The sequence below is a fragment of the Cnephaeus nilssonii genome (assembly GCF_951640355.1).
Source record: "Cnephaeus nilssonii genome assembly, chromosome: 6".
Taxonomy (NCBI): Eukaryota; Metazoa; Chordata; class Mammalia; order Chiroptera; family Vespertilionidae; genus Cnephaeus; species Cnephaeus nilssonii.
Window position 1 is genome coordinate 13526659 of NC_137077.1, and position 72089 is coordinate 13598747.

The 72089-nt window shown below is 41.7% G+C and overlaps 1 protein-coding gene across 1 annotated transcript; it reads left to right on the forward strand.

The window, feature by feature from the left end:
- Positions 1-8446: 8446 nt before the first annotated feature.
- Positions 8447-59540, forward strand: PAH (phenylalanine hydroxylase; the record flags this gene model as incomplete). Its single annotated transcript, XM_079773766.1, has 13 exons — positions 8447-8509; positions 14869-14976; positions 24691-24874; positions 37496-37584; positions 45839-45906; positions 48717-48913; positions 50555-50690; positions 51740-51809; positions 55176-55232; positions 56018-56113; positions 56655-56788; positions 58416-58531; positions 59389-59540. The coding sequence occupies 13 exons, from the start codon at positions 8447-8449 to the stop codon at positions 59430-59432; spliced, it is 1362 nt and encodes a 453-aa protein (XP_079629892.1). The 3' UTR covers positions 59433-59540.
- Between the last annotated feature and the right edge of the window lie 12549 nt (positions 59541-72089).

Sequence of the window (72089 nt, forward strand, 5' to 3'; positions counted from 1 at the left end):
CCCTGAACAGTTTTGTGCATATTTTTCTACATATGTGATTAAGGTAATATGAATTGAGTACTTATTATATATCAGACACAAGGCTTAGTCCTGGAATTTAGAAACACTAAGATTTAATCTCTGGTTTGAGGCAGGAAGAACTGTCTGAAACAACTACTCTGCTTTTATTTTACCAGTATTAGTATTGGCATTGACTTCTTAGAGGCTTAAATTTGCAAAGCACCCTAACTTTTACTGGTATATATATTTTTGACTGGTTTTAGTGTGCTATAAGGCATTCAAGTCCTTTAGGATATGAAATATAATATGAATGAATGAGTGAATGAAAAAATAAATAAAAGCTAAAGAAAAAAATTAGGACAGGATATTTGACATAAGGGCTGCCCTCAACAAATATTTGTTGAATGAATTGAGTATGTGAATGACAATGTTCAGTGACCTCACTCTGATATTGTCAAGAAGAGATGATAATGTAATAGCCTCAGAGTCTTGAGATTTTACATATGTATATATTTCATTTAATAAACCTGTGATCAAGTGTACTTCATTTACCAACTGATTTTATTATGACCCAAAGATAGGTCTAAGTTCTGCTAAGCATTCCTGGAATAGCCTGCTATAAATCTTATTTTGATACAAACCATGACTTCGTAGATTAATTGCATTTAGTTTGTGTGGGCATTGGTTGGTAGTGATCTTCAGATTTCTGGATTGTCTGCGTGGGGAAAGTTAGACTAAAAAGAAATACAACAGAAATGAGGCTTTGAAGAAGCTCAGAGCCAGCTGACTTTGCAGGTGGGAATTTCCCAAGTTTTAGCAATGAGATGTGCATTGTTCTCTAAATTCTGATGAGAAAAGTGCAGTTCTTGGACACGTAATCCCATCTGAAGCACCATTACCATGTTTTTTTCTTATATTGTTAGAACTATATTTGGCTATGAGTGACAGAAATTTCAAAATCGCAGGGATTTAAGCAAAATTTTCTCATAAATCTAAGTCTAAGTAGCCCAAGGCTGCTGGAGTGATGTTCCATGGTGTCAAGAGCCAGGCTCCTTCTCTCTTGATTGTTTTTGTTCTGTAAAGCATGGCTCCTATTCCTAAATTTACCTCATAATCCAACAAGGCTGCTCCAGCTCCTGTCAGCATTTCTGTATTCTGTCCTGTAAGAAAGGAGAAAGTAGAAGGACAAGGGCGTGCTTCCTTTAAAGACGCTTCTTCGATGTTGCACAGGCTACTTCTCCTTGCATTTCTTTGGTCAAATAGTAGACCTGTAGCTATACCTAGCTGCAAGGAAGGCTGGGAAATGTAGTTTTATTCTGGGAAGTCTTGGGGCTGGGTAGCTAACATCCAGAACTTTTATTTCCATGAGAGAGAAGGAAAGAAAACAGGGTGATGAGCCATATATGCCGCACCTATTTCTTCTTTATCAAGTGGATTAAGCAGTTCCTAACATCAATGTAACAATTAGGCTGACGTGCCACACTTCCATGAAATCGTCCAGTAAGGAAAAATCAAGCTGAAATGGATTTAGATGGTTTATTGCTAAGAGCACAACAGGCAAAGTGAGTTTCATGTTTACACTGGGTCCCCTTGACCACCAAGTCCCATTGGTGTCAATGCCAGCTCGCTTTGCAAGGTGGGAAAGCGTGAATCCGGGTAGGTGCTGATGCATTGGATCTGTGTCCCAGCTGAGGAACACTGGGCTTAGGAAACATGGATCTTATATAGGGGCTCATCACAACTTCCCCTTCATCCTCTCCAAAAGAGAGACAGTATCTTTACACTGGAATGCAAACCAATTTTGTCTGGGGAGAGAAGGAGTATCATGGAGTATTTTCAGGGATGGAGAAGTTCTCTATCATATTGGTCAGGAAACAAATCTGATCTTTGACCAAGGTGGTTTACTGTTCAGTCCCCCACCCCCCAATCCTTGAAAAGGTTATCCAAGAAATTCGGGCACACCAAGGGGATTACCTCCCAGTATTTCCCATTTCTAAAGTCTGCATAAATGCATGAATCTACTTAAATATTTAAGGGAATATCTCAAATTTTTTGAAACCCATAGGTTTAATTACTACTCTAATAGTATGTTAAATTCTAACACAGGTTTATAAGGGGACAAGGTAAGGATGTTTATCTCAGCACCGTTTGGAGGTGCTAAAAAGTTAGACAGCCTAGGTGTCTATCACTGGAGAATTGAGATGTCAAATGTGATGGATACACACTATGGAAAACTCCATACTAGTAAAAAAAAAAAAAAGTAGATGTAGCCCTGACTGGTTTGGCTCAAAGGATAGAGCGTTGGCCTGTGGACTCAAGGGTCCCAGGTTCGATTCTGGTCAAGGGCATGTACCTTGGTTGCGGGCACATACCCAGTGGGGAGTGTTCAGGAGGCAACTGATCGATGTTTCTGGCTCTCTGTCCCTCTCCCTTTCTCTCTGTAAAAATTAATAAAATATATATTTTTTAAAAAGTAGATGTACAGTTAGCAGCTTGGCAAGATCCTAAGAACACGATTGAAAGAAAAAAGAAACTATGAAATCTGTAGTACCTCTATATAGTATAATAAACCTATACTACAAAATCACTCATATCTATGAAAAATACATGCATGCACCAAAATATCCTTGCATTTTAAAAACCCAAGACTAAATTGTAAACATATTAGAGATGTTGCCTCTAGAAGAAGGGAATGAAAGTGAAAAGTGAAGATAAAAAGAGAACAAATAAATAAAACAAGAGAGGGGCCTTGGAGATTTTATGTGCCATGAACTCATAGGTTATGATTAACTAAACCCTCTACATAAGAGGTTAAATGAAAAGGTAATCAGCAGTGGTTGGGAAATCTTCAACGTCCAAATCAGTGAAGGTCGGCTTCAAGTTTATCAGGTTCACAACTGTAATTCTTGCAACATCTTCATGGCCTTTGACACTCTCAGTGGATTATGTGCTGAATTCTTGGATGCTCCTTCTAGTTTTACACTGTTAGCACAATTTTCTTAGGATCCAGCACCTCCCTTGTCAGTAATAGCAACACACGGTATTCCATTCAAATTAAATAAAAAGAGAGTTTAAAAATTATCTACAAAATGTATGTCACAAATAATCTCATCTTAAGTGAGGTTTTTCTTAATATATGGATACATTTCACCTTTTCTTTTGCCAGAATAAACATTTTTTAAAGAAGCTGTTAGTGTTTTTCTCTGAGGTAGTATACAATTAAGCAAGCTCTCATTCCAACCCAGATCTGGGGCATTTGTGTGTGTGTGTGTGAGGAGGGACTAAAAATTTCATTTTTAGCTGGTGTGAGGATAAAAGAGACATGCTATTATTTTTTTCCTAATAAAATCACTATTTCAAAAAGGAAAGAAAGAGTATTTAAGAGCCAACACCTTGCAATCAGGTGAAATGTAGTGTGACTTTGGACTACTTATTTAAACTTTCTGGGCCTCAGTTTCCTTATCTATAAAGTGGAGATGCATTGTTCATAAGGTTGTTGAGTGAAAAAATGAAATCACGCTTATGGAGAACTTGGCACAGTGTCTAACACACAGTGCACATGAAAATAAGTAGCTGTTTTTGTTTGCATGCTTACTATATGCCTTTTATATTGCTGGTGGTCACATTCATTTCTTCCCTTAGTATACCAGCAGCATCAAGGGAAGAAATGATGTTTGTAAGGCAATGCTGTGGTAGAGGAAAACTCCTAAATGGATGTCTACCACACCTGAAGAATACTGGAGTCTGGTAAAGGGTACAGATTCTCCTGGGGGTGGAAGTCAAGGTATTGCCCTTTATGTTCAACCACACTGAGCATTCCATTTACTAGAAGAAACATTAATCAGACATGCAGAGACTCTTGGACAGAAATTATACTTAATTATGTCTGTATTCTTAGCAGGCAGTAAAAAACCTGGCACATTAAAGAGGCTCAAGAAATCCTAAACAACAACGCTTAAAACCCCCATTTTATTTTATTTATTTTTAAGTCTTGGTTGTTGAGAGTATTACAAATGTCTCCCCTTTCCCCCCCCCCCTTCATTGCCTCCCACTACCTGATCCCTGCCCCACCCCAGGCCTTCACTACCCTATTGTCTCTGTCCATAGGTAATGCATGTATGCATATAAGATCTTTAGTTGATCTCTTTCTGCCCACCTCCCCTCTTCCCTCTGAGATTCATCAATGTGTTTCATGTTTCCATGACTCTGATTCTATTTTATTCATCAGTTTCTTTTGTTCATTAGATTTCCTGTTCATTTATTTTGATTTTTAGATTCACTTGTTTATAGATATATATTTATTACCATTTTATTGTTCATATTTTTAATCTTTATTTTTTTTTTCTTCTTCCTCTTAAAGAATACCCTTCAACATTTCATGTAATACTGGTTTGGTGGTGATGAACTCCTTTAGCTTTTTCTTGTCTGTGAAGCTGTTTATCTGACCTTCAATTCTAAATGATAGCTTTGCTGGGTAGAGTAATCTTGGTTGTAGGTCCTTGCTTTCATAATTTTGAATGTTTCTTGCCATTCCCTTCTGGCCTGCAAAGTTTCTGTTGAGAAATCAGCTGACATTAATATGGGTGCTCCCTTGTAGGTAACTAACTGCTTTTCTCTTGCTGCTTTTAAGATTCTCTCTTTGTCTTTAGCCCTTGGCATTTTAATTATGATGTGTATTGGTATGGGCCTCTTTGGGTTCTTCTTGTTTGGGTTCTTCTGTGCTTCCTAAACTTTTAAGTCTATTTCTTTTACCAGGTAGGAAAAGTTTTCTGTCATTATTTCTTCAATAGGTTTTCAATATCTTGCTCGCTCTCTTCTCCTTCTGGCACCCCCATTATGCAAATGTTGGTATGCTTGAAGTTGTCCCAGAGGCTCCTTAGACTATCTTCATATTTTTGGATTCCTTCTTCTTTTTGCTCTTCTGATTGGGTGTTTTTTTCTTCCTCATATTCCAAATCATTGATTTGATTCTTGGCATCCTCTACTCTACTGTTGAATTCCTGTAAATTATTCTTTATTTCAGTTGGTGTATATTTAACTTCTGACTGGTCCTTTTCATGTCTTTGGTGTTCTCACTAAGGTTTTTGAAATTCTCACTAAGATCCTTGAAAGTCTCACCAAGTCCCTTGAAGCTCTCATTAAGATCCTTGAGCAAACTTATAACCATTGTTTTGAACTCTGTATCTAATAGTTTTCTTGCTTCCATTTCATTTAGTTCTTTTTCTGCAGATATATTCTGTTCTTTTATTTGTGACATGTTTCTTTGTCTCCACATTTTGGCTGCTTTCTTGTGTTTGTTTCTATGTATTAAGTAGAGCTGTTCTGTCTCCTGGAATTGGTAGAGTGGCCTTGTGTGGTAGGTGTCCTGTAGGATCCAGTGGATTAGCCTCCCCAATCACCTGAGCTGGGAACTCTAGGTACATCCCTGTGTGGGCTGTGTGCACATTCTTGTTGTAGTTGAGCTTTGATTACTGTTGGTGTCACTGGAGGAATTAACCTCCAGGCCAACTGGTCGTAAGGACTAGCTGTGACTACAGTGGAAGAACTGTTATGCAGAAGACACCCCTATTTAATAGGACTTGTTTCAGTGGGGCTTTGGTGCTCACTGGGTCTGCCCCTTGAGTGTGTGCGTTGTAATTTGGTATGGTCTAAAGCTGTCCACCAGGTGCACTGGCTCTGGGGCCTCCTGGGAGTTGCAAAATCAGCCTGGGACCTGAGCTATAGAGAGGTCTGCAGATGGCTGCTATTTGTATCAAGCTTGGAAGTGCCCAGGTGAGGCCCAGCTGTGAAGCCAGGCAGGCTGGTGATAGTGCTGAGTCTTAGGCCTTTTACTAATAGGTTTGGGGCCTGCTGATGCCAGCTGCTGCTTGCTTGAGAGATTTTAGCAAAGTCTGAAGCCTGAGTAAAACCCTCTTTAAAGGCAAAGAAGCTGAAGCGTGGACTTGACCAAAGGTACACAGCTAATCAGTGGTGGAATCTATTTGTTTTGAATCTCAAATCTGGGACTTTTTTTTGGCAGATGCTTGATCATTCTATCAAATAATTGTGGGAGGAAAGAGGGTGGATTTTTAGCAAACTCTAGTATTGGCTTGTTTTCTCTCAGTCCATTACCCCCTCCTGGGTAAATATTAGGCAGCCACTCAAGGCCTTGATGCCACTGATTTTTTATATCCTTCCTGAACCTCTGAGTTTGCACTGTTCTTTTATATATTGTTTTGCTCCTATTGGCAACAAATGCCTCATCTCAGTTTCCTGATTTGAAAAAAATGGGTGAATGACATCTTCCTGCCCAATGAGAGAGTCCACTCTCCAACAGCCACCAACTTACTCCTAACCCATCCTTTTATTTTCTTAGGAGACTTAGCTCTGCCTACCCTTATTTATTTATTTTCTGTCTTCTCCACCCTCTCTAGAATGGCAGCATGGTGGGGAGGCAGGTCCTTTGTTCACTGTATCATTCACTGCTGTATCCCCAATACCTACTGGAGTACAGTACAGGTCCTTAATAGTTATTTGTGGTCACATACTTTTTATTTATTTATTATTATTATTTTAAATATATTTTTATTGATTTCAGAGGAAGATGAGAGAGAAACATCAATGATGAGAGAGAATCATTGATTAGCTGCCTCCTGCATGCCCCTTACTGGGGATTGAATCTGCAACCTGAGCATGTGCCCTGGATCAGAATTGAACGTGGAACCCTTCAGTCCAAAGGCAGACACTCTATCCACTGAGCCAAACCAGCTAGGGCTCTTATTATTTATTTTAATTGAATTTATTGGAGTAACATTGGTTAATTAAATTATATAGATTTCTAGTGTACAATTCTATAGTACATCATCTTTATACTGCATTGTGTGCTCACAACCCCAAGTCAAGTCTCCTTCCATTACCATTTATGCCCCCTTTATTATCTTCTACCTCCTCTCACCCCCCTTTTCCTCTGGTAATCATCATACTGTTATCTATATCTATTAGTTTTTTACTTAATCCCTTGACCTTTTCCACCCAGCTCTGTAATTTCCCTCTCCTCTTACAGGTGGCAGTCTGTTCTCTGAGTCTGTTTTTAGTTTGTTAGTTTATTTTGTTCATTAGATTTCACATAGGAGTGAAATCATATGGTATTTGTCTTTCTCTGACTGGCGTATTTCACTTGGCAGCATGAAGAAAGTGGAACTGTCTTATGACCCAGCAATTCCACTTCTGGGAATATATCCAAAGAAACCTGAAATACTAATTCAAAAGAACATATGCTCCCCTATGCTCATTGCACCATTATTTACAATAGCCAAGATTTGGAAGCAGCCCAAGTGCCCATCAGTAGATGAGTGGATAAAAAAGCTGTGGTACATTTACACAATGGAATACTACTTGGCTGTAAAAATGAGGGAAGTCTTGCCCTAGCAGGTTGGGCTCAGTATATAGAGCGCCGGCCTGTGGACTGAAGGGTCTTGGGTTCAATTCCAGTCAAGGGCACATGCCAGTAGTGGGGAGTGGAATAGGCAGCCAATCAATGATTCTCTCTCATCATTGATGTTTCTATCTCTCTCTCCCTCTCCCTTCCTCTCTGAAATCAGTAAAAGTATATTTAAAAAAAAATAAAATGAAGGAAGTCTTACCCTTTACAATAATAGTATGGATGGACCTGGAGAGTATTATGCTGAGTGACACACTTTGAAATGATACTTTCCATTTACTAAGTGTTTAACTATATGGCAAGAACTGTACTAAATGTTTAATGCATTACCTCATTACTCTTATTATTCGTATTCTTGAAACACCCTGGCAAGGGGACTCTGCCATCCTTTTGGGGCGAAGCTAGGTAAATGCCTTCAGGACACGTGGCTGGATTTCAATCCAGTTCTCTCTCTCTCTCTCACCTTTGCTCTTTAGCAACTGGGCTCAGCGTTCCCAGTGAAATCTTGTATGTAGTTTTCTGAAGTCAAAGCCCAGAAAGTCAGTTTGTTTAGTGGTTAATAGAAAAGACCCCTCCCCCCCCCCCAAAAAAAAAATCTCAATTAGGGATCCTGACTGCCTCTGTGAGCGGAGGGCGGGACAAAGGATTATTTCTTATAATTGTATCATTAGAATCATCAGCGGTCACGGGCTTACTCCAATGCAGAGAACCTGCTTCCCTTGCTTCTGAGAGTCCTGGAAAAGCCAAATCTGACCAATCACCAGCTCACAGGTGGCCCTGCGCTCCTCCCAGGCAGCTTCCTCCATCCAGGGCGGGCAGCCAAGTCTGGCCTCCTCACACCCTCCAGCCCTGCGTCAGAACACACCCCCTGGGGGCGGTACTGTGGCGGGAGCGCTGCAGGAGACACCTTTGCAAACTGCCCTCTTCTCCCTGATGTCAGGTTAAAAACCTCAGCACCACGTGCTGCTGACAAACCTGCCTGTGACTGACTGCCTAGAGCCAGAGACCTCACTTGCAGGAGCCAGCATGTCAGCTGTGGTCCTGGAGAGCCGAAGAGGCCTGACCAGGAAACTCTCTGACTTTGGCCAGGTGAGCCTCAGCCGCGCAGAGAGGGGGATGCTGATGTTTCCTACTTCCATAAGCTCACCGCGATGTCTGTTTCCATTAGAAGATAATGACAGTGTCCAGGAAGTCATCAGATAACATAGGTCCTCAACAATTGTTTCCCAGGCAGGACATCAGCCCTGCGTGGCTTTCAGGGGGAAAGAGCACTACTTAGGAGTTAGGGATCTGGCTTTTAGTAGCCACCAACCAGCTGTGTGTCTTTAGACAGGCCACTCTCCCTTCCTGCTGCCTGCTTTTTTTCTTCTGTATATTGAAGGGGCTGGTCCTTAATGGTCTGGAATGGGAGATGGGATCCTTCTCCATCTGCCCTTCTGTGATGTTTATGAAATGCCTGCAGCCATCTATTGAAGTGGCAAAATTGTGAGAAATTGCATCCTTTTTTTTTTTTTTTTAATCTTTGGGAGAAAATGGGGCATGAAGGAAGTCTCAGACTTACTCAGACCTAGGGAAAGAGAACATTAAACCGAGAGGAAAATGAACAAGTTAGCCTTGGACTTGGAATGTGGGAAAGCCCTAAATGTGACTTGGGGATAAGGCCCAGGTGTTGTCTGATTCTCTGGGATTTGCTGCATTTCTCTTGAGGTGAACAATTGCATTCTTTTATTGACATATCACGCTCCTGGACTCTCTGGTTCCGAATGAAAGCCCAGCTCAGGGACTCTGCAGACACATTTCATCAATAGGGTTAGTGAGAACCATCTAGAGAACAGGAAGGTGGAGGGGAGGGGATGAGTGGTTGATGTTTTAGGATAACCAGAGAATTTGCAGAACTTTTCACACTGACTTTTGTTTTGAGTTCTGAGAGGAAGACTTCCTTTGAAAATGTATGTGGTGATGCTTGGAAGACGGGAGAGTTTGGGATTGAAGAGGGATGGTGTGGGAGTCAGACAGGTCCCAGAATAGATCCTGACTTGTCATCCTTGTGTTTCTGGCCATAGACCTCCACAATCATGAGAAGAAGTTAGGGACAGTAAAGATTTGTTTATAAGGCACTGAGAATAAGATTGAGACCCACAAATTGTCACTCTTAATGACTAGAAGTAAAGAGCAGGGTTTATAAAGAACATGCCCTGATACCCCCTGCACATTGAAAGCAGGGTATTTAACTTTGCAGAGCCTGACCTTTTATTCATTTGAAAAATTTGAATAAAAGTGTCCATATCCTAGGGTTGGTGTGAGGATGAAATGAAATAATATCTGTAAAGCTCTTAGCACAGTTCCTGAAACATAGGAAGGTGCCAGTGGTGTATAGCTGGAATGGGCTTAATTGTTCAACAAAATGTGTCTGGAACATTGGCAGGAGGGACCAGCACTGAGTCAGGTATAGTGACTGGTATAGCTTTGTCAGGGAGCAATGCGATCTCACCTTTGGGTTAATGAAGCTATGTATTGGGAAAGCAATGTAATTGGGGTGGGGAGAGGCCCAGTTCTGTGACTGTAAAATTGGGGAGGAGGAGTGTTTGAACTGGAATAGACTTAAGGATTCCATCCAAGTCTGACAGTGTGTGAAAAAGATACGGTTTATGCCTTCATGAAGCTATCAGCTCAGATAAAGGCCATACACTGGACGTAATTCTGACACAAGGTTGGAAGGCATATGGTATGGCAAGCACTCTATACGTGCAACAAGCAGAACAATTCTGCAAGAGACGTTGACTCATTCGTTCACCCAACAAAGACTTACTGAGCATCTACCATGTGTCAGGCACAGCAGAGTTTCTACCCTGGAGAAACTTACATTGTATTGTAGGAGACAGACAATAAAAAAGTTAACCAAATGAACATACAATTTCATGCAGCGATAAGTGCTGTGAAGAAAAATAGTGCAGGGAATGGAATAGAAGATGAAGGGAACTCAGAAATCACAACTAAGAATGATGAAGCTAGTGTTCAAAACCAGATTTGACTCAGCCCTCCCTCTCCCCTGCACGCTCCTCTACCTCAGTGCTTTCTCATATAGACAAATGCTGGAATATAGAGGTATGGTGTGTCCATGGCAGGATGCTTGCATCTTTCTTTCAGTTGTCTTACACTGTAGATACATGTGTGTTTAACCACTCAGGCAAATATGCACATCTTACTATGGCCCCTCCAAAGCACTAAGAATGAAAAGCAATGCCCCTGGAATATCCTTGCCAAAGAGTATTATTGCTTATAATTTGGAAAAATGTTCTTTTTCCATACACAATGAATATATTTGTTAGACACAAGCCAACACAATATATTTCTATTGGTAAATGTATTGCTCAATGATCAAAATACATTTCTTTTTGGTTCTTAGTAAAGTTCTTTCTCCCAGCCCTATTTCTTCCTACTTAGTTTCTGAGCTTCTCTTGTCTGCCTTTACCCATCCTGGAGGTACCTGTGTTTCTAAGTCAACTCACGTGTCTATTGGAAACAAATAAGGTTTGGATTGTGAGCCAATAAAAACATATTCTGGAAGAGATTTGGCCAAGGTCCCATGCTGGGTCAATATAGCAATGTTGAAATTACTATCTACCCAAGACCACATCATTTCACAAACTTTCTTGAGCTTCCTTTTATTTAAAGTCTCTCAGGCTTTGAAAAGAGGAGCTGTAGTCCCAGTTGAATCTGACATTAGGAGGCAGAATAAGGACTTTGGAGTTGTTGGCCCCGAGTTCAAGTCCAGACTTTGCTACTTATGAGCTGGGTGTCTTGGACAGGCCACTTAACCTTGCTGAGTGTATTTCCTCATTTGCAAAACTACTTCATGGGGCTACTGTGGAAACATGTAAACTCGTAGATAGTGCTAGTTTGCTGCCAAAGATGAAGCTTATTAACTGTGAAAAGTACCAAGTATGGCTCCTGGCACACAGTGGAAACTCGGTCAATATTAATTTTACTAACACGAAAGAGTAGTGACTTATCATATGGCTAATTTAAATTTGCAGGCACAATTGAGAAAAGTCATAATTTGATGAAAATGTGCTGTATATTTTTATCAGTGATTTTAAAATATTTCATGGTTAAGTGTCACCTGGGATGCTTTAGAAAATGCAGATTCTAAGATCCTACCCAAGATATTCTGATTTGATTGGTTTGGGAGGGACCCAGGAATCCGCATTTGAATAAGGAATCACCAGGTAATTTTGGAGTGGAGATCCAAGGAACACTCACCGAGAAACCCTGATTTAGAAATTGTGTGGGGAGAATGGAGAAAGTAAAAGAGGCACACAGGAACAGGTAAGGAGTGGTATTGAGTAACTGGTGATTAGATCAGAGAAGAGCTCTTACTTTGCAAGAAACCTAGGTCTTCATACGGACCTTATGTTCATAGCAGAGGGAATTGTATAGAATGACTGATAATTAGGAGCCTGAGTTCTCGACCTGGGACCACTACCTGTGTGACCTCAGCTGAGTCACTTTCTTTGGCCCGTAGTTTCTCTATCTGAAAAATGAGGGTTTGAACTAAATGAACTCTAAAGCCAAGTCTAGCTCTGTGAGTCAAAGTTCAAGTCCCACATGGGTATCAGAAGCCAAAGCAATGCACAGAACGGAGAGGGATTGTTTCTAAGAGAAGTGAGACCCAAGAGGGCTTTTGAGGAAGGGTGAGCTATTTGAAAGAGGGAGAGAGAGGAGTGCAGTGGATTTACCCTAATGAGGAGTTGAAAAGGCAAGGAGGAAACCAGTGTATGGTGGGGAGGTTCTTGTGGGTGAGCCTCAAGAGGCTCTTGACTATCAGAAGGAAGTATTTTATCCCACTGGCCATGAGGGGCCTCTAAAGAACTTAGTAGGAAAAGGACATGAGCAAAATTATTTGGGTTGGATTAATGAGGATAACTAAGAGCTAAATTAGTGTGCTGGCAGTAGGAACAAAAGAAGGACCTGACCCTGAGAGCTATGTCTGTAGAAGGTCAGATTGGTCTTGGTGGTTGGATGAACATGCACAGGAGTGGAAAGGGGGTGGTGATGGAATTTTGAGCATGGTACATACATGTCTGAATTAAGAGGTGACATCTGTGGAGATGTATCAGTAATATGTTCCTTTTCTTGGAGGCCAACAGGATAAGGGAATGTTGCCAAGGGAACTAGAAACAGAGAAATCCTTTGTCATTTCAAGGAAATCAGAAAGGACTAATGGCTCAGTGTTCTCTGGTGGGAAGAAGACTGCTGTCAGAAACTCATCTGCATATCTTTGGCAGGGCTTAGAGGAGGGAGAAGGTGGGATAGAGTCTGCTGTAAATCCCGATTCATAGATAGTATTCTGGGTTACATAACAATGGGTAAATTACTTAATTTCTCTAAGCCTTAATTTTGTCATCAGTAAAAGGAGGCACTTGGAAGTTAATAAAACCTACCTTCTAGATCAAGCATGTCAAACTCAAAGGCTAACACAGGCCAAATAAACAAGGTTTAAGTTTGTGTGGGCCGCAAAAAAAACAAAAGATTCAATTTTCATAGAAATGTAGGTTTATTTTGATAGAGACATACTGAATACAAAGGGCTGAAATAAATGAGTAATCATTAACATAAAATAATAGAACACTTTAATAAAAATTAATATTTTTTTCTGGAACATTAATTTATGAGAAACTGAATAACTCCACAAATTAATAAGCGTAATGCAATGAAACTATTTTTCTTGTTCTCCAAAAGTGAAATATTTCCTGTTGTGCACACCAAACAAGTCAGCCCAAGACTAATGACGTGGTAATCAGCTGCTAGTATATTCGCTGCTAGTATTAGTAAAAAGAAATGGTGCGCCTGTGCGTAAGGCGAGTAATGGAAATGAATGCAACACGATTATAGTAATCAGTCATTAGGAAACGTTGTAGTTCATTATTAATAATTATGTATAACAAAATATTGTAAAAATTAAGTTACGAAATTTTTATTAAAATGTTTCTTACATACCGTTATATTGGCTGGGCCACAAAAATATTCGTTGTGGGCCACATGCGGCCCGCGGGCTGTGAGTTTGACATGCTTGTTCTAGATTGTTACAAGAATTAAATGAGATCATCCAAATGCCTGTGACATTATAGGATCTTAATAAATGAAGGCTTAAAATTTTTTAAGAAAGACTACATTATGCTCCATATAAAGATATATAACAGTTCAGTCTTCTAATTCATTTGAAACTCCTTCTAATCACACTTGCTCTGTTTCAGATAAGGTTCTGGGGAAATCTATTTTCTAAATTAAAAGAAGTTTGTCCTAAGATCATTGGTGTTTATGCAGGGCTTATTACACCAAGTCATTGATAGACCCTATCCAACACAGCCTTCCCATTGAGATAATATAACATCCATTCCACTAATTTCTTTAATCTGCTTATAAGAGAGTAATTTTCTGTACATTTTTTTCTTCCTAGTTTTAGGTACATGCTGTTTGTTTTTGGACACACATGGAACTTTACATATTATTATAAAACTAAAGTAACAAATTTCAGCACTTTCTGGACTGCCAATCCTAATCCCACCCTAATTTGCTGTCACATGCATGTAGAAATTGCTAGATCCTTGACATGCTTTGCTGTTTTGTTTAAGACATCTGCCTTCCAGTGGGTTATTTGTGTACTTTTATGTATCCTGTAACTTTTTCTGCAGTTGTAGATAGAAGATCCCAGTATACAAGGACAAGTTAATGCTTCCCTGAGAGCTTTGCCAAAGGCCAAGAAGTCATTCTCATGTACTTAAAATATTATCATCATTTTTATAGACTCCTCTTAATATTCTATTTAAACTACTTTATCTTTTCTTTTTTCATCATCTGAACACTGTTTAGACAGGGCTTGTTATTAGCATAATTTTACAGATGAGGAAACTATGAAGGCTAAATGATTTGCCCAAAGTAGTTCAGCTCAGAGGATCCTAACCCACATCTTCAGACTCAAAAGTCTGTGTGTCCTGTTTTTAGGACTTTCCACCCTGTATTTTTCAATGTTTTCCTGGAACACTTTTTAAACCACCTCTAAGGATCTCTTTATTTTTATATTTTAGTTATTTGGTTTGTTGTGTGTCTATTCAACCAAATTTTGAGCTTCTTCATCTTTGAATCTCTGAGCCCTATTACCTGGCACTTGGTGGGTGCTCATTAGAAGGTACTGGACCTACAGGGTGACTGGTGACACCAGTGAATAACTGAAGCTTCTAAAGTTGAGATCTGACCTAGGAGTATTATTGAAAATATCACTGCCCTTGACTTATTTCCCACCACATTATATACTTTTCTATAGAATCTATGTAGTCCAAGGTTTAACTAGATAAAAGAGTTCCTGATGGTCTCCTCCCTGGAGGTTTCACAGAAATGAGTTGCTAAGCCATGGAAAACATTTTAACTAAGTATGTTTAATTCTATAGGAAACAAGCTATATTGAAAACAACTCCAATGAAAATGATGCCGTATCACTGATTTTCTCACTCAAAGAAGAAGTTGGCGCACTGGCCAAAGTCTTGCGCTTATTTGAGGTAAGAGCATTATTCATTTCTGCCTGGGATAGTGGCGTAGCTGACTTCTGTGTCATTTTCTAGTTGGATGCAGTGAACATAGGATCTGGAACTGGCAGACTTTCTTTTCAGCTTAGGCTTTTGCATTAACCAACTGTGTGACTTTAATTAAGTCGTTCTTCTCTCTGAGCCTCAGTTTCTGTATTCGTAGTCAGAATCATTCAGAATCTTGGTTGCACACCCAGGAAACCAGCCCTGGCCTTAGACTTCTTTTATCAAACTTTTCTTGAATTAATTACCATCTTCTCAATGTTTTTACTTTTACCAGTAGCGCTTGTTTGCCTTCAGGGTATACATTTCTCTCTGGCCCCGAGGATGGTTTCTTCAGGCAGGGAACCTTGGCTTAGTCATCTTCTATCCTCTACACACCCAAATTTTAGTATATTAAATGATCAATTAAGAATAAAATTAAATTTAAATATAAGCAAAGGAAATCAGACTTTTCTTTTACTCTTTGCTCTGGATTTTAAGAAGGAATATTTTTGAACCAATTAAGTTTTACCCTGAGTTCTTTAATAAAATGAAATCTGGTGATTGAATAAGAAAATAAATGGAGAAGAGACAAAACTCCCGTGGAGAAGAATTCCAAATAATTTAAGTAGATATTCTACTCAGAGACGAGAACCTAACACCCCTCTTCTTCAGTGTGGGTGGCGCAGAGTGACTTTCTTCCACAGAAAACAATATGAGAAGAGGGAAGAGTAACTTTTCTGTGGAGAACCCAACAAGGAATGGCTCAGCCAGGTGATCAAGGTCAAAATCAATGGTGACAAGTCATATTGATAATGATGAGAATGGTACTTTACCTCTGCAGTCTTCCTCCCCCGAACCCATAACCACAGTCTAACCATGAGGAAAACATCTCCCAAATTTTAGTTAAGGGACAATATATAAAATACCTGACCCATAACTCCTTAAAACTCAAGATCATAAAAAACTAGAAATATCTGAGAAATTGTTATAGCCAGGAGGAGCCTTAAGGGACATAATGACTAAATGTAATATAGTGATTTGAATGGGATCCTAGAACAGAAAAAAGACATTAGATATAAACTAAGCAAATTCAAATGCAGTAATATCTTTAGTTTGTGATAATGCACTAATATTGGTTTATTAATGTTTCACCACCAATATAAGATGTTAATAATAGGGAAACTGGGTGCAGAGTACATTGGGATTTTCAGTAGTATCCTCTCAGTTTTTCTGTCAATCTAAAATTGATCTAAAAATAGTTTATTAAAAAATTAAACTTGGCTATGCAAAAAGAGAGGTGGGAAATGTCGGTTCTCAAGCAATGGTTGGAGAAGAGAGGCAGGGTACTTTCTGAATGACAGTTTATAAAAATAATATATCTGTAAAATGCTCCTTTGTAACAATTTAGCCTTTGTATTATTCAGTCAATCAAATCAGCATTTTCCCCTTGAGAGGTCAGGCATTAGAGTTAATAAATTAAATAATAGTAAATTAATAGGATGTTTTCAACTTAATAAATAAACCACAAGTAACTAAATTACCCAGACTGGATGAAATGTACCCAAGGAGTGTGTGTGTGTGTGTGTGTGTGTGTGTGTGTGTGTGTGTGTGTACACTCTGGGTAAACTTTTTAAAATTAAATTCATTGGGTGACATCGGTTACTAACATTTCATAAGTCTCAAGGATGCAATTCTACAATACATCGTCTGTGCATTGCATTGTGTGCTCACCATTTGGGTGAACTTTTTAAAGCATTATCCAAAAAGCTGAATTGCCCTTGTCAAGATGTGATGTTATTATACCCATTTATAGAGGAGGACACAGAAGTGACTTTCCTGGGTGATTGGTAAAAGGCCTGGTGTTGGTATGTATTGATTTTTTCCCAGATGTATTTCAGAAGCTGCCCTAAACATTGTATAAGCCAGCATGCCTTCTGCTCCTCCTTACCAGCCTGGCAAAATGCAGAGTTAAGTTGTAATTATTCAGAGTGCCAAGGCAAGGAGGAAAATCTCATTCTAGCGTGTGTGCAACCACATTAGGTGATAAGCCGGGCTTGGTTTGGTCCTCATTCAATGTGGTGAAGAAGTATTACTCCATTTTATGAATGAGGAAACTGACATTCTGTGAGGTGACCACACAGCTAAGGTGTTATGGAGATGGGGCTGAGCTCTGCATCTCAGGTTCCAAGGCCCACAAGCTCTCTCTGAACTGCCAAATATAGCTCTCCCTGTACCCCTGAAACATCTATGGAGTTTTTCCAATGTGCAAATATTCTGGCTCCATCCTCCCATTCTCTGGGGGCAGGAGGATCTGTTACGGGTATTCTTTCTTTCTTTTTTTCCAAATTGAAAAATGTGTCAAAATCCAAGAAAAATAATTGTCCATAATTCCACTATCCACAATAAACCACTGTCAGCATGTGGACATATTCACTTTCATTTTTTTGCATGTATAATTATGGTTTCCAAAATTACAAATTGACATATTGTTCTTTAAAAATATAGAACATTCACGATATAGCTATAGTTCTTTCTATAGTCCCTCAATCCTGTCATCCTGCAAACATTCTGGGCACAGCATTATTATTATATTTTTAAAATATGTTTTTATTGATTTTTAGAGCGAGAGGAAGGGGAAGGGAAAGAGAGATAGAAACATTGATGAGAGAAGAACATCATTGATTGGCTGCCTCCTGCACTCCCCGCACTGGGGATTGAGCCCACAACCCGGGCATGTGCCCTGACCAAGAATCGAATTGGTGACCTCTTGATTCCTGGGTTGACACTCAATCACTGAGCCACAATGGCTGGGCTAGGCAACATTCTTATCAGTTTAGTACATTTTCTTCCAGGCCTTTAAAAAGCTTTATTAATATTGACAGGTACCATGCTTTGCACATTGCTCTGAAACCTCTTTGTGTCAGTTCAGTAGAGTGGTCAAGAGCGTGGACTCTGGGAGATGGTGCTGTGGCTTTGGGACAGCTGTTTGATTTTCCTGTGCTTTAGTTCCTTATCTGTAAAATGGGAATAGGATAGTGTCTGCTTTAAAGGGTAGTTGTGAGGATTAAATCCTTAATGCCTATAAAACCCTCAGAGCAGTTACATATTAATAAGTGTTCAGTAAGAATTTCTATATAGTTTTTTTTTCCGAATGAAATGTTTTTGAGATATAACCTTTAAGCTCTTAATATGTACTCCATCCGGTGGAAGCTTTCTTAGCCCCTATTCACCAGGAGCACATACAAGGCATCCTGGCTCCTTCAACAAAAAGCGAGGTCTGCAGGGGAGGGCAGACTTCTCCCAGCGTGGCGAGGTTTCATTCCCTTCCTGAGAGCCCATCTTTTCCTTAGATGATTAGCACCAAAGCCACCATCCCATGAAGAGATGATGTTGCCTGCCAATGGGCCCATGGCTTTGTAGACCTCAGCTAGTAACATCAGAATGCAACACGTGTTTAATGTTTATAACAGAGACACACGAGTACTGTGTTTGCATGTGCTGGGCGGGTGGCGGGAGCAAAGAAGCAAATGTTTTAGTGAATTGGGGCCACAAGACTAGGAATATACCAAAACCTGTACCTGCTAACCTACCAATGCCCCATTGTCCTCAGTGACTTGTTCTGCCAATTCTTTATGCATTTATTTAAACATTTTCCATAGCTCTCTATTTTTTAGCCTCTACTACTTCATGTCCCATACCTTCTTAACAAAAAAAGTCTCCTGTGAGACTTTACTGCAAGTGGTTAATGGGCTATAAAATTAGAAGCAGGCTCCTTGGGGAAACTGCACAGAAGTGGTCTCTCTCCCCTAACTAGCCCTCTGCTAATCACCGCACTGTGTATTCTCTAGGGAAGGGAACAAGCAAATCAGCAGATATGCAGAGCTCTTAAGTGACGGGTATGCCCCATTAGCATCATGTAATTGATGGAGACACAGAGGCTCAGATGAAAAAAGCTGCCCAGTGCTAGATACTGGGGGCTAAACATTGCTTCAGACTTCCCCCTCCTTTTTCACAGTAGACTGGTCTTTTGGAAACAAATGGGAAAGACACAATCTGTGTTTGTCACATTCACTTCCTACACTCTATCTACCTCTGCCCAGAAGACCCACGATTTCCCCTCATCAGATATTCAGTGGGCTCATACTCTCTCCTGTATGCATTCAGCTTATATATATGCATGTACTGTTTTCAGACCCTATATAGGTGCTGTGGAGACTGGGATGAGCCAGACAGACATTCCCTGTCGCTATAGACCTTGGAAGAGGTCGGGGTTCTATAAGCTTCCTTAACCCAGACTTGAGATAGAGTTGGTCAGGAAAGGTTTAAGCTGAAACATGAAGGGGTGGGCCAGGGGAGAGGCAGAGGGAAGTATATTCCAAAACAAAGAAACAAATGACTTGAAGTTAGAGAATAAACAGGGGATCTGGTTATGAAATCCTCAAATCCTTGGCCCTTTGCTCACCTCATGTTTCTGGGGACAGAGGCCGGGTGGCAGGAGGCATCCAGACAGGCAATGTTTATTACTCTAAAGTTTGGACTTTGAGGTCTGCCCGTGACCCCTGGGCCTGGTGAGCAGGACAGGATTGAGAGTAAATCACGAGGGTTGCTTTTACCCGACCCTGGCCTTAGATCCAGGGCAGTCATGAGCAGGAAAATGCTTACGGGAAGCATTTCTTCTTTAATAAAAATAAGAAGAGCTTTGAGTCCCACTGGAGGAGAAAAGTTTTTAGAATCCAGATGACGTTTTCATTTTATTTAAATCCCCAAATATAGGCAATGATATAAAGAACACCCATGTAACTCACTACCTGCCTAAGAAATAAAACATTGTATGAATGACTAATGTCCTTGGGTACCCTTCCCTCCTGAGAGGTAGCTGTGAATCTGAATTTTATGCATGTGATTCCCATACATGTTTTATACTTTGTTCTATATAAATAAGCATTAGTGATGCATGACATCATTTGGCAAGCTTTAATCTTCATAACATTGTAACTCTCCCACAGCTCTCTTTTGTGAGGAGAGGGTAGTGAGCATTGTTTTGGAGATTTGCTCACACAGTTCTTGCTCATTCCTTTCCCCTCTATATATTCTTTTGTGTGGCTGTATTTATCCACTTCCTGTTGGTGGATACCTAGGTGGCTTCCATGGTTTGTCCACACAAATGGTGCTGCACTAAACATTTCGTGCAGGCCTGATGTCCTGTTTATTGAAAGGAAGAACTTCAAGTGGAAAAAAAGCATTGTTTTTAGCTGCTGAACAGTTCAGAGCTGGACACACTTGAGAAATAGCAACAGAGAGCTTACTTTCCCCCTTTCGTTAGGAAGTTTGTTTAGACAGCGCTGTGGCCCATTGACAGCACACACATGATTGCTTTTCGGTGGCCTGGACTGGAACAGACCACAGTGCCTTTTTGATCATATCACTCTGGTGTCAAGAAAAGGTGTAGAAAGAGGAATGTAAGAAAAAGAAAGGCATTTTCTCTAAAGCCTTGAAAAGATCCTGGATGAAGCTGCTACCCCAGCTCTCCCCAGGAAGAGGTCTCCTCCAAGTTGCACACAAGCCCAATTACGTGGAGGGGAGGGTGGGGAAGAAATAATCTAACAAAAAGGGGGAAGACTCAGGGAAGAAAAGGCCAAAAGATTTCAAGAGACACTTCCAAATGAAGCAAGAGTAGAATCCCAAAAGATAGTCTCTGGGGTGCGAATCCTACTGAAAGTCCAGCATGAATCTGCTCAAGAGCGCTCCTCCAAGGTAGAGTGTGTGTGAGGTGGGGAGTGGGAGGAGTAATCTTGAGCTCCCTCTAGAAATGAATTGTGTTTATACTTTTCTGAATGTTTTCGGTTTCCTGTTAATCCCAGTGGGTTTAATTTCCAGACTCTTGATCAATCGAAGCTGTTGCGGGCCCTCTCACAGGAGGAGACCAGTGAAATATAAGTGAAGCCCTGCCTGCACCACCATACAATTTCTTCTCAGTCTTTGCACTATCATTTCTCACCCCAAATATTGTTAGAGCCTCTGGATTGTTCCTGCCCTTGCCCCATTACAGTCTATTCGTAAAACAATTGTCAGAATGTTCCTTTTAAAACATGAGTCAAAGGATGTCTCCTCTTCCAGATTACCTCCCTTAGCTTCTTCCATCACTTGGAGTGAAAACCAAACTTCAGGTAATGGCCAACAATGCCTTATGTGGCTTTCACTGTCACTTCTCTCCCTCATTTCCTAGCGCCCTCCCTCTTGCTCACTCTGCCCTAGTCAATACTGGCCTCCTTGCTGGCTCTTAGTCATATTGGACACTATCTTACCCCAGGGCCTTTGCACTTACTGTTCCCTCATGCCTTGCTCCCTCACTGACTTCAGGTTGATGCTTACATGTCAGCTGTTTATTTTTTGAGGCCTTCCTGACCACACTGTTTAAAATGGCACCTCTGAAATAACTGATCCCTCTTTTCGGCTTTATTTTCCTCCATCCCATCTGAAGATGATTTTTAGTTATTTATGACAGTTATTATTTGTCTCCTCCTTCGAGAATGTAAGCTTCAGGCGGGCAGGGATTCTTCCTGCTCTGTTCCCTGTTGTACCCCAGTGTTTGGCCCATGGAAAGTACTTGACTGGATGAGCTATTGGAAGTTTCTGTTTGTTTGCTTGAGACCAATGATTTGGGACATTCTTTGTGAATGTCTTTGATGTGACCTCTGAAATAGGCAGGGCATAACTTCACTTACGTGCACTCGAAGGCAGCAGCAGGTAGTGTGGTCCAAGAAGTTCTTGTTTCCAGTCTGGTCTCTGAAAACATGCTCAGCTTTTCCTTCTCCTTTTTGAAACATGTTCCAGGGAAAGGAGCTGAGGAAGGAGCTGAGAATGTGTTTCGATGTCCAGGGAAATGTATATTCTACCACGATGAGAGAGGCAGAGTACAATGAGTTCTTACTGAATACTTATGAAGGCAGCCAACATTCTACTTTCTCTCTTTCTAATTCTCACTAAGCTGACAAGTAACATTATTATCTTTATTTCAAATATGAACAAACACAAGCTTGATGCATTTCATTCTAGTCTTTTGTTGTCCTGGGCATCATTTTTTAAAAAATTGTTAATTATCACATACCTACATCCATCATAAGTATTTTCCCAAGGGGTTGTCATTATAACCCTGTAAGAAATAAAGTGAATTTTTCATTATAAAAGTCATAAACATTGTTTTAGAAAAGTTGAACTGTGATAAAATGAAAATAGAAAGATGGAAACAAAATCACCTATGGGCCCATTATCTGGAGACCACCAGTATTCCCATGTCATTCAATGGCCACTGACACTTTATTTTATATAAGATGTTGTTGTGAATTGTTTTTCTAATAGTTGTGTCATCTCTACTGAGTGGTTACACTATAGTCTACCTACCCATTTCCCTATTGTGGGAATTTAGTTAGTTTATACACTTTGGTAAAGTATGTCCCCATAAGTTAAGTCTCTAGAATAGCACAAACTGATTTTGGGGTACAAATTGTTTTACGGCTCTTCCCAGAGGCAGTGCTGTTGCCAGGGGTGTGGTGTGGGTGGTGAGTACTAACAGCCTATGATCAGCCTTCCAGCCCTTCCTCCCCCTACACGCCCTCCCTCCCTGTCCCCCACCTCTGTCCTCCTTAGTCAGCAGGTAAGCTTGCCAGAGGTGTGGCCTGTCCTGGCTATTGGCGTTGCTGTGTTCTCTGCTCTCCAAATGTCAGGGATTGGTTCTTTCTTCTTTTTGAAGTTTCAACTTATGTAAATAGCCGGTGGAACTCACCCACTCTCTTTCTTTCTGAGCCAAGAAGGATGACAATATTCTTTTTTTTTTGTTTAGGAAGTTACCTCTGTTTGCTTAGAAAACTTCAAAGCAACTGCTATCTCTCTGGCCTTCCCTCCTCCACCTTCTCTCTCTCTGGTCCATGTCCTTACATTGGGTAACCTGGGGTCACCATCGGGGCTGTATCCTCTGTAGCTAGTGCCCACAGATAACCACTCCATCACCATGGCTCTGAAGTTAGAAAAAATGGGCCCCTGTCTCCTACCACTTTTGGCAAAACCCCTTCATCTCTGATTTCACTCTGTACTTCTCCTTTAACCTTCTCAAAGGGTTGTGGGGAAGATCACAGAAAATAATTCTAAACTGTGAAGTGATATTAAAGCTGAAAAATGTATTTATATTGTAATTATTCATGTTCTCTTTACCTGCCATTAACCATCAAGGGCAAAAAAACCCCAAACTTCTTGAATGATAAAGTTGATTAATTTTGTGTTTTGAAGTTGTTAAGTTATTCAAGTTAAACATTATTTTCTCAGGTATATGCTGTCTATTTAAATGTTTGGGGTAACCCCATTTATGTGCTTCTTTTTAAAAATATTTTTATTGATTTCAGAGATGAAAGCAGAGGGAGAGAGATAGAAACATCAATGATGAGAGAGAATCATAGATCAGCTGCCTCCTGCATGCCTCCTCCTGGGGATTGAGTCCACAACTCAGGCATGTGCCCTGACTGGGAATCGAACTGTGACCTCATGGTTCATAGGTCGACACTCAACCACTGAGCCACACTGGCTGGACTATTTGCTTATTTTAATAAAGGGTAGAGGGCGCCCCTTGGATGCCTTTACAATGAGCAGCACTCTCAATGAAATCACAGACTTTCTGAACAAGTAGCAGATAACTTGCCATGCATTAAAATTTCACACCAATTTAAGTAACTGACTTTTTAATTACAAATTCATAATAGTGAAATCTAACCAGCTAAAGACATTGAATTTGAGTAGGTATATCAAGTAATTATTATTTTTGTGGCATTTAATACAAGCAGCCTCTCCCCTTCTCAGTGAGCCTCATGTATCCACCCTGTTAAATACTGCATTATGTCTGTTGTTTATCTCCCTATAACTTGAATGGAAGCTTTCATAAAGAGAAGTACCTTTGATTTATTCACTGATGTAGCCCAACCACCTAGAAGAGGAATGGGTACTGGTGGACGCTGCCTACACATTTGTTGTATATTTGGATAAAAAATATGAGCAGTAATTATACTAAATAATTTTTACTGAGCATTTACCATGTACCTGGCAGTGTACATGTATCATTTCATCCAATGTCCCCAATAAATTTATGAAGCAGGTGTCACTTTTATCACCAAATTACAGATGTGGAAACTGCAGGTTAGAAACATAAAGTGAATTGCTTCAGGTCTCATAGCCAATATAATTGAGAACTTGGATTTAAACCCAATTAACTTGACTCCTATGGACCGTGTTCAAGCAGAAAAATGTTGCTTCTATATTATCTATTCATTGAGATATTATTATTGAGATTCTATGGGATTTCATTTGGTAAAGGGAGTTTTCCTATGTAAATATTTCTGGCCAACACTGTCCTAGACAGTTGAACCAAATCAACATCTATGGTTGCAACTCTAGGCCATGAGCAGATTTCCATGTGGTTAAATTCTACAGTATTGGAATTATATCATCACCTCTTGCCATTTGTTATTGGGTTTTGAAAAAAAAAAAAGAAAATAGACAACTTGTGCAACTTCAAGGACTTTCTTCTTCTCTGATTGGGAAATCCTATTCGCCATCTGTCTGCATTTCCTGTGTGGTGTGTTCCGCTCTGGTTTGGTGTGTTTGGTCTGCGTTCATGCCAACAACTGTCCGCTTCACATGCCCAATTCTGTTTTCTAGGAGAATGAAATAAATCTGACCCACATTGAATCCAGACCTTCACGCTTAAAGAAAGATGAGTATGAAATCTTCACCAGTCTGGACAAGAGCAGCATGCCTACTCTGGCCAACATCATTAACATCTTGAAGCACGAGATCGGTGCCACCGTGCATGAGCTTTCCCGAGAGAAGAAGAAAGACACAGGTAAGAAAGAGAGAAATTTTGAAACCCTAATTACTCTATATTCTGTTTATAATAATATCTACCCTGGAAGACCATTGGGGGGTTAAGCAAGAGAATGTAGGTTAGGGATCTAGATGAGAGCCTAGCATATTTTGGACATTTAGTAAATGTTAGTTCTTTCCCCGCTTCCTCTGGAGAGTTATTTCTTATATTAATTGTTTTCTTTCTGCTGCTGCCATTTTTATATATTTTTCATTCTTGGGTTGTCACGCTCTCCATCTCCTATCTCTAGAGGGAAGATGGTTAGAGTGTCCAGGGTGCTTTTTATGTAAACACAACTTCAAGACAAATTCCATGGTCATTGCCATTCCAACCAAAGGGCTGTCCCCACATCCTTGTCATAGTATGTAGATTCTGTAGCTGGCAACTGCCTGTCCCTTGTCCTAGGGCTTTCATTTCTTTATTTGTCTTCTTCTCTAGATTATGAGCTTCCTATAGGCAAAGGGAGTATTTTTTTTTTTTAATATTTATATCCTATGAGTTTAGCCCAGTGCTTAGAACACAGGTGCTGAGCAAATATTTGGGAGTGAATGATTAAATCCAGGAGTTGTCAAGATTTGCCCTGCCTCCTCATTGACTTGCTGAAGTGTTGCCCATTGATGACCCCTGAACAATAAGTCAACAAAGTAGGGCTATAAAGTGGGGTTGAACAGACTTCAGTCCAAGTCCTACCTCTTCCACTTAAAGACTTTGAGACCCCTGGCAAGTCCCTTTCACTGCTCTGACCTCAATTTTTCAGGGAGTTTCTGTGAGGGTTAAATGAGTTCACACATATACTGCCTGTCTGGCAAATGATAGCATGTGGTTGTTGTTACCATTATGCGTATCCTAAAAGGAATACAGAGGAACAAAGTGATTGCTTTTAGGATACAAAACATATTGAGATAAACTATCCTATATAATAAAAGGGTAAAATGCAAATTCTATATAATAAAAGGGTAAAATGCAAATTGACTCTAATGGCAGAGTGACTGGAACAACTGGTCGCTATGATGCACACTGACCACCAGGGGGAAGACGCTCAATGCAGGAGCTGCCCCCTCGTGGTCAATGTGCTCCCACGGGGGATCTCCACTCAGCCACAAGCCAGGCTGATGGCTGCGAGTGCAGTGGTGGTTGCGGGAGTCTCTCCTGCCTCCTTGGCAGTGCTAAGGCTGTCTGACTGATGCGGAGTGGGCCTAAGCCATCAGTCAGACATCCCCTGAGGGCTCTCAGGCTGCCAGAGGGATGTCTGACTGCCAGCTTAGGCCCAATCCTCCAGTGAGTGGGCCTAAGCTGGCAGTGGACATCCCCCAAAGGGTCCTGGACTGCAAGAGGGTGTGGGCTGGGCTGAGGGAACCCCCCCAAGTGCACAAATTTTTGTGCACTGGGCCTCTAGTGTTTAATAAATGTTTGTTTGTTTTTAAAGCATTTTCATGCTTATGGGAAAATTGGGCAAGAAGTGCAGAGAGTTCTCATATGTTCTCTTTCTCTCCCCCCTCTCCACCTCAGTTTCTCCTGTTATTAACATCTTGCATTAGTGTGCTAAATTTTTAACAATTGATGAGCCATAGTGATACAATATTAACAACCAAAGTCTATAGTTTATGTTAGAGATCATGCTTTGTATTTTACAGCTCTTTTGATTTTGACAAATGCAGATAATGACATGGTGATCAACAATGGTGGATAGTGTCATGTATCCATCATTCCAGGTTCATGCAGTTGGTTTAACTGCCCCCCAAATGCCCTGTGCTCCACTGATTTTTCTCTCCTTCTTCACTTGATCCCTTTGGAAACAATTGATCTTTTACTGTTTTCGTGATTCTGACTTTTCTAGAATGGCATATAGTTGGGATCAGAGTATGTAGTGGTTTCTTTCACTTAGCACCATATATTTAATTTCTTTATATCTTTTTGTGACTCAATGGCTCATTTTCTTTTAGTGCTGAATAATGTTCCATTGTATGGATGTACCATATATGGCTTATCCATTCGCCTATCGAAGGACATTTTGGTTGTGTCCCAGTTGTGATGATTATGAATAAAGCTGTTATAAACATTCATGAACAGGTTTTTGTGTGAACCTGAGTTCTCAGTTCATTTAGGTAATACATAGGAGTATAAATGCTGAGATGAACTAGTTTTTCTAAATAACTAAAAAAATTATATTGTACAATCAAAAGTTGGTGTTTTTTTTTGTAAAAACACTGAAGAGTTTACGTCAAGAGGATTTCAGGCTCTGTCACTGAAAATAGCATTTTAATAGGCAGAGATGTTTAAAATGAGACAAGACCCACCTCTTAGCACAGGCCATTGACACAGTTCCTATAAGATGCCTCCAAGGCCTTCCTAGGAGATCTCTACTCCTTCTCTGCCCTCATCCTCCTGTGGCTATCACACAAGCAAGTCCATCCAGGGCTCTGCCCTTGCCGAGGGTGGACAGCATGCTCATGGGCTCAGGTCACTGGGGGAGGGCACTTGGAATTCTTCCTCAGATCCACCCTGTCTGCCTGCCTCCCCCTTCCACCTTCCAAGCTGCTTCCCTGATGATCATCTCCTTTTGCTTTTCCGGCCACCTGCTCCCAACAGGAGCTGCAGGCTCTCAGGACAAAGGCCCTGCTGGACCCGGGGCCAAGCTCTGCCTCTGCTTGGAGCAGGTGGAGGCCTGGCCAGCTGCGGCCCTGGGGTAGGAAATCAAAGCAATTGACAGGCAGGCACATGGCCCCTTGGGGAGCCAGGGAAGATGTATGTAGATCAGATGAAGGGCTGGCAGCCTGAACTGGAGGCTCAGAAAGGAGGCTCTTAATGGCCGTGGAAGAATAGTTAGGAGCCCAGATTTTGAAACCAGGGGACATCATGCTTAATAGAACTTTGGGCAAATTGCTGGCCTTTATGATCTCCCCCTGATCACATGGGAGCAACAAGAGTCCCTGTTTCATAGGATTAATGAAATAACAGCGGTGGAGCATCGAGAGCAGTGCAGAGTGTGCTGAAGGGCTTAATAGATGTTCTCTATACCATGATCACGGTTGCTATAAATAATGGCTTGAGCACAGGAGCCATGCAAAGCCAGCCCACACACAGCTCCTTTTTCAGAGATTCTGAGAACTAGCAAATGACCTCAGAGGTCATGCAGCCCAACAGACTCCTTAATTTTTCATGGTACAAAACAGAGGCTGTGACTTGCCTTAAGGCACAGAGTGGATCCGGTACAGTCGTGGTTAAGCGTGTGTTGAGTGATGCTTTGTGCCAGGCACTGTGCTAGGATCTGGAGTGACAGAGGGCCACACTGCCTGTCCTTAAGGAACTTGCAGGCTGACAGAGGCAACGAGACACCCAGGTGGATACTGTAGAGGGACAGGGGCTGAACATAGCACAGTTTTGATTCCCCAGCGGAGTGTTGAGATTTAAAATTGGGTTGACATTCTACCTGTTGGAGAAAAACTCTGAAGACTAAGCCTTTAAAACAGCACATGTTTTGTGACCCTCATTTCTTGGTTGCCCCATCCCATACTGGCTGCCCCTACCTGTCAGGGTTTCCTGACCTTCACGTCCTCGTAACAGAACAGATGCTAGGGACACAGGTGATGCTGGAACTTGGTAATCTTGCACCTGTGGAGAGAGACCGGCCCTTTGGGCTACTGGGGGTAGTTCTTGTGAAGTGAAGCCTGGGCCCAGAAGCAGATTTTTTTTAGGGGAAACAGCTATCCCTTTGCAGAGTTGCTCTTTCTGCAGAGCTCAGTGGGAGGATGATTAGAGGAAGAAAAGCATCATGGTAGATCCGAACCTTTGAATCCTTTCACTTGACAAAATGCCCTGTCTAGTGAGGGGCTCAGACCTCAGGGGCAAGTCTGACAGCAGGTTGAAGTGGGAGATCTGAACCCCTCAAATCAATTAGGCTAAACCACTTTTCATTCTAGTGTTTAAACCATTCAAAAGGCCATGTGGGTGATAGAAAATGAAACTTTTCAGTTTCTTAATTGCTAAACGTTCCCCACCCAAAAGAGCTTAAGAGAAGGTTAATTATGGTGACAAGTTAAAGAAACCCCAACCTTCTCAAATGCCTCCTGGAGAAGCTGATGTGAGTTTAATAGGATTTTAATCCAGAGAGTCTTTTGAATACTTGAGGTCTATTCTCCTGCTACCCTCTCTCCTGATGACCTCAAATCCTTCTTCAACCCAACATAAAAGAGCATTAATATCTTCCATCGATCCATCTCCTAATCCTTTTACCTTTGCCTTTGAGTCGTCTGCATGACATTGCGTTTGGAGGGGGGTGGGAAATTCCTACATGGAGACAGACTGCAGCCAGCAAAAGCAGATGGACCAAATGTCTGGGCTAGACGGAAGTAAAGGATCATCACCTTTGGAGAAAATTATCTGTTGGGAATTATTTTCCAAAAGCAAATGGACATTTAGTGGATTTTGTTCAAGCTGCGGTGATTATGAAGATCCTGGTGTGGAAACAAAAGGAGTCCAGATTGCTCTTGTGTGTGCGTGTGTGTGTATGGGTGGGGGGGTAGAGGGCTATTTATTTTATCTATCTATCTATCTATCTATCTATCTATCTATCTATCTATCTATCATCTATCATCTATCTACCTATCTATCTAGCCTGGGGGCAATTAGGATTTTATTTCTTTGTTATTTGGATCAGTTTATGAAGCAATGATTTAAGGGGAAAAATCACTGCAAGAAGACCTAAAACAACATCATTATACTCATTCCTTTCCTCTCATATATCTCTGCCCCGCCCAGCCCTCTGGAGTTTTCTCTTTTCTGCTTCAATATTGCTGTCCCAAAGAGCAGAAGTTTCAGATCAATCGGCGGGAGCAGAAGGATAAGGAGGAGTCTGAAAAGACCCTGAATTTGGGGCATAATGGTACGTGTGTGAGTGTGTGTGTGTGTGTGTGTGTGTGTGTGTGTGTGTGTGTGTGTTTGCATATTTTTTAAGAGACAAGATTTTTCAAAGGTATCTTGACTCTTAAAGAGATGATAAGAATCTTTAGGGAGAAGTTGCTTAAGGCTGGAGGGAGGTCCAGATGGTTAGGGGTTTCCTCATTCCCATCACCTGTGCCTGCCTTTCTTCTCTCCCTTCCTCTGCTCCTCTGTTCTGCGTTCCCTCCTTCTCGTTGTCCCCTTCTCAGTTCCAAACCTTCTCCCATGCATTTCACTTGGCCCCAGGGGTGCCTCTCTGGGCTGTAGATGCTTGTGGTCCTGGGTCTGCAGGACACCATGTATTTGCATGTTTGTAAAAACACACAGATTGATGGCCATTTGCAGTCTACTTGGATGCTTGCTAGATGTGTTGATGTTGCCATACATCCTGACAGCTGGGAAAGGGACTTTTGTTTCAACATATTCCATCTTCCCCAACACCCAGAACTTGCTTCTCCTGGGTCTTACTTCCTTAAACCTTGTCCTAGATCTCCAAGGTGACTGCTGGTGAAGTCCTTGTCTAAATCCTTAGGCCTGGCCTGAGTCCTCTGAAGCCAGTGGGGTCAGGGAAGGGCTTCTGGAGTGTGATGGACATTCTATGGAAGAGTCTTCAGATGTCTTTTTTTTTCATCATCCAATGTAGCTTGACTGTAACTCCAGTTGTAAGTGATAGGTAATCAGATCTCAGGGCAATGTGAGTGCTCAGAAAACAGAATTCAGTATTTGGAGATAGAGTGGGCAACCTGCAAAAAAATATGTTTATGAGATATTGACATCTTAAAAAAGATATTGGGAGGACAGTTCTAATTTAGATTGGTGAGTGGAATAATGACCTTGTAGGTCATTAAATATATATATATATATATATATATATATATATATATTAGATTTCAGAGAGAGGAAGTGAGAAGGAGAAAGAGATGGAAACATTGATGGGACAGCAACATCTATCAGCTGCCTCCTGCATGCCCCCTATTGGGGATCGAGCCTGCAACCCGAGATGTGCCCTGACCAGGAATCGGACAGGTGACTGCCTGGTGCATGTGACCTGCCAGCTGAGCCACACCAGCTGGACACATTGCAGGCCATTTAAAAAAATGTATTTATTATTTCATTCGTAACCATTTACTCATTCCATCCATTTATTTATTTCAACACATTTTTACTCTGTTTCATGGCTAGATCCCTTTTATCCATCCAGTTCTCATTCTCATTTTAACATATGGACAGAGAGAGAGCAAATGCTTTGCCTACCATGTCAATAATAGAAGTGGGCTCTGAACCCACCATGACCACTGCCCTGTCCAGGAGGGGCAGAGAAGAGCCTGGCTCCTCCAGCCAGCATTTGGCTCACTCCTTCTTACCAAGGCTTTCCTAAAGAGTGTGTGTGTTTTTTTCTCTAGAAAGCAAGTAGATGCCCCTTCAAAGAGAAAAAAAAAACATTTAAAGTCTTCATGCTGCAGGACATTGGTGAACCACCCTCCTTTCTCAGGGGGAGATGTTGTGATTAGCACAGGGACTGCTTTTCTTGGGGGCTGGAGGTCATTGCCTTGGAGGAGAGACACCCAGGAGCCAGGAAGGAGGTGGGGGGAGAAGCATCCTTCTATTTTAGGCCTAAGAAATGGAGGATTTATTGCTTTCACTGAGACAGGCTGGAGGCAGAAGTCTGGGGCAAGCTGGGGTGCCTTGTTGGCTAACCAACCCCTGGGGCTGGTGAAAGCCTGGTGGAGGGAGGGGGTTAGATGGGAGTCAGCCTGCACCTTGAACTGCTATAAATTTAGGGGCCTGCTCTGACCCACTGGCCAGGAAGCAGGCTCCAGCCGGGCCTGTGGGGCCCTTTGGCTCAGGAGCCCTCCCAAGCCAGTCGCCCCTTGGTGTCTGAGCTGAGCAGTTGACCCCGACTTAATGAGACCACAACGTGGGTGTCCAGGGCCAGCTCTCCAGCGGGCTGCTTCCCTTGGAACCAAATCAATATTCATTAATGATCTGCACCCCCCCCCCGCCCCCGGGTGCCTCTGGCTTCACAGAGGGCCTCTGTTGCACCAGGCTGCCCAAGTCATTCATTAACCACCAAGCCTGGCAGTCCACAAGGCCATGGAGGGGCTCACAGAGGCCAGCCCACCACCGAGGTATTTGCAAAGGTCATTAATGAACTAATCTGATTTAACTTTTCAAAACAGAGGCCTGGGTCATGGGGGTCAGTCTCCATTCCCAGCATTGTGAGTGAGACCGGGTGGTGGGGAGGCCTGTGACCTTCACCGAAGAAGAGAAAATGTGTGGGAGGCGCTGAGAACTTAGGTATTAAAAAGTCACCACCTCTAAATCCAGAGAGGCTTGGGATGAAAGGTGGTAGGGCCCTGGGCTGTCCTGGGGATTATCTTCAAGAGCCTTTAGATTCCTGTTCAGGTTCGTCACCTCCTTTCCCTCTCCTGGTGAGAGGACAGGAATCTAAAAACCAAGGACCCCTGCACCGCCTACCTTATTCTGAGCCAGCCCAGCACAGCGGTGGAATACACAAGCTGCAGAGTTCTAATTCCAGCCCAGGGAGCCCAGGGAGCTTGAGCAAGTCTGTTCATCTCTCTGAGCCTCAGTTTGCTCATCAGTAAAGCAGAAATAATAATGGTACCACCTAGGATTGCTCTGAGAATTTAAGCAAATAATGGAAGGAAAGCATTCAGCACAGGCTCTGGTGCATCGTAAGCTCTCAAAAATGTAACTTTAAAGGGGAAAAAAAAGGTAGCTATAACTTTTTGGCTGGGAAATTTGGAAAAGCCCCATTGTAGAGGATGGAGACACAGGAATGGATCCGCCCTACCACCAGTGGCCTGCGTCACCTTACTTAACTAGTAAGTGTCTCTGTGTAATGAAGACACAGCTTGACCTACTGTTGATCAGTTGCTTCTCCCCGCAACCCAGGAGGCCAGTGAGGGATTGGCTGCCTCACCCATTTTACAGATGGGAAGCCAGAGGCTCAGGCATCAAGTGACATGCTCAGAGTCATGCAGTTTGGGGTGGGAGAGAGAGAATGTGAACGCAGACCTGCTGGCTTCCAGTCCAGGGTGTGCACACCCATTGAGCAGAATAAAGGGCAGGCACAAGTGTAAAGGCTTGGTCCTGAATTTGTCTGGGGTCCTCTGCAGTCTCTGTCCCTGGAGCCCCTGGTGTCCCCACACTGCCCGCTTCACAGCCCTGCTCGGGTTGGCCCCTTCTCCAGAAATCAAGGCCTGTCGGGACCTTGATACCACATTCCCAACACCTCGAACTGCCTCTTCTGGGTCTCATTTCCTTCAGCCTTGTTTCTGCTCTCCAAGGGGACAGCTGGTGAACTCCTCATCAGGAGGCCTGGCTGGGTCCTCTTTCTACCCAGACAACACATAGGCTGTATTTAGCTTCACCAAGACTTCAGTCCGTTGAGTCTTTGCAAACTTCCCAAATTTGCCACTTTTCTCCACCAAGGGGTCTGAACGAAGTCATGTGGCTCAACTAGTGTTTTCCCTTGGGAGGACACACACACACACACACACACACACACACACACACACACACAGTCACCCAGAGCTGAAAATATTCTGGTTCTGCTGCCCTCTGGCGTTCAGTAGGGAAACAGCCAGCACGCACAGCTGTGAATCAAGGTGGGGGCCCAAAGACTTCTATTTGTGGGATAGAGATCTTTGTTTCTTTGGTGAGAAGAGAAATGGAAATGGTAGGGACAATGCATTTTGGGAGCGGAACAAATGCAGTGACTATACTTCCAGAAACAAGCGAGGTTGCACACAGATTGAACTAGAAGTGTGTTTTCAGGTGTCTAGGCCAGTCTCAGCCCATCACAGGCATTCCATAGGTCTTGGAATCTGAAACCCCAAAGGGATTGCAGCAACAAGTGAATCCACACCCTCACATTTTATGGAGAAGGAAACTGAGGCCCAGGATTAGAAAGCCTGTTAATATCAGAGCTGGGCTGACCACCAGCTTCCTGACTCTAGTCTTGGTTCTCCCCCATTTCCCCCTCCCCCTAAATATCATCATTATTAAAATCTTTGTCATCCTAATGGTTAACCCGGAGCCCTTATGTTGGGTCAGTCACTATGCTGGGATTGTCACATTTGCTATTTTAATTCATGCAATAAGACAGATAGTTTTTGTCCATTTTGTGGATAAAGAAACGAAGGCTCCGAGAGATAAAATGCATGCCCAATTATACAAAAAACCAGCAGCCAGTTTGCATGAAGATTCGTGCAATAGACCTTTATTCACCTGTCTGCCTGCACCAGTTTTCTGCCAGCACCGGGGACCCAGGCCTTGGCTGTGGCCACCACCTTCTGCCTTCTTTTTAGGGTCAGGGCTTGGCCCCGAGCGGTGGCCTTGGGCTCGGCTGCACCCCAGCGTCCCTGCTATGGATCGCAGGAGCCGACCCCTGGTGGTTGCCTGCGATCCATGCAGGCTCCCCGCTGGTGCCAAAGGCCAGGAAAGCCTCCACCCGAGGCTTTCCCGGCCTTGGGCTCGGCCGCACCCCAGCGTCCTTGCGAAGGTTTCCTGGTGGGCGTGGCTGGTGGGCGTAGTGAAGGTACGGTCAATTTGCATATTACTCTATTATTAGGTAGGATAAGTGGCAGACCTTCTAGCTTTGATGGAAGGCTTTCTATTTTGTCCTCTGTGCTATGTTGAGCTAAGGGCAGAGACAAAATAATTCCCTGGAGTTTGTAGCTGAACAATAATAGTATGGTTGACCCTTGAACAACGGGAAGTTAGGGGCACTGACCTCTGTACTGTGTCAAAAATCCAAGTATCACTTAACTCCCCCAAAACTTAACTAACCACTAACAGCCTGCTGTTGACCAAAAGCTTTACCGATAGCAAACGATTGATGAATACATATTGAAAAAAAATCCGCATACAAGTGGACCTGTGCAGTTCAAACCTGTGTTGTGCAAGGGTCAACTGTATTTATGATGTGCTGGTACTGTTCTCAGCAAGTCACATATATTAACTCATTTACCCTCATATTGTTCCTCTAAAGTAGTACGTTATAGCACTATTATTATCCCCATTTTATTGCTACGAAGACTGAGGCATGAAGAAGTTCTGGGCGCCATAGATAGTCAGCGCAGAGATGGCGTTCCATCCCGGCTGTCCAGCTCTGTTGCCCGCCTCTGTTCCTGTTGTTATTATCATCACAGAGAGATGGTTGGGAGACTTGGGCTGGGCTTTGAGGCCATGGGAACCCCACGTGGGAAGCTGCAAAGACAATCAGGCAGGCAGCTGTCCAAACCAGTGTGCTCTGCCCCCAGCCCATGTGGTGGGTGGATTCATGGTTAAGGCCTGAGACCGTGGAGTAGCCGGGCCTGAGTTAGAATGCTGACTGTTGTTTTCTAGCAGTGTGTGCTGGGGTTTGCCACTCAACCTCTCTGTACCTTAGCTTCCTCATTGTAATATGGGGAGACCAATAGCACCCACCTCATAGGTCAAATATTTAGAATGGCACCCAATATTACTTTTTATTACTCAAATAGGCAGTAGAGAGCTTAACACTTCACACCTATGGAAACAAGGCTGTAAATGAACCTCGATTTTTTTTAAAAAAAATTTTAAATGAACCTTTATTAACTGCTGAGAAAAGCCTCTTGTTTTGGTGGAGTGTGTCTAGATCATGGATGGCATTTCCCCAGTCTGGCCACTAGATGACACACATGTTCTTTCCTGCCCGACCTGAGCCTTTGGGCAGAATCAGAAATAACTTGCCTCAGAGGGAAAGCTACCTTTTATGGGCCTGACACTGAGCTGCATGCCTTGCCTAAATTCTTATTTAGTTATCACAGCAATCCTCATATTAAAAGAGGCATTCCAACCAAAATGCTAAGCAAGCACCCGGTACATGGTAAGGCCTCAGAAAATGTTTGCTATGCTTCCCATTATTATTGCTGTTATTCCCATTTTTAGAGTTAGGACTGAGGCACAGGGAGGATAAGTAGGTAGATGGAGCCTGGATTCAAACCCAGGCCAGGTTGACTGCAAGTTCAGCATCCTTTCCCCTAAATCTCATTTCAGGGGAATGAGGGGCGTGCCTTGGGCTCACGTCACTGTCTGCCCACTATGTCTACTTATGTTCTCTACTTATTTTCTGGCTCTACCACTTTCTTACTCCTGTGTGATTATAAAATAGTTATTTAGGCTTTCAGAGCCTCAGTTTCTCATCTGTACAATAGAAGGCATAATACCTTCCTAATATTGGAGACACTCCAGAAATAGCAACTAAACCAGAATTGACACTCCATGCATGATGGTTACTGTTATTAATGCCTTACATGTTAACATGACCAGACTTCTTTCCTTCCTTTTCCCATCCCTTTCTTCTTCTTCTACCCTCCCTCCCTCCTTCCTTCCTCTTCTTCCTCCTTCCTTTTTTTCTTCCTTTCCTCCCTCCTTTTTTCCCTCCTATGCACCTGGAACTACACTGCACTCACAGTTCCTGCCCTCAGTCCAAAATGCCTCACAGTTCCTTGCAGTCCAAAATGCCCTAGTCTCTGTTCATTCCTGGGACAATGCCACTCCGAGGATGCCTTCTTTCCTATAGGCCACAGCGATTTGGGTGCCACCAACCTCTGCATGACCAATGCCTGCAGGCCACACAGCTCAGACCCCATCTTTTTCCCCACTATGCTGCTCCAAACACACGCAAGCCCATGGATTCCTTGGATTCTGCTGAGCATTCTCAAATCATGCTACCTGACTCCATTCATTCCGTTTCACCAGTGGCTTCCAAATGGGCTTTGGCATCCAAAGAGTCTGCCAGGATGCCTGGGGCCATTGGGAGGGAGACCCGTGATAGGAAGATGGGGTCCCATGGGCTCATCCTTGCTGACAATATAACAGCTCTGGTTTAATCTGGTTTCTATTCTGGGGTTGCATATATATTCTGCTGATAAAGAAAAACATAAAAAACTGTTCCACTCTACAATGATGGGTAGGAGGGAGATTAATTTTGGAATAATTCAGAGAAAATCTCCAGGAAAGAGAAAATGTTTGGGAATGTATCTTAAAATTAGTTTCCAACATGCTAAGTGAAATAGGCAGAGAGAGAAAGACAAATACTGCATGGTGTCACTTATATATGGACCCTAAAAAATAAGTTAAACTCATAGAAACAGAGAGTAGATAAGTAGTTGCCTGGGGCTGAGGGTGGAGGAAATAGGAGATGGTAGAAGGCTACAAACTTTCAGCTATAAGGTTAATAAAGTTTGAGGATCTAATATATAAAACAGTGATATAGTTGATAATACTGTATTGTATACTTGCAATTACCTAAGAGAGTAGAACTTAAATGTTCATACCCCTCCGAAAGAAGATAAATATGTGTGAGATGATCAATGTGCTAATTAAAATGTGGGCTGGGATCCTCTCAATGTATACATATATCAAATCATAGTCACGTACCTTTCAAATATCTTACCATTTTGTCACTTATACTTAAACAAAGCTGAAATTTAAAAAAAAAAAGGTTTTCAAGGGAAATGGGATATAGCGTTTGAATCAGTAGTTTGGTGGCTGTTTGGAACTCCACTTTCACCACCACTGACTTGACTAATTGGTGCCGATTGCATACTTCTGACCTTGACCGTGTCTTGCTAAGCTGCCACTCAGGACTTTGCTCTTTCTGTGTTGCAGTGCCCTGGTTCCCAAGGACCATTCAAGATCTGGACAGATTTGCCAACCAGATCCTCAGCTATGGAGCAGAACTGGATGCAGACCACCCCGTGAGTCCATGGCCCTGCCCATGAGATGCTTTTGGTTCCTCCCCATGCTACTCTGGAGCAATGTGTCTTTATTTGTTTTCTTGTACAACAGCCATTTATTGAGTGCCTACTCACACATCATCATCATTATCATAGCCATCATTATTGTTGGATCAAATATGAGTTATCATCTAGAAACTAATGTTTATATATGATACATGCATGTAAGTGTGTGCACACACACACAAACACACTCAGATATGGAAGTAATCTTTATTTCTCTGACTTTCTACAATAACAGAGGTTTAATTCAAGTGCTTGGGCAACAACAAAGTCTACTAACAACTCTGCCAGATCCAGGGGGCGTGGGGAGTAGTGACATTGAACTGGATCTTGAAAACTGAGTGGAAGATGCTAGTCAAACAAGGAGGCAGGAGGCAGTACGATCTGAGGGAACAGTACATGTGAAGGTTCAGGGTCCTGAAAGTACCTGGAATATTTTAGAAGGGCTGGCTGGTGTGGTAGATATGAGGGTCAGTTTTTAAAAGATCTGACGTACCAGACAGAGAACTCAGACTGTGTCCCATGACCTGTGGGCAGGGGAGTGGGTCCTTTAATGGCTTCTGGAGAGATTTTATCCCCATTTTTTCTGGGGTCCTGGGATGGAGCAGCCCAGCCTGGCTCAGAGCCAGTTCTAGCAGCCTCTATAGGCAAGAGGTGTAACCATGATCATGTTGACTGTCCTTCACTGTCCGCCCAGGCAAGTGACTTCATTCGTCTTTAATGACTTGAAGGCTGTTTCCATTTGCAGTGGGTTAGTCTAACACTAAGGGACTGTCTGTGTTTTACCCACAGTCTAATTTCTTCTCACGTCACGTGGGTCCATACAGTTGAGTAAGTTGTGAATGACCCCCTTTGACGTGTCTGGGGCCTCTTGGCCGGAGGCCCTGAGAGCAAGGCATCTTCAAAGATATGGTTTCTGCCCTAACTGGTTTGGCTCAATGCATAAAGCGTCGGCCTGCGGACTGAAAGGTCCCAGGTTCGATTCCGGTCAAGGACATGTACCTGGGTTGCAGGCACATCCCCACTAGGAGGTGTGCAGGAGGCAGCTGATCGATGTTTCTCTCTCATTGCTGTTTCTAACTATCCCTCTCCCTTCCTCTCTGTAAAAAAATCAATAAAATATATTTAAAAAAAGATATGGTTTCTCTGCAAAGCTGTCTGATGACCTTTGACCCAGACAATGGGGTTGGCCTATTGTGGCCTTTCTCCTCTTACCAAGCTCCAGTGCCCCTGCCCTGCCCCATGTCCCTTCCGTTGGCCACACCCCCTGTCATTTGGGGATGTGAGAGCAGAGGCCAGTCCATAGACATGGCCATCTCCCCACCTCTGTCCTGGTGCCTGCCTTCTTAGAGGCAGATGGGGCTGATCTTAAAATTCTGGAGTTAATTTCTCCTTACAGGCCCAGCCCACATCTTTGGCTCCCTGGCCTCTCCGTGACATGCACTTTATCGTAAAAATACAATTTATCAGGTACACTGTCCCCCTGAGGAGAGGCCAGGCTCTCCCTGTTCCTTCCTGTGGCTTCTCATCCGATCTGGGAAGAGATGGGCCAAGGACAGAACAGGCCCTCCAGGGTGTGGGCAGAGATGTTCCTTGGAGAGGACCCTCTGTTCCTCTCTGTCCCACAGGCTCAGGAGGAGCGCGCCTCGCCCTGACCCCTGCTCTTGGCAGTAGGCACTGAGGTTTGACCCAATAGCCCATACCAGGGCCTCCAACACAGCTGGGCTGGAAAATGAGCCAGGGAAGGATTGTTCCCGAGACAGAGATGAAGGGGAATGAAATAGGCTAGCTGTATCAGCTCCTCCATCCTTCCATCCCTCCATCCCTGTAGCCCCTGTCTTCCTTCCACTTGTGTTTATTAAGCGAATGATATTCAGAGCTAACATTTCTTGAGCATGGATTTTGTACCAGGCACTGTGCTAAATGCTTTCCCTGCCTTTTAAAAACTTAAATGTTCTAATCTGTGGGAAGGTTGTACTTTCTCATTTTCCAGTGAGAAATCTCAGCCAGAGAGGGCTGTGTGGGCTCCTGTGTCTGTGAGCCATGTCCCAGGCCATGTGCAGGGAAGGGGGCTGAAATGATTAATAAAACAGGATCCCTTCCTTCCAGGAGCCTCCAGTTGTAAGGTTGAGAGAAGAAGGGTGAGTGGCTACTCTTCCCAAAGGGATGGCAGAGGGGATGAGGGTGCAATCCTAAGCCTGGCTAGCAGAATCCAAGTGTGTCCTGAACTAGAGTCTATGAAAAAGATCTCATGATCAAAGGGAGAAACGCTGTGTTCTAAAACCCCATTTTCAGCATTTACAAGTTTCATGGTTTCATTAGAGGCTTTGGAAAGTCCTGCAAAAATGAAACTCATTTCACCTAATGTTTCTCAAACTTATTTACCCATGGAACCCCTTATTGACCCTTAGCAACATTATCTTGAATGGTATTGTTCCATGGAATACAGTTTGGGTAATATTTGGCTGAATCATAAAGCAAAAAAGTGTATGAGTAAACACCAGGTTTACTGCTATGCTATTAGTTTTAATGCCACTGTGGGCAGAATGGTTAGGGAGGACTTCCCAAACAGGGAGATCTGAGGTAAGCCCTCTGGTAACTATGGTAGGCTAACTGCTTACTTATCAAACAGCCCCCCTTATTAAACCTCCATGGCTTAACCCAAGGAAAGTTTATTTCCAGTGTAGTCAATAGGGAAATTGCTCCACATGTAGAGATCAAGTCTCCTTCCAACTAAGGGCTGCATCCTCTTCCAAGTCCTTGGAGCCTGAGCATGGTGCCAGTGCCTGGAAAAGACAGAGAATGGCTCCTGGGAGGTTCATATGGGCCAGGATGGAAGGTGACTCTCATCTCTTCACTCATATTCCACTGACTACAGCTCAGTCATAGGCCCACAACTAACTTAGTAAGGATGCAGAGAAAAGTAGTTTAGCAATATTCTCCGAGATAATGAAGGGGATACCAGCAGCCCCTACCACACAGACCCCAACCTCAGAGCTCTCTCTTTCAGTTTCCCTAACACCTGCCCCTCTGTCTAGATGAATATCTACACTGGAGGGAGCTTTAAGTGGGGAAAATGTGAGCGGCCACAACTGTTCTTCTGTGTTTATTTCTATTCTTGATCCAAGTATCTCAAACTGCTTTTTAATCTTTCATGGTATAGGCATTAAGTTTTCCTACTTGCCAACAAGAGCCTGCTCTTCCCAAGACCACAACTATATTTCCAATACTTGTCTCCTTTTCTCTTCCTTCCGCCCACCCAACCTTCTCCACCTGAGGGCCTGTCAGAATCTATCCTAAAAGTCAGCCAGTTGAGTCATCATCAATGACTTATTGCACTCCAACTAAGTTGTTTTGACAAAGTGTAATTTTTAAAAAGTTAGCAACAGCTGTTATACAGGTATATGTAGTGAACATGTGTCAAAGATCCATGGACTCAGGAATGAGGGACCCAGCAAGATGACAAAGATGGTGCAAAGGAAGACACAAGAGACAAAAGTATAAATGGTCTTTGAAAAATAGAGTTCTGGAATAAGATCACAAAGATGGTTTCACAAATTACCAATGTCCCAGAAGGCGGTAAAGCTGTAACTGTGAGTGTTCTCTTTTCTACCAGACAGAAATCATTTGCAACAGGATCATAAAATAAATATATTGGAACTAATATTTTGGAATAAATATTCGTCAGCATCCAACTTTGAAGTGTTGGGGCCTTACTAAGTTGTAAATTGCACTTCAAGCAAATGTCCGTTCCCCTGGAGCACACAGTGAGCTTGTTAAATAGTGATCTGATAGGACTTTGAAAAGGCACACCATAACGTTTGTTTTGCTTAAGGTTTGCGTAATTTTTAATAGATCTTACTCAAGCGTGTGCCAAGTATGCCAGGCACAGAAAATCCAGTGATAAGTAAGACAAACAGATTCCTGAATTAAATAATTATTAACAAGTATAATGATTGTGCCATGCCGGTGTGGTTCAGTGGTTGAGCGTCAACCTATGAACCAGGAGGTCACTGTTCAATTTCTAGTCAGAGAACATGCCTGGGTTGCAGGCTCCATCCTCAGTAGTGGGCGTACAGGAGGCAGCCAATCAATGATTCTCTCTTATCTATGTTTCTATCTTTCTCTCCCTCTCCCTTCTTCTCTGAAATCAATAAAATTATATTTAAAAAGCAAGTATAATGATTGTCTAAAAGCAAAAACACTCAGGTTGCTGAGGGAGTGTATTGTAGAAGAAAACCAATAAACTGGAAAAATCAAGGAAGGTGTGATGTAAACCAAGATGGAAAGACTTGAGTAGTAGCTTATTGGTCTGAGAAAGTGAGGAAGAGTATTCCAATCAGAAAGAATAGAATGTGTGAAGGCCTCCATGTGGGGGGTAAAGCATAATGTGTTTAAATAATTAAACTAAGACCAATCTAGACAAATTTGGAGATATAATATGCAGTTCTGCACAGAGTTGAAAATATACTAGTAGGCAGGGCAGGATCACATAAAGCCCTGTGGACTATGTTCAGGATTTTGGACTGTATCCTAAAAGTGATGAGAAGCCATGGAAAGTTTCTAAGGAGGGGAGCAACCCCACCAGATTTGCATTTTGTTAAATCTACATGGGCTAAAGTGAAGAGAGATGGTTTTGGGGAGGAGACAAAGAAAGCAGTTGCAGTAGTCCAGGCAAGGAAAGATGAAGGCCTGAATTAAGTTGTAGCAGTGAGAATAAAGTAAAAACGGATGGACTCAAGATATTTGAAAGGAAAAATGGACAAAAATTGATTATTGAATGTGAAAGTAAGAGAGGAGGAAAGAACTAAAACAATGACTTCCCAGTCTGAGCAACCAGGTGTCCAAATCCTTGCTAGAATAGGCTTCTTGGCATTATTGGCGGGGACCATGGCTGACAACACACAGTGGGCAAGGATGGGGGGCATGCTCAGCACTGCCCTTGTCTCTTGGTTTACAAATCTTTGGCCCATACCTATAGGATGGCAATGGTAGATACTTAAAAAAAAATGCCACTTTGAAACTCTTGTCTCCTGTGTCTCATCCTTCCTCCAGTTGGCTTGGGACCAATAGGATGCAAAAAGGCTCTTACTATTGGCCTTGATGAACTATAAATAAATAGCAAGGTAAGAATTCTATAGATGCTGTTTAAGAAGCCCAAGGATGGGTGATAGGCTCAGTGACCATTCCAGAGAGTATATCCTTTTTATGTTCAAAACCAGATTTCTCAGCTTTGGGATTTCCCACCATTGTGCCCCAAAGCATCACGTTTTGAGTGTCTCCTTTATACTCAGAATTTTACTTGATCTAATTCACCCCACTCTGTGAGGTAGCTTCCATTAACTGTCTCATTTTACTGATGAAGAAACTAAGGCTCGAGAGGTGAACTGACCAACCCCAGGCCATTCTCCTAGTGATTGAATGGGTTAATAATCCAATAATTCAACCCAGCCTGTCTAACTTCTTTTAGGTTAAAATTTACCTTTAGTTATTTTACTTTTTTTCAATTACAGTTGACATTAATGTTACTTTTATTAGTTCCAGCCTGTGTGACTTAAGATGGCATTTCTGAGGTTTAAGCTTAGCCATGTTATCAAGAAATAATGACGTAAGATCTCTATCTAGAAGGATACTTAGAACTTTTCCATATAACTACTCTTTCCCCCAAAGCTCCACAAAAACAAAATCACATGCTTCAACACCCTCAGGTAACAAAAATCCTGAGGATAAGGAAAGTGATTGTGTGTAGACTGCACCCTGTAGAATTCTCCGTACTTTCTTCCATCTGTCCTCCCCTCTTCCCCCTTCCCCTCATCCCTTCTTCACCAGCAATATATTTTCCTGTCAAAACATACTTGGTTACCCGCAGTGCAGCCCAAATTGCTGCTATTAGCCTAATTGAGACAGGGTGATTATAAATAAATTACATGCGGTGTTTCTGACATTGCTGCTGTTAGACTAAATTGAGACAGGATGATTAGTCATCGCCGACTATAGCTTCATTCAGAGTGTATTCCACATGGTGTGGAGGCCCTGTGGTCACCCGGCAGCCCAAAGGGTGGAAGGCCAGCTCCTTGAGAGACAGACTTCCAGGTTATAGCTCCCTTTCACTGGTAATAGGGAGAGCAAAAGTCCATGCAGTCTAGTTGATGGGGTCCCCTTGCAGGCTAATAATGAACTTTTTAGTGATTTTGAGTTGAAAAGAACCATGGTTAGAAACCATCCCACAGAGAGAATCCGTATGTGTGTGTTGATGTATCTCAATGGATGAATTTGCTGCCATTCTCCATAATTATTTGAGATGGATTTTTACTATTATTTTACTTTTTTCTAGCTATTAAAAACACCCTACACACCATAGAAAACTTCAAAAGCATAATACTATACAAGACTAAAACAGTCATTTTTTTTTATTTTCATAACATTTGTTAGGCTTTGGTATATTTATCCCATCATTTCATAAATATATTTATCTATTCCCTCTGACAAAGTTGACATTTATTGGATACATGATTTTATTTCAAGCTTTTTTTTCACTGATGGAAAAAATATTTAAACCACCTAGACAAAGTACATCACAGATTAAAGACAGAGAGTCCAAAAGGGAAGATACATTGTCTTGGACATCGCATTTCTGGAGGTGACATGATGAGGTGGAAATCCATGGGTTAAGGACATTCTTGTCTCCCTGGTTTTTAGCTTCAACCCTCAAACCTCTACTCGTCAGCCTGGTTATGACCAGAAAACCTGAGTGGAGATCCTGGTTCTTTAGTTGAGGGTTCTTGGGCAGATGGTTCTCTGAGCTTCACCTTCTTCAGATCTAGATCAAAATATAGAAATAGATGTTCTTCAAGGCACCTTGCAAGTGCAAAAGTCTACATTTCATACCTAAGGGCTGTTTAAGCCATTTACTACTGACTGTTAAATAAGACTGGGAGGTAAGGATGACAGTCACGGTCAAGCTTTAATGATTGACACCCATTAAATTTATATTTTGAGTTCTCAGTATGGAGATGTGTTCTTCTTTTAGCCCAGAAGATGGCTTCATGAAAGAATATGTTAGTGCTGCTTAGAAATAAAATCATGGTGCCCATTTTTCCTATCACATCAACTGATCTTCTCCCAGAAGTAGACCTAATGGTAGTTCTAATTTTTCAGAGTTCTATAGCAATTACTGATGCAAAACCATTCAATGCTTTGGGAAAACAAGTTATACCTTGTAATAATCATGTCATAGATTTTTTCTAAACTAATAATTACTTAACTTATCTGGAACTTAGGTTTGGAATGAAAAAAAAAAGTCTGATAATTTTACTTTACTTTTCCAGGGTGAAACATTTGGATTTCTCTATTTCTCAAATCATTTACACATAAGTAAGATCATACAGTATTTTTTTCACTGTCTGACTTATTTCACTTAGCACAATGCCATCAAAGTTCATCCATATTGTCAGAAGGTTTTTCTCTTCTGTTTTATGGCTGAATAAATACATATAGGCAATGGAATATTATTCATTCAATCATCAGTGAATCCTTAGGTTGTTTCCATGTCTTGGCTATTGTGAATTATGCTACATTTAACATGAGAGTGCAGATTTCTCTTCAAAATAATGTACCTTACAACTGTGTTGTGAGAGTTATACATAAAATAAGTTTCTAGCACACACAGACTGGCACATAGTAGGCAATCAATAAATGGTATTTTTTAAAATTGCAATGGCAGTAAGCATGTACTGTTTGTCTATCAAGAAGTTAGGAGGCAATGGACGCAAAACTCTGGGGGGTGAGGGCATATATGGGAGTGGGGTGGGGGGGGCAATGGTAAGATATGTACACATATAATACCTTAATAAAAAAATTGAAAAAAAAAGAAGTTAGGAGGCAATTCTAAATACCATTCGTCAAACATTTAGTGGATATTGCATATCTTTATCGTAGATGTCAATCCTACCAGCTTGGTCTAATTTAGCAAATTTACAAGTTAGAAATGCTATGAATGAGATTTCTTTAAAACCTGTACATTATTTGCACTTTGGAATCCCATGGCACAGGGGCTCAGTAAATTGAGGTATTGCTAATGATGCATTGTTCATATTGGTGGGAGAGCTTACCCTTGGTTTAGCTGAGACTTTATTTTCAGGGTATAATCAAGGGAAGGAGCTCAAGGCTCTCATTCAAAGCCTTGGGATACCAAGTGTCTCCTTTCTCCTAGGGCTTTAAAGATCCTGTGTACCGAGCAAGACGGAAGTATTTTGCTGACATAGCCTACAACTACCGACAGTAAGTCTGCTTGATTGTTGGGGGAAGAGCACACTCCTAGCCTGCCTCTTCCTTGCCTAAGTTTGGAAAACACCAGCATGAAGAGTCCTGCCTGGTGTGTGTGTGTGCGTGTGTGTGTGTGTGTGTGTGTGTGTGTGTGTGTACACTCACGTAGAACCCCCTTTAATAACACCTATTTTAAAAAATGCTACTAGACAAAACAAAATTACCCACTGCACCAGGGCCCATCTCTCTATCAGGCTTTGTTGTGTAATTACGCCGTGATGTCTGATGTAATTATAAAAGGCCTCAGTGCTGAATAAAAGAGCCTCTGGTATTCTCCACATTAAACATGGAAGGAGAAAGAGCATCATTTACATTCAGGAGTTGGCTGCTTTGCTGAAATAATGAATCCGAGGTTTCAGGCGCACCAGCCTCAGCGTTCTCCTTTCATCCCATCTGACCCAGCTGCGAAGGGCAATTTTCAGATGAGTGTCTTTTTCCCCTGTCTGGGATTCTATGCTCCTCTTCTGCCTTCTTTTAGCCAAAGGAAAATGCAACTATTAAATATGTTATTTGGAGGAGAACTGGTGAGCTATTGTGAGTCCCCAGGAACTTCAGATGTTCCCATGGGAAACTTAGTGTCTGAGCTCCGTTCCTGAGTTAAGGGCATGAGAAAAGGCGTCTACAAAAAGAAACTTAGCAATTGACCAGAACACTGAGTAGTAGTTCTTTAACAACTTTGAGGGAGATAAAGGAGATGGTAGGGCTTTGTATACAGAAGACAAAGTCACCTTTCAAATGAGAGATTCCTTCTCTGAATGACTCCTGGTAGTAGAGGGATCCAGAACCATGCTGACCTTGGCCCAGCACATGTGGGTTTTGACTGGTGGCAAGCAGGAATCACAGAACATGGTGATCTCTCTCCTGTCCTTACCTTTGCCCCAATATGGTCAGGTGGACACCATCAAATCAGATGTAGACAGGAGTCCTTCTTCAGCTGATCAATAAGAATAGGTCTCATTTACCTGTGTTATCTCCCTGCTCTCTCTGGGGCTTTGCTAAATGCTTTGTGTACATTATTTCATTTAGTCTTTATAGTGACTCCTCATTTTCCTGATGGAAAAACTACAGCTTGAAACAGTTAAGTAACTTGCCAAAGTCATATATTAGCAGGTGGCATGCTCTGATTTTGAACTTAGACTTGTTTAACTCCAAAGTCATTCTAAGTCACTTCCATGGGTGTCTGGGGACTCTCAGAGTCAGGAGACTGTACTTCTCCATAGATTTCACTTTCTGCTGGTTTCTCTCCTCCCTTTCTGAAGTTTCTTCTCAGTCTCCTCTGGCCAATTCCTCCCACCCCAGAAATTGTAACATCTTTTAGGACTCAACTTTGGCCCCCATCCTTGGCTTCTGCTAACAGCCTTCCATGCTAACAGCCCCCACATTTGGGTCTCTAGTGCCTTCTCAATAATTGTTCCACATGGGGGTCAAATTTATGCACCATGAATCATAGAGTCCCAATATAGTGATCACTTGATAAAATGTGTCTCCAAATAGCCCATGTAATAGCTGCACAGGTTCAGAGAGGTTTACTAAATTGCCCAAGGCGATTTAGCTGTGAACTGGCACAGCCAAGTATTGAACCCAACTCTGTTTGTTTCAAAAGCCTGTTCTTTCCTTCATCAGCACTTAGCCCTGAAATAATGGTGCAGTCTTAGGTGGGGGTCCACCTGATGTCCTTTCCATAATCACTGCTGGCCATTACAGAACCCTCTGAGCTTGTCTTGCTTTCAATACTTAAGCAAAAATCTGTCTCTGCCCCCTGATCCCTGCCCACCTGGAGGCCATAGCAGTGACTTTACTTTCCTGTGAGCTACACTTCTGAAAAGGCAGGAGTGACCTAGTTTGGAGCCTGATGATGAGCCATTATTCTGAGATAAACAGTCTTGCCTTGTCCCAGACACTGTGTATCCTGTTAGGAAACAGGCCTACAGCCCCCAGAACAGTCACAGGTCTTCGAAATCAGGCTTTCTTTGGTTTTCTTTTATTTTACTATTCATAACACAGCTCATTCTTAGATAGTTTTCAAAAGGACTTTTCAAACTAATGACTCTTGAACTATAGCATGTCATCTGGGAACTTATAGGAATCTAGATGCCTGGGCCCTCCCCTCCCCACCAATTCAGGATCTACAGGGCTCCCTGTAGTTCTGTTATGTCATAGCAGAAGATGCTAGATAAGCAGATCTCGTACCTAGCATGCATTTAAATACCTATAGAACTTCCCAGGGACCAAAATTTCAAATCCAGCAAGTGCATGCCCACTAAACAAGGGTCTTTCTTAAACTCATGTTGCACATATTCAATCCACTTTAGCCCACAATTGCTTTAGTTGACATAATACAAAACTTTAATTGAACTCGGATGCTTTAATTGAACTTGGATGCCTTTGTTTAGAAAGAGGATGCATTCTTCATTGTCTCAACCCCACGCTCCTATTGCCTATACCTGCGACTTCATATATTTACATTACCTGCCTGGCCCCTGAAAGTAAGTGAATTTCCACTTTATGTAAACAATTGGAGAGATAAGAGAGCAGAAAGGCCAAATGATTTCCCAATGTGACAGCAAATCATTGGGGCAGTTGATGAGGTGAGATCTTGTATCATTGCTTAACCAATTCAGTTGAATGTTTCCTACATCGAGAAGTGGAATTTTCCTCTTTCAAACAAGTTACATAATCTATTGGAGTCCAGGTGGTGGCAGCTCTGCTAACACTCCTTCATGCACCTGCCTGCCAGAGACAAATATCTCATGCCTTTGTTCTAGTGGGCAGCCCATCCCTCGAGTGGAATACACAGAGGAGGAAAAGAAAACCTGGGGGACGGTGTTCAAGACCCTGAAGTCCTTGTATAAAACCCACGCTTGCTATGAGCACAACCACATCTTCCCACTTCTGGAAAAGTACTGTGGCTTCCGTGAAGATAACATTCCCCAGCTGGAGGACGTGTCTCAGTTTCTGCAGAGTAAGTGAATGTCAGGATCAAAGGTAAAGGGGCAGGAGGGGAGGGCAATAAATGGAGGCCAGTGTGAGTGTGCCAGTGTCAATGCATGCAGATTGATTCTCCCAGGAAAAATGGAATGTCACTGCTGAGCTCTGCCTCCCTTCCAGCCTCCACTGTTAATCAACTCTCATCGCCTCCCTCTTTAAAGGCACAAAGCATGGGTTTTACCTATCAATGACCCTGAAACATTGTTGTTGTTTTTTCATACTCAAAGCCCAGATTGCCCAGTCATGGTTTTCCATGCAGCTCTGCTATGTTATGAGATGGCAGCAGTGTGCCTGTGTGTAAGAAATGTGGGCACTGTGGGCAGTGGTAAGAAAGCCTGAGCTCCAAGTTTATACACCCATCTGGTATGAATCTTGCTTTGGATTTTCTCCAGTTGGGTGAACCTACCTCACTTTTGTCATCTGTCCAATGGAGTCTGTGTCAGCATTTTAGACTTTCTCAGAGGGCAGTTGTGAGAATGAAATAAGATGCTGCATGTGAAATCACCAGCATAGTGATACATATACAGCAGGTGCTTAGTGCATTTGGCTAACTTGGACTCACTATCATAGTGGGGAACCACATCACTGGAATGACATCACTTCCAAGGAGATAAGGGTTTTCCTCTCTGCTAGTAGGTGATGTTAATTCAGCAAAACCAAACTAAAACAATCAACTAACCATAGTAAACACCTACTTCCCCATTTGTAAAGTGGGGATAGTAAAAATATCTACCTCATAGGGGGATTGTGAGGATTAGTTAGTATGTATAAAGTACTTAGAACAGTGTCTGACAAATAGTATGTAATGTATAGCATTAGCTATTATTATAATGATGCTCACTGTTCTTATTCTCCTCCTAAGTCTGAAACAAATTGAGAAGAAAATAGAGGAATCAAAGAGATGGAGAACAAAATGTCACCTTTATTACTAATAAAAGCTACTTAGAGGATGCGGTAGAGATGTGTAGCCACCATGGACTTCCTTGCCAATTCGTTGGCACAGTGTGTAGTCCATTGCATGGCCAAGAGCAGACCAGAGTGTGCTCCTCTATGGACCAACAGTCAAGAGAGAAAGGGAAGAAAGTGTGAAATTGAGAATATTCATTGCTCTTTCCAAAGGCTCCAATCAGGGAAGTCACTGGTCCTCATGGGGTGGACTGTGTGAGGTGAGATAGAGAAGCTAGAGTGCTCCTTCCATCCTTTTCCTTCCTGGGAAGTGCCGTGAAAATTTTCTCTGAACTCTGGAAAGATAAAGAGTAGGGAATAAGCATTTCAACTTAACAAACAATAATAGAAGATAAATTTATTGGATGTTTCCAAAGTGCTAGGTTCTGTGAAAGTACTTTGTTAGCTCTTTTGATTTTCAGAATGATCCTAAGAAGTATTTATCCATGTGTTACAGGTGAGGAAACTGAGTCTCAGAGACTTGAACTTATTTGGCCCATATCACCCTGCTAGAAAGTATTTGGGTAGATATTTGAAGATGATAAGTCTATCTGGCATCAGCACCCATCTCCTGGACAACAGGGTGTATTGCTTCCCTACCTAAAAGTCGTCAGAGCCCTCTGGCTCTGCTGTGATGGGCTTTGAGTTTTCTTTCTCTCTTGATTCCTAGGTTGCACTGGCTTCCGCCTCCGACCTGTGGCTGGCCTGCTTTCCTCTCGGGATTTCCTGGGTGGCCTGGCCTTCCGAGTCTTCCACTGCACCCAGTACATCAGACATGGGTCCAAGCCCATGTATACACCTGAACCGTGAGTATTATCCTCCCTCCACCAGTTGCCAGCAACAGTGAATGCCACTTCTTCCTAATCTAGGAATGAGGTTTGGTTTATTTGTGGACTCATCCATAGAACAAGTTGCCTGGGTTGTTTGATGCTAAGAGAAAAACTCATCGCTTCTGGGGATTTTCTCTGTTCAAATAGACCATACTAATTGGAAGTATGGACTTCTTGTGAACCAAAGATTCAGACCTTCCCTGACCACGGGAATGAGAGGTCACATTCAAATTCCAAAGGGATTGTAGGAGTCAGAGCTATAAAATTCCAAATGGGAACAGAAAAAAGAGATGGCAAGCTATCTCAACACCTCTTAAATACATGCCTACATGATTCTAAACTTTCTTTGCCTAGATTATGTTTTGACTGGAAGTAGAGAATAGCTGGCTACTATGCTGCTTATTTTTGCATTTCGCTATCTCCTTAGGCAGCTAGAACTTAAGCAATTTATACAAAAAGTCAACAGGACACCCAAAATGGTCTTTCCCTGCCTACAAAATTTATTACTATAAATCAGAAAAGACCTGTTCTTAATGGACCTGGCACATAAAGTATTAAATCAATGTAAGTTCTCTTTCTTGACTGACTGCTGCCCACTCTAGAATAAGAGAGGAACAGTTCTATTAAAAATTATTTCCTGTGGAGATAACTGAGCACATTGTACCTGCCCAGGAATATCAATGCCAAGTTGAGGATTTGGGATGGGAAGTGTTCATGATCCACAGCTCACATTGGGGGAATGCCAACAGAAATATTGGCTCTTCTACACCCCACTGGGCATATACATAAGACCCCCTGGCTGCTGTGTCCTGTCCTGTCCCTTACTTTTCTTTCCCTTCTTCCTTTTCTCTTGTGCTCTACCTCATCTGATCTCAAGGTTTGTACACCACTTATTCTTGGAAGTGAGGGCATAAGCCTGAAGGAATTAATTCCTTTCTCCCCACCCATTTCTTATGTAGAAAGATTGAGTCAGGCTTGCTTGTAACCCTTATTCACTCCCAAGCTCTATGTTTTCTGTCTTTCAGTGACATCTGCCATGAGCTGTTGGGACATGTGCCCTTGTTTTCAGATCGCAGTTTTGCCCAGTTTTCCCAGGTGAGGAATGAATCTCTTTAGCCTTCTAGCCTCATGTCTCTGGAAGGTACAGTTCTGTGCCACCACCTGAGATGGGTGTATGGTCCTATGGTGACACCCATTCTAGAGACCACAGCATTTGATTTGTGAATCCCTCATCCTCTAAATTATATTGTTGAATTTGCTAATCTCACTTGTCCTACCAGGTGTAGTATAATATAGCCTTTCACCCATGAAAAACCTCTCTGATTCCCATGTAGAAGTGACCTTACCGTGTCAAGCAGTCATTTGGTATATGTTTTCATTAAGTAAGATGACATTTGCCAAGAATCCAATGCCAATAGCCCTACTCAGAGTTGGTAAAAAAAATAATAAGCCAAATATTTTTTCACTATCATTAAAACAGCAGGCTAGATCTTGATTCATCTATAACAGTGGTGACCATGTTAAAAAAATGCTTCGGAGATCAGTGAAAGAATACTAATGCTCTCCAGGCTTTGAGAGGTGGCCTAGAACCATCAATGGATCATGAGATTGTTGAATGACAATGCATGCATAGTAGGCCCTACCATGCCACCACCAATCACCTGTGTGACCTGAGAAAAGTTGTCTTGCCAGGCCACCCTGTTCTTCAAATGTGTATCGGTAAAAAGCTCTCCTGCCACACACACACACACACACACACACACACACACACACACACACGGATCAAATGGAATGACCCATGAACAAATGCTGGACCAAGCATGAATTTCAGAGTAATGGGATTGTGTGTGAATTTTATAAGCAGCTGGAAGAAATAAACATTCTACTGTTGAAGGAAGAGGCTACCACTTAATATATGAAACAAATGAACAAACAAAATAAAGCTGAATTAATTGCTTGCTAAATAAGGAAAAACTGTACTTGTAAGACACAGACTTCCCCAAACAATGAAAACTTGCTTTTACGTAGGGTTCTGGGAAATGTGGATTCAGAGATTGTTGGACATTAAAAAGTGCTTAAGGATTGGTTGAACCTTAACTGTGGAAGTGTTACCACTGGACTTAAGTTACTGCTGATAGGCTGACTTTCAGAAGTGTGGTTATTGCTGCCCAGTGCCACTGCTTGTTTTGGAAGCTTTAAAACTGCGATTGTTGCTATGGCCAAAGATAAATCAGTTTTCTTATCAGAATAGAACTTTTTGTTCTTACCATCAGAAGCTATTAAGGAGGCTAAGTAACACCCTTAAGCCATTTCCATTTTGGGGAGCTCTACAGAGAAGTGGACAATTATCTGAGCAGACTGTTCAACCTATGAGGGAAGGTGGAGGGTGAGGGGGTAAGAGATCAACCAAAGGACTTGTATGCATGCATATGAGTATAACCAATGGGCACAAATCGGGGGGCGGGGAGGTGAGGAAGAATATGTGCTGGGGGTTGGGGGTGGCTGGGGAGAGGTCAATGGGGGAAAAGGAGACTTATGTAATACATTAAACAATAAAGAAATTAAATTAAAAAAGGGAGAGATGGAAGCTCTGGGCCATGAGTGTCACATGGTTTCAACTTTGACCAGGACAGTCCAAGGCAGAGAAACATTCTGAAGCTTCCCTGAGCACATCCCTTTTTAATCTAAAGGCAGGATTTGCTTTCTTCTAGAGTAAAAGATGGAATGGGGATGGAACACAGGAAAATCTTGGGACCCCTTGTGCTAGGCAAGCTCTAGGCTCACAAAGACTGGTGACAACTAGAACAGGGTGCCATTTTGATCTTGGATTTATCAATGGCTCTTGATAGACTTAGAACTGTGGCATGTCTGGAACAGAGATGTGGAAGGGGCAAGAGAGTAGATTCAGGCTAAGCCAGTATCTAAATTCGGTTCATTCTAACTAGACAGCATTTTCTCAGCATGTAATCTGGGCCAGGGGCTGCATTTGGCCTAGACAGGAATACAGGGATGAAGACCATGTAACCTCTTGCTTCATTATGGGCCCAATTCTTAGTCCTTCTCTCTATCTACATTAATTTCTTGGTTATATCACCCAATTTCATGGCTTCAAATACCATCTCTAACCTGATGATAAACACATTTATATCTCCACCTGGACTTTAATCCTAAAACTCAGACTTACATATCCAACCACCTATTCAATATCCCCACTTGGATGTCTAATAGACATCTCTATTCATCCCGTCCAAAAATGAATTCTTGATCTTCCTGATCAAACCTTCTCCACCCACAGCCCTCCCTATATTAGTTCATGGTAACTCCATCTTTCCAGTTTCTCAAACCAAAAGCACTTGGGGGACATCATTGACTTTTCTTTCTTACAAACCTACAAACAATCTTTCAGAAAATTCTAAGGGCTTACTTTAAAAATATATGTAGAATCTTGTAATTTCCCATCATATTCACTGCTACAACCTGGTCTTAGCCACGAGTGACTGCAGTAGCCTTGTAACGGGTCTCTCCTCTTCTACCCTTGACCCGCTACAGTCTATTCTCACAGAGAAGCCAGAGTGAATCTTTGAAGACATAAATCAGATCTTGCCACTTCTCTGCTCAAAACCCTGTAATGCCTCCCCATTTCACTGAGAGGACAATCTCAAGCCCCAAATAACCAAAAAGGTCCTACAGGATGGGGCTCCAGATTCCTCTTTGATATCACCTGTCACTCTCCCCATCCTCTTACTCTGCTCTAAGCACACTGGCCCCTGTCTATTCCTTGAACCAACTGAATTACCCACTCAAAAGTATACACCATGAGATAAAGGATCTTTATCAATTTTGTATGTTTCCAGAAGAACACAATGTTTTTGCATACAGTAGGAAAGACAAACACACACACACTGATACAAGGCAGACTGAAGCAAATGCTGCAACAGAGACAAAAAGACAGCTAGAGAAATTTTGCAGTTGAAGCTGTGATGAGAAGTGGTTCATGACATTTCAGACTCTCCAACTATATATACCTGGATGGATGTCAAGCACTTCTCCTGTGGTTTCTTCAGGATATATGACTAAGACTCATCTAGTACCCCAGGAATGTTCCACTTCTGCTGTAGAAGAATAATTACTAAATTGGAATCAAGAGATGAAGCTTTAGACACAAAGTGCTGTGTAACCTTGAGCATGTCATCTCCATTTTCTGTGTCACAGTTTTCTCATCTGTAAAACAAATACAAAGGACCAGCTAGGAAATGGTTTCCCCACTCTAGAGATCTGTGCTTCTATAATGTGTGGATAAGGAAGACTTGACAGAATAATCAGGGTCTCTCTGAGCTCTTCTGGAGACATCTAGCCAACCATCACCTTCTGTGATCAAGTACCTTTATCTTTAACTGAGAATAAAGGTTGAAAATAGGCAGACCCTGTCATATCAATGACTCTGTTTTTTCATAATTACAGGAAATTGGCCTTGCCTCTTTGGGTGCACCTGATGAGTACATTGAGAAACTCGCCACGGTAAATTCTGTCTTTCTGTGGTGGGTAGTGGAAGTATAATGGGTTACACCCCTCAGCTCTCTGAAGCTTTGATCTTTCCCTGAAAGCCAGGTCATTTGGGAAGAAAATCAGAATGTGCTGGGTTACATTTGCACAAGTATAATTTTGCACTTGGATTTCTCCTTAGTGGTTGGATTTTGAAATCAGCTGCATGCAAATGTTTATATGTAATTCTAAACAGAGTGCCTTGAAAATATCAATAAGTTGTAAAAATTGCCCTTGAGATTTCTCCGGCATAAAGTATGTGTGTATGTGGAAGCAATGATTGATAGGGGGGTCATTCAGAAATTCCAAGTTTAGCACAGATGAGGGGATGGCACTTCATTGATTCTATCATCCTCCAATCTCCTACCTCCCACTGTTGAGCCTGATGGGATTGCCTGGTAAGTTCAAACAACATAAAGGGAACATCTCACTCTAGTTGATTCCATGAAGAAGAAAGCAAAAGTGGTGGAGGAGTTCCTGTTCTAGAGAGAAGAATTTGTTAGGGTTATACTTTTAGGGCACCCTCAATACTCTCCCCCACTGTCACTGCTTCCTGTCTCATCTTGCATTCAGCCAACTCTTGATTCAACAGATGATTGGTTAGGGTGAGACACAAGAGACAGAGAGGTGACCTCAGGTCATGCTGATTCAGAGAACAAACCTGCACAAACTCTCACCTGGGCAGTCCTGTCCTTGATCAGGGGGCATCTGCTGCCTTTACCTCCCTTGGGGTGTGCTCTCAACTTGAGTTTCCATTCCAGATTTACTGGTTTACTGTGGAGTTTGGGCTCTGCAAACAAGGAGACTCCATAAAGGCATATGGCGCTGGGCTCCTGTCATCCTTTGGTGAATTACAGGTATGACTCTAACAGGAACTAACAATAGCTTTGAAAGTTGTGGAAACAGCTGACCATTCTTTTTTTTTTTTTCTTGGTGCTATGGAAACCCCATTTACATTCATATTGTGATTCAACCCAGGGGATTAACCTGAAGGGATTGCTGCCTTAGCAGTTATGATCTGATCATGAGTGTGGGTGTTAATTGAACTGTAAGTTCACAGGTATCCAGGACAGAGGGGCCTCCTGATTCCAAGGTTGAACTGTGTATACAGATGTATGAAAAAACGTGCCAGCAAATGTGGTTGGCTCCCTCATCTGTTGATCATCTTATTTGAAAATGGTTGCAGTGCATTACTTCTTTCTATCTTGACTATAGGTTTTAGATGAACTATAAAGGGTAGAATATAGTAGATGCAAAATAATTCAGTTTATTGCATTTGGGCTAGGGTGTGGAAGGAATCCGGGTGAGATGGGAGAAGGTGCACAAATGGCCTGTGGGATGCAGCAGAAACCATTGGCCCTGATTTAACTGTGAATTTTTTCCACTTGGTGTTTGCAGTACTGCTTGTCAGACAAGCCCATACTCCTCCCACTGGAGCTGGAGAAGACAGCCATCCAGGAGTACACGATCACAGAGTTCCAGCCCCTGTATTACGTGGCTGAGAGTTTTAATGATGCCAAGGAGAAAGTAAGGTGAGGTGGCAACTAAGGCAGATCAGCAGCTCTTGGGACCTCCTTACTTGCTCTGGTGCCACTGATCGGTGGGTGGTTGGCCAGGAGGTGGACTCCAATGCCCACAGCAATAGTGTGCAGCAGACAGAGCCTCCCACCCTTGTCCCTTCCCACACTCTGTTGGGAGGGGTTCCTTCGTGAGACCCTGTTTCACAGCTTATTTTCCTCACATGTCAATCCCTGCAGACTACCCGGCCACCTGATCCTTGTTCAATATAGCCACCAAATCCACAGATTGAACCCTCCTGTGTGCAGAGTAGACACAGAAGTCCCTCCACCAAATTAGTCCTTGAAATCTTATAACCCGTGTTCACTTTATTCTCCTAGACACCTGCAGAACTCACTCCCTCACCCCCTTCAAATCTTCACCCACATTTAACCTTCTTTGTGCATCTTTCTCTAACCAACTTAGTTAAAATCACTACTCAGCCCTACCCCAGCACTACTTACCCCTTCTATGATTTGTCTGTTTTCTACTTATTAATGTCTACTAGATTATAGGATTTAAGATCCATGAGGATAGAGATTTTGTTATTTCTGTTTTCTACTCTTCCCCCAACCCTTAGAACATTGCATGACACATAGTAGCCACTCAACAAGTAATTAGCAAATGCACCAGTCTCAGGATGTGAGTGAGCCCAGGAATTCCAACTCTGGAACTTGGATATCCAGCCACTGTGCTCCACCAGACTCGATAAACTTGGAGAGCCCTACTAGCCTCCCTTATAATTGTCTTCTCGTTATGGCAGCTTCTACTTTCACCAGAAGCCAACTTAGAAATACCATTTGTGATACCTTTGCATTTTATAGATCATTTTGGAATAGCTTGTTAATTACATTGCTTAACGTGCATTCCTCCCAGACGTAGGAGTAATGAAGAAGAAACAGGCCTACTGAGGAGTCAGACTACCTTGGTCTTCCCAGCTTCACAATATATTGCCAGTATGGCCTTGGTAGACACTTAGCTGCTCCAAGCCTCAGTTTTCTCATCTGTAAAATGGGGAAAATAATAGTACCTTCCCACTAGAGTTTTTATGAAGATTAAAATAGGAGTGAGAATTATAAAGACTATATAACAGTAAGAACTTAACATAGTTATTGGTACAGGAGAGGCACTGGAGCCATGCTAAATTTCACTCATAATGGAGTGTTTTCTTCAACTCTTAAGAGCTGTATTCCCTCCTTGCACTGATTGCCAAGCATCTCAGAGCTTATTTTTTTCTATAACACTCTATAGCTGGATTCTACTTACTTTCTCTTTTAATTTTATTTTATTTAATCATGAGAATTTGGGCCTTATTGTAACCTGGACTTTTATTGTAAGCTGCCTTTGTCTTTTTTGAAAGTAGGTGACCAAATAAATATGCGCATACATGTGTTTATATAGTCACATAGACACACAAACGGCAAAGTGTTCCCAAGAGGACTTTACTAAAACTCCATCAAACGTCTCAGCCTGACTTCTAAACCCTCTGTTCTAGTGTTTTCTGTGTTACTAATAGCCAAGTGAAAGGCCATTGAAAAATCTTTCAGAATTACCTTTTCCCCAAATGGTGTCCTTCACTCATATCTTTGGTTTTGGTTTCAGAAACTTTGCTGCTACAATCCCACGGCCCTTCTCAGTTCGTTATGACCCATACACCCAAAGGGTTGAGGTCTTGGATAATACCCAGCAACTTAAGATTTTGGCTGACTCCATCAACAGTAAGTAACATACCTTTGAGGCCACTCGCTTTCCCAGAAATCGAGAGTTGTGTTTTCTTATCTTCATGATGGAAACAGTAAGAAATTTTTTAAATTTCTTGCCATGTTCTTATGAAGATTAAAATAAGAATGAGAATTTTATAAAGACTATAGAACAGCAAGAACTTAACATAGTTCTTGGTACAGGGAAGGCACTCGTGCCATACTAAATTTTACTCATAATGTAGTGTTTTCTTCAATTCTTGAGAGCTGTATTCCCCTCCTTGCACTGATTGCCAAGCATCTCAGAGCTTGGTAAGAACATGGCATGAATGAGAGTGGCTCCATCAGACCTTCTTAGTCCAGTGGTCTACTTAGACTCTGCATTCTCAAACCTAGTGTGCATCAGAATCACTTGGGGTGATAGTTAAAAATGAATAGTCATGAGTCATAGCCCCAGACTACATTCACTAAATATGTGGTGAGGCTTGGGAGTTTGTATTTGTAATAGGGTCCTAGGTGATTCTGACACAGGAGGTTTGTATGAACCATACTTTTAGGTTCATTGGCTTAGCTTCTTGCAAGCATCAATGGATGGTCATGTAAAAGAGAAACAGAACAACAGGGGATTTTCCCGGGTGAGAAAACTGTTAACTCCTTTCCTGAGAAGCAGTCTATGGAAAGAGGAAGCCAATTATATTAATAGCGCTCTCACTTCCTAAAACTTGAAACTACCTAAGCCATGATTGCCCAAATTCTATCACTGTGAGCTCCTTGAGGGTTGGGGTGCATCCCGAAGATTTCCCAATGCTTTACACATTGTGGACACTTGAAGGGTATGTGTTCATGATATGAGTGGCTCATCTTTTTTTTTGTAGGTGAAGTTGGAATCCTTTGCAATGCCCTCCAGAAAATAAAGTGAAGCCATGGACAGAACTGAGTCTGTCAACTGAGAATCTGTTGATAGAAATCCAACTACTTCTTTTATTTTATCTGAGAAAGTCTGAAAATCAAACCTTAATTAAAAATGACAGCCTTAAATCACTTTTTTGAACAAGGTGAAGGAGCAACAAATAAGTCTAAATAATCTGAAATGACAGCATATTAATACATACCCCAAAGCATAAAGGTAGATCTTTTGGGGTCATCTTTTGATTTTGAGATGATAATCGCATACTCTCAACTGACTTAAAATGAATAATGTCGCTTTTCATCCAAGTTAATTAATCTGTGACCTGCTTCATTCAAACTTCATATTTACCATAGAGAATTCCTAAAGGAGTATGTATCACTCAATGTAAAACACAAGCCTGTGATCAGAATTGAACTTTGGGGTTTAATATAAATCTTAGCCTGCAAAAGTCATTTTCTATTTCATTGAACTATGATTCTAATAACTGCTTTATTGTATTGCCTATAAAGATTTTCTTTAATTCAGAACCCTATTAAAATAGAAACATTAAAATTCATAGTATAATATCAAAACATTTCTGTATGTTTTATTGTAACCATAAATACTGCTGTGGAACATAATACAACTCCCCACCTGACTCCTACAACTTACAGCATCATTTTCCAGTAATTGTAAAGTTTGTTTTGGGAGATATTTTGAAGATGCTTAAGATTTATTAGATGTTAATGAAAAAGCCTACCTGGTAGATATTCAGTAAACAGTCATTGAATGAATAAGGAAATACATTATTAAAGAGCAAATGAGAATTTTTAACTATGTTAAAAATATTTAGTGGTTACAAAATTTTGCACTTTCAAGTGTTTCTTGGAATGAAATATTTCTCTCACTGCCTTAGAAATATATTAGCTGGATAATCTTGTGACATGAAACAATGGTCAAAGAATCTGATTTCCAACTCATTGCAGGGGCTCATTGTGATCATCTAAGTCATATCTGGATAGATAGTCAACAGACTTTGACTTTTGTTGGTTGTACATTTCACATGAACACTGGATATCTGAGAAAGAGTGGGGAGGATAATAATGCCTTAAAAACTGTGCTTTGAAATAATTCTCACACTACAGAATTTAAACCTTTCAACACAGTCCAAATCTATATATACATGCAAATTAATATTATAAGCAATAAAATAATGAAATGCTCATCAACATCGAGCTAAACCTGTATCTTGAAAAATATAACTTTGGAGATTGAAATAGAAATTTCTTTGAAGCTGAAGGCAGTAGACCTTCATCCCTCTGTTCCTATTTCTGACAGTTACACACCATTTTGAAGCTTCCTTTTCCTTCTAGAGCTGTAGCATTACCGGTTTTAAATCACAAGCTCCAAAAAGTCAACACTCTGCTGCTAATAACATTTTTTTTTCATCTGGAAATATTGTGTTGTGCTCATTTTATGAAATAGTTAACATAAAGGAAATTGATTTAAACATAATCATTCTCCAGACATGTTGTTTTACTGAGAATTCAACACAAGAAAACATGACTTCTCTTTGCAGCCCAAGTGGTCAAACGTTTTGTCTTTCTAGGGGCAGGAACTCCAGACCAATTTTTAAAATAAAAGTCATTACGCTGGCTTGTGTGGCTCAGTTGGTTGAGCATCACTCTGGGCACAGAATGGTCACCAGTTGGATTCCCAGTCAGGGCACATGCCCAGGATATAGGTTTGATTCCCAGTTGGGGTACATGCAGGAGGCAACCAATCAATGTTTCTCTGTCACACAGATGTTTATCTTTGTCTCTCCCTCTCTCCCTTCCTCTCTTTAAAATCAATAAGAACATATTTTTAAATAAAATAAGACATTGATACCATGATCAATGTCATTTCCCACTCTGAGCATTGCACTCCAAAGCCAACTTTAGAAATAATTCTTGAAAAACCAAGCAGGACAAATTAGTCTCTCAACTATGGATGTGATAAGAAAGCATTGTGTTCTTTTAAGAGTACTGCTCTATCACCACTCATTAAATGATTGTCAAATAAATGTCACCAAAATTAGCCATTAGCTGTATAGTTTGTAGAAGTAAGAGAGAATCAACTAATACACAATGATTAACAATGCAATTTATTGCACTTTCTTGAATCCTCAGTAAAACAACAAATATTTATTTGACCAGCTACTTCCTTGCCAGTTTATTAATGGGACCAAGCTCATTAAAATGATTACTGGGTGGGCCGTGGGGCAGTGCTTCTGTGGCCCCACCGTGTTGAGCTGATTCAGCAGGTCCTTGTTTCCATCTATGCACCATCCCACTCCTGGACCTCCTTTTCTCTTCCACCCTGGGGCTCTCTGAATTAAAAGGAAGAGTCTCTCATTTTTCAGTCCTGGCTCAGAATTTGCTCAGATGGAACCACAAACAAAAGCTCCATTTTAAGAAACTCAAACCTCAGCATTCCAAAGATCCAGTTTCTATTTGGTGAAATTAAAAGCTCCATCTCCTGGACATACAGGCCAGGGTAGTGGGTTTTAAGCCAATCCCAGTATTAGCCTGCCCTGGATTTACCAGGAGTAAAGATTAAAATGGTCATGTGCCTTTGAAGCCCTCACCTGGTGCTTTTCCACCTACATCTGGAGGTGGGGCAGAGGAGGGAGCTGGAGGAGAAATAGATTCTGGCAGAGAGGCATAAAAATATCTAAAGTCATTAAGTCTAAAACGGGAGGTGACATTGAGGGGGGACATGAAAAGAAACTTTCAGATTCGCCCAGGCAATAACATATGCTCTGGATGGCATGGGAATGGGGTTCTCAGACCTTCCCAGTCAGCAGGTTAATTAAAACCAACCCCACCCCCCGCAAAGCCCCAGACTTCTCCATTCACTTTGGGGGAAGATGGGCCAGCTGCTATTAACCTTAAATATCCACGAGTTGACTTCAGCCAGAACCACGGACAGCTCCTGTCCCAGTTCTGCCCCTCCAGGCCCTGGACAGTCTCCAGTTCCACTGGAGATGACCTGGAATGTGACTCCCCAGATAGGCCTCCTCTTGTTCTGCTCTCTCCATCCTCCCAGGTGTCTTGTTAGCCTGGAGTCACGCCTTAAGCTAGGTACCCAAACCTGCTCCCAAGACCAATGGTGCTTGGTCCCAAGTAAAAATTTACATGAATATGACCTTCCCAAGTCCAGTGTCAGCCTGTTTGTTGATGCCTTAGAACAGAAGCTCAGAGATACACATATTCACTCAGAAGAAAGAGGCCTATGGTTGTATTCTCCTATTTTTCTGAATCAAAACTGAGTAGAAATGAAGTTCTGTCATTTCTCTGGATTAGCTGGGTGCCCTAACCTCGTCTCATTTTAAGGCAGTTTTTGGAATAAGTGCCACCGAATCCTCAAAACTTTGTTCTTGGAAGCATTTTCTGACTAAGGAGACAACAGAACATGGTGATTAATCAAAGAAGTTGAAGTTGGATTGAACCCCGAGTTTCCCATTCTCTGAATATATGGCCTCAAGCAATTTATGGCCTCAAGCAATTTATTTACCACCTTCTGCTTCTGCTCCTTCATCAGTAAGTTGAGAATATAATAGTATGTGCCTCTTATGTTTGATAAGAGTATTAACTAAAATAAATCTGTAAAGAGTTTAGAGAGTACTAAGTATCAATTATCATCACTAATACTACCTAGCAAATGCTAATCAAGGGGCAAAGGAAACCTGTTAGAAGCAACTTGGCTCTTTTATGGCAAAAAAATATCCAGCGTGGCCAAGAGGGATGGAATGGGAATAGATTAAGGAGGCTGAAGCTATACTTTGCCTACGTAGAGATAAAGTTTTGCCATTTCCCTGGAAGTAAGATGATGGATTTTAGAGTCAGACTCCCTGGATCAACTCCTGCTTTATTTACCCTTCCCCAGCTATTTTCACACAAGCAATTGTTATCTCTGTACTTTTTAACAACTAAGTGCCAACAATAATAGTGCCCACCTTATGTGGTGGCTGTGATAATTAAATTAATTCTAAGAATTCAGTAAGTGTTTGGTACTATGTGTATCTTGCCCTCTAAAAGCAAAATTGATTCTGATGCTGTCAGTTACCCACCCATATCTTTGGCCTTTCCTGAAAGTGATATCTGTCTCTGGGGAACTTTGCCTTCCCTATGATAAACAAAAAGTGCCTTGGAATTAATAACTCCCATCAGCTTTCTGCCAATGACCAAGAAGAGTTGATCAAGTTCTTACTTGTTTGTTTTAAACTGGCTCCCAGAACTTCCTCAGTGGAGTTAAGCTCCATTGCCCACAATCATAGTTGCTTGATAACACTCTCTTTCAGTGTCCTTTCTTCCCTGTCTCTCTTTCCTATGTTTTTCTCTCCAGTTCCTAAGTAAACTATTTCCACTAGAATTCTTATCTCAGGGTCCACTTCTGGGAGAACCCATATGAAGACAGAATGTTTCCTAACTATCATGATGGGGGCATGTGTTGCTCATACAAGCTTCTGAATTTTCCCTTCCAATATTGCCATTCAGAAGCCCATATCCCATGAAATTATTAATTTTAATATTTATTTGTTCTTTCTTAGCTTATATATTTTTACTTCTCTTTCTTACATTTCCCTGATTTCCAAGGAAAATTTAAATCTTAACAACTGCTACCACCTGGTAACCAAGTATGGACACAATTTGGACCCTTATCACTCTCTAAGCAAAATGACTTTGTTTGTATGAATTCCATTCCATAGCATACTATTTATACTCTTCCAGCTTCCAAAAGAGGTTTTCAAGCAAGCTTTTTATTTGCACTGAAAAGGAATACCATCATCATCACTGTCCTGCAGGAACCTGATAGACTTCTGTTTCCTAAGAATATGGCTGGGAATCAGATTCTGGATTTAGACCAATGTACATGTACTACAAAAACCCCAACCTCAAATATACATACAAGGGTAAAATGAACCCTCCAGTTCCTTAGTAACTCAGTAGGAGCAACTCCTATCATAGAGTGGGTATCCTAGAGCTAGGCAGGCTGGGTTATCATCTTGGCTCCTCCACTATAAACTGTGTAACCTTGAGAAATGTAGTTAAACTTGCTATCCTTGGTTTTCTCACTTGCAACTTGGGGGTGATACTAATGCATACACACCTTACAGGTTATTTTTCTAGGGATTAAAAATACTAATGCACATTAAGTACTTGATACAATGGCATATCCTAAATGTCCAAGAAATGTTAGCCCTCACTCTAAGGATTGATAATAGTAACAACAACAGCATTTTGTAGAGGAACCATAAGAGACCACATAGAACACACTGAATCTTTAGAATCTGGAAGCTGAAGAGACCACAAATATCCTGCAGCATGTCAATCTCCCAAAAAAGGTAAATGAATTAACATTCTATAACACACACAACTGATTTCAGCAGACAAATGTAGCAATTGTTCAGTAAATGTTAGATAAAGCTTGTTGGTATTGGTGTTGTTGTAACTACTGGCAAAGGGCAGAGCTGGTTATTAGAAGACATTAAGGTTATAGTCAGTGCAGAGTCTATTCATTGTCACCTGGTAGGTAGCCACAGGGAACACATAACATCAGCTGGGAAAAGAAAACCATATCTCTTCTCCAGGCCAAGAATGTGGACAGCGACCTATCTACCTTGGAAGAGGAAGTGGGACTTCTGGATTTGGTTTGCCAGAGGGAGAAGTGTGTTTCATTAGCATGGCCCTGAGGTGGAAGTACATAGAAACAGAGAAGGGAGCATAGCTTCTGCCTGGGTGCTCTCAGTGGATTGATCTCTAGATTGACCAGTTGGCCAGTTCCCAGGATAGAATGAGTATCCATGGTATACAAGTCACATTGCTGCTGGGGGGGCGGGGACACATGGTGGCATTCGCCTTAGAAATATCTGCCCCTATCTTCAAGCTCCCACCTTGGAGTCCCTATCCAGAGTCAACTGCTGGAATTCTTACAGACATTTTAATCTAAATAAAGCTGGGCTGCCTATCTGATTACAATATTGCTTCCTAAAGAAGCATGATCTTCATGGCAAAGATGTGTTGTTGAATATATATATCTTTGTATCTTTTTCTGTTTTTCTGGGTCTTAGGATAATTTAGTGTCATGCTTCAGAGTATGGTCTCTAGAATCAGATTAACTAGCTTTGAACCTGAATACTGCCGCTGTTTGTGACCTGGGAAAAGTTGCCTAATAGCATTTGTTGACGTATATTGACTTTTATCTTGTGCTAGGCAGGTATTAAGTAAGATGCTCAACGTCACTTAGCTAGTCAAGGAGCCAGGACTTGAGTTCAGGAAGCTTGACACTCAAGTCCACTATACTATTCTATTATGCTATGCTTCAGTTTTCTCATCTTTAAAATGGGGATAATAATAATACTTCCTCATGGCAGGAAAACAATGTACTCATAAGTGGTAAGGCTGCAAATTTATTAATTTCCCCTGACATCAGATGTTTTTAATGGTTCCATTTTACTGAGCCAACTTAAGTTTAGAGAAGTTAAGGTACTTTCATACAGTAAAATGTTTAAAAAACATTTTTATTGATTTTTGGAGAAAGAGGAAGATAGAGGGAGAGAGAAACATTGATATGAGAGTGAAACATTGATTGGCTGTCTCCTGCACACCCCTTATCAGGGATCGAGCCCACAACCTGGGCATGTGCTATAAATGGGAATGGAATGAACAACCTTTTGGTGCATGGGATTACACTCAACTAACTGACCCACACCAGCCAGGGATCCTACAGTAAATTTTTGAAGTAGGCTGGATTTAAATTCAAATCCATACTACTTCTAGACATTCAAACTCATACTCAGCCATGTGCTCATGATGTGATAAGGGCAATGAAGAAAATAGACATCTAATTGTTCATTAAAATAATTTTTGATAGAATACTATATACTTTTGGCAAGTAATCTGAAGGTGTTCAAATACTTGAATGATATTACTATAATAAACCTTATTTATGTCAATAAGGTTTTTCAGCACTTTTCACCATAAAAAATTTAAAAAACAAAACACAAACAGAATAAATGCTGGTTTCTGACTCATTATAGCAATAAATTAATTTCATATGAACTAATAGAGGTAAAAAACATACTAACCTAACTAATTAATAAATGTATTTTCAATTAATATAAACTGTTGTGGTTAATATCTATTTGTAAATTGTGTACTATTAATATTTATACATGTTACTCAACCCACAGAAACATTTTAATCCTTAAGACCTTATGGTCACAGAAAAAATTTTAAAACCAGGCAAACTTTTAATTCATATTCATATTTTTATTGCAAAGTATAATAAAATGTATTACATTGGGATAAAATTCAGTGTGCAATACAGAATAAAAATAGGATTTAAGAAAATGGAAACATATAACATTTTTAACTATGAGCTAAATGCTTATTCACTTATTTTGAATGGATAATGGTGAATCTCAAGTTGTAATGAAATTCAGACTTCTTTGGAAACCTATAGAAGTATGAGCTACAGTTTTATTTTAAATGTCAATATTTTAATACTCCAGAAATTAAATTATTTGCAATATATAATAAAAATTTTCAGATGATAACTTACAAATATATGAGGGGTGCATAGTTTTATAAAATTCTTTTAGGAGGTGTATGAAAAAAGTTTGGGTAGTAGGTGTGTATTATAGGCTGCACTGTGTTTAGTGGCCCCTAGAGGGAGTCTCTTCTCACACCTTGCTCCAGTTTTACTTGAACAGTTTGGAGAAGTTGAGAGCTGTCATTTGCATTGATTGTTCCATAACTTATTATAAAGGCCCTGGATCGGAAGCTCACTGGGACGGAAATGCAGCATGATGGAAATAGCACTAGATCTCATGTGAGTTCTGAGTTCCCTCCGAACTAGCTCTTTGGCTCGCTGAACCATAGTTGCCCCATCTGAAACATGAGCATAAAAAAACCCGCCCTCCCCAATTCACAGTGTAGTAGAATACAGTGATGAAGAACACAGGCTCTGGGTTCAAATTCCAGCTTTGCCACGTACCAGCTGGGTGACCTAATATTTTTTATTTCTCTGTGCCTCTGTTTGTCATCTGATACTTATAATAGGAATAATAGTACCTACTAAATAGTTGTTGTGATGGTTAAACAAGTTAATATTTACAGATAAAGTGATTTCAATAGTGTCTGGCACATAGCTATTATTATTACTACCTTAGCTGTAACTATTGTTGAGAAAATCAAAAGCATTAGAAATGCTTTAAACCTTCCGGCTGCTACACAAATAAAAAATACTGATAAAACTATATTGGTTATGATGCTTTCACCAGCAAACTACAAAAACAAACAAACAAACAAAACACACACACACACACACACAGAAAAACTTCAATAAAACGAGCTTAACCTATGAAGAGATTTATTATTGCCCATAACAGTAAGTCCATAGATGTCAGAATCAGGGCTCCAGTGCCATTACCCTGGGCTGTGTCCTAAGAGTGAGCTGTCTTTGTCTTCACAGTGACTTCCCTCATGCTCACAGGATGGTTACTGGCAGGAGCTGAAGCCAGGCGTTGCCCTTTTGCTGTAGTCTGAATGTTGTTGTGCCCCCAAAATTCATATGTTGAAACCCTCACCTTGACCATGCTGATGCCTTGATCTTTACCTTCCCAACCTCCATCACTGATGTGTACAAGGCACCCAGTCTGTGGTATTATGTTATAGCAGCCTAAACAGACTAGGATATCTTCCATCTAATTGGTCATCTTAAGTCAGGTGCCCATCTCTGTATCACAAACATTGCTTAAGGAAATACCATGCAGATTGCCTTCACCCTGGGAGTCTGAACTGATTATTGGCAAATGCGATATTGTGACTAGTTTAGAGTAATCAAGATCAAGGCCCTGCCCTCGCAGGTTTGGCTCAATGGAATAGAGTATCGGACTAAAGGGTCCCGGGTTCGATTCCAGTCAAAGGCATGTACCTTGGTTGCAGGCTCAATCCCTCAATCCCTGGCCCTGGTCAGGGCAAATGCAGGAGGCAACCAATCAGTGTGTCTCACATAAGTGTTCCTCTCTCTGTCTCTTCCCCTCCCTTCCACTCTCTGCACAAAAAGAGTCAATGGAAAAATATCCTCGGGGGAAGATTAACAACAACAACCAAGATTCAGGCCCTGAAACTTGGGAGTGAGTCCGGTGCTGTCTTAGGGTCCTAGCACGAAGCAGATGACATATTAAAACTAGTTAAATAGCCTGGCCGATGTAGCCCAGTGGTTGAGTTTCGACCTATGAACCAGGAGGTCTGCGGGGTCAGGGAACGTGCCTGGGTTTCGGGCTTGATCACCAGTGTGGGGTGTGCAGGAGGCAGCTGATCAATGATTCTCTCTCATTGATGTTCCTATATTTCTCTCCCTTCCCCTGAAATCAAAAAAAATATACATTTAAAAAAACTAGTCACATAAAGAGAATTTACTAAAGGGACTATAAAGTTGTGGGCAGAATTTGGGTAACTCAATAAGGGACTGTGCAGGCCAGAGGTAGCAACAACAAGAAGCTATAATTACCATCCTCACTGTGAGGACGAGGAGCTTCTCCAAGAAGGTGCGCACAGAGCATCAGAGGGAGAGGGCTGCCCCGGATGATCTCTGTCTATTCCCCAAGAGCTGCTGGCAACTGCAGCTACTTAGCAACGAAGGAAGCCAGCAAAATAAACCCCCAGCCATACTTTTCTACCACTTGCTGAAAACCACAGAGGAAGGGCATCGTTAATGCCATTGGTGTCCCCCCAGCCCCAGGTCAAACACTCAGGCCCGGGTCAGGGTGCAGAAAAAGAAAGATGCATTTGGAGAAGCAAATGAAATAGTGTCACGCCTGGGCCACACATGGGAGAGGAGTGATATCTAAACAATATCCCTTTCCTCATTCCTTTGTCCTGGTGGGAAAGAGGAAAGATAGGTACCTAACAAGATCCACTCCCAGTATCCTCATTCAAAAGAATATCGTTCTGTTTCTTATTCAAATATCAATGATCTAAAATTGCAGACATCTCTTATTTGTAAGTAAAATCCAATCCATCCTCAAGGGAGCTGCACAAGAAGATAACACAGGCTGAGCTGCCACCACTTGATGAGGGATTCAGGGAAAGGGGGTGTCCAGATCTTTCAGGGAAAAGTGAAGAAATCCATCCCCATGAGGGATTGCAAAGGGAAGTGGCTGTTCCCTGGACAAAGCCAAAGAGGACAGCCTAATGAGGCCGAAGCCCGTTATGTGGTGTAATTTACTGAATCGTGTTGGCTGCCTTGCAATGTTTCAAGGCAATTTTTTTTGTGTGTGTAATACATGATTAGTAGGAAAAGATTTGGATGTTGCCATTTTCCAAAGAAAACTTGACTACATTTAGTAATTGAGAAAAATGTTCTCCTTGGAAAGTCTCATATTTCTATGCAAAGTGGTATCCTCAGTCAGAGTTTACACAAGGTATTATTGCCTAATGCCTGAGGATCACTAATTAGTTCTGAACTAAATGTCAAGATAAACAAACGCAATCCCGAAAGGACTTCAAGAAGCTCTCTAAGTGGCACCATCCGCGGCAAAGAGAATCTACCCCTGTGGTTCTCCATACTGGCTGCACATTAAAACTACGTGGGGAAGCTTTTAAAAAAAATAAAAACAACTTCCTACATCCAGACTTCACTCCATAGCAATAAAAAAAAAATGTTCAGTGAGGTCTAGGCATGGGTACTTTTGAAAATCTTCCCAAGCAATTCTAATATTCCACCAGGGTTGAGAATCTCTGGCTTGTAAAATACTTACGTCGCTGATGGATGCAGCATGCTGAAATCAAGCGGATCATTTGCTTTGCTCATTAACTCACCAGTTCAATCCAAATAGCCATCCTGGCATGTGGAGCCTGTGGCTTTGTTTTGCTGTGTCTTTCAACCAGATACTGAGCAGCACAATGGAAGGGTTAGAAATGGGGCTCAGAGGTCAGGCTGATGGGGTCAAGTTCTGAGTCCACTCGTGGGCTATGTGATTTGGGGAACGTCACTTAACCCTTTTGATGAATTGTTTCATGATCTGTAAAATGGGGGCAATGAGAGGAATTACAACATAGATTGTACTGAAGATTAACTTAGAATTAACTTCATGCCTATAAAGGTCTTAATGTAGTGGCCAGCACAGAATGAACTCTCAATAAATGCGAGCTATTAATTGTCTAGATTTCAGCCAATGGGAAGTCTCCCTACATTCTGCTCACTTGGCTGGGTAGAGTTTTCATTGGCATGGGGATGAGGAGATGAGCAAGTTCAAGTAGCTGGACCTTTGGCCCCTTCCAGCTCAGATTCTATGGGTCTATGAGATGCTTTGGAGTCACCCTACATGAAAGACAATGGCATTAACAACAACTAGAAAAACTACTACTATTTCAGCCAAGAAAAGCCAGTATTTATTGAGCGTGCCGGGCACCGTGTTAGGCACTTTACAGCTTCTCTTCATTTAATCACCATAAAAATAAAGCCGATCATTTGCTTTGCTGATGAAAATAGAAAATATCCCCCACTTTAATGATGGGGATCCTTTGGCCCAAAAGTGATGAATAACTTGCCTAAGATATTCCAGCTAATAGCTGACTGAGTTAGGGTTCAAACTGGGTCTCTCTGGCTTCAGGGCTCATGTTTGGTCAACGGGGCCTCGCTGCCTGTCCTTAATGACACTCCGCAGTGTTGGGGCTGATGTAACTGCTTCTCTTGGAGAAAGAGAAAACAAAACCCTTGCTGAACAAATGGGGCCACTTCCCAGGCATGGCTCCTCCTTAACTAATTTATTTTTTTTTCTCGGAAAACACTGATTTAGAATACAGACGTTCAGGAAACATTAATGTTGGCCCAATGTCCCCACTTGGGGGCGGGGCGGTGGAAAGGGAAAGGGGAATCACAATGACTTTGCTGCCCTGCCTGGTGGCAGGTAAGAAGCAGGTTCTTAGTGGTTATAAATCAGCTCACATTAACATCTTAGACATGGAATGTGAACAGCTCTCCACTGCTAATCACCTCCTACTGCTGAACACAATGACAGTGAGTCCTCAGAGGAGCATTCAAGGCAGATTTGGCCTTTTGTTCCCCAAAACAACAATACCTGCTAGCCCATTTTGCAGGATAAAAAAAAAATTAAAAAATTCCATGGGGAGATCATTCTCTTCCCAGGGAAAGTTCTGGATCCAGGAACACTGCCCCAGCCTAAAGCCAGCACAGACATCTGTACTCCAGACCCAAATTGTCCAGCAGGTGGTGATGTGTCCGCTGGGTAGTGCTCCCATCAAGGCGTATAAAGTGAAAAGACTGTCTTTTCATGGGGATAGTGCAGAGCCTTAGTACTTGTTGCTCACTCTCCCTGGTAGTATCTATTTTATACTTAGTATTTAATAGAGCTCTTCTGCAAATCAATTTAAAGGATATTAACATAATATGCTCTAGATCTATCCATGTTGTTGCAGATGGTAAGATTTCATACTGTTTATAGCTTATAGCTGAGACATATTCCATTATAGGTATGTACAGCATTTTCTTTATCCAATCATTTTTTAAAATAAATCTTTATTGTTCAGATTATTACAATTGTTCCTCTTTTTGCCCCCCATAGCCCTCCTCCACCCACTTCCCACCCCACCCTCTGCCCTTCCCCCCCACACT